The sequence below is a fragment of the Aspergillus pseudodeflectus genome (assembly GCF_044049435.1).
Source record: "Aspergillus pseudodeflectus strain CBS 756.74 chromosome Unknown BJX68scaffold_110, whole genome shotgun sequence".
Taxonomy (NCBI): domain Eukaryota; kingdom Fungi; phylum Ascomycota; class Eurotiomycetes; order Eurotiales; family Aspergillaceae; genus Aspergillus; species Aspergillus pseudodeflectus.
In genome coordinates, this window is record NW_027263886.1 from 1 (window position 1) to 63,960 (window position 63,960).

At 48.8% G+C, this 63,960-nt stretch overlaps 22 protein-coding genes across 22 annotated transcripts; 9 read left to right on the plus strand and 13 right to left on the minus strand.

Annotated features, from left to right (window-relative positions):
- Positions 1–1,082: 1,082 nt before the first annotated feature.
- On the plus strand, positions 1,083–3,776 carry BJX68DRAFT_259822 (DUF3435 domain-containing protein; the record flags this gene model as incomplete). Its single annotated transcript, XM_071043771.1, has 10 exons — positions 1,083–1,387; positions 1,449–1,515; positions 1,624–1,698; positions 1,749–1,841; positions 1,875–2,071; positions 2,161–2,408; positions 2,475–2,552; positions 2,626–2,874; positions 2,974–3,682; positions 3,725–3,776. The coding sequence occupies 10 exons, from the start codon at positions 1,083–1,085 to the stop codon at positions 3,774–3,776; spliced, it is 2,073 nt and encodes a 690-aa protein (XP_070892191.1).
- Positions 3,777–3,785: 9 nt separating this feature from the next.
- On the minus strand, positions 3,786–4,973 carry BJX68DRAFT_34389 (BTB/POZ domain-containing protein). Its single transcript, XM_071049003.1, has 2 exons — positions 4,803–4,973; positions 3,786–4,753 (listed from the first exon to the last, which is right to left on the minus strand). Exons 1-2 carry the CDS (start codon positions 4,862–4,864, stop codon positions 4,093–4,095), a joined length of 723 nt encoding a protein of 240 aa, XP_070892192.1. The 5' UTR covers positions 4,865–4,973; the 3' UTR covers positions 3,786–4,092.
- A 688-nt stretch (positions 4,974–5,661) lies between these two features.
- On the minus strand, positions 5,662–6,659 carry BJX68DRAFT_250455 (zinc knuckle domain protein). Its single transcript, XM_071042253.1, has one exon. The coding sequence runs from the start codon at positions 6,468–6,470 to the stop codon at positions 5,688–5,690; it is 783 nt and encodes a 260-aa protein (XP_070892193.1). The 5' UTR covers positions 6,471–6,659; the 3' UTR covers positions 5,662–5,687.
- A 1,045-nt stretch (positions 6,660–7,704) lies between these two features.
- BJX68DRAFT_273394 (uncharacterized protein) lies at positions 7,705–9,839 on the plus strand (the record flags this gene model as incomplete). Its single annotated transcript, XM_071047449.1, has 4 exons — positions 7,705–7,796; positions 7,848–8,597; positions 8,653–9,730; positions 9,801–9,839. The coding sequence occupies 4 exons, from the start codon at positions 7,705–7,707 to the stop codon at positions 9,837–9,839; spliced, it is 1,959 nt and encodes a 652-aa protein (XP_070892194.1).
- A 415-nt stretch (positions 9,840–10,254) lies between these two features.
- BJX68DRAFT_259827 (uncharacterized protein) lies at positions 10,255–11,225 on the plus strand (the record flags this gene model as incomplete). The annotated part of the gene is made up of 2 exons (XM_071043772.1): positions 10,255–10,668; positions 10,743–11,225. The coding sequence occupies 2 exons, from the start codon at positions 10,255–10,257 to the stop codon at positions 11,223–11,225; spliced, it is 897 nt and encodes a 298-aa protein (XP_070892195.1).
- Positions 11,226–11,501: 276 nt separating this feature from the next.
- On the minus strand, positions 11,502–13,193 carry BJX68DRAFT_259828 (uncharacterized protein; the record flags this gene model as incomplete). The annotated part of the gene is made up of 5 exons (XM_071043773.1): positions 11,502–11,957; positions 12,016–12,159; positions 12,207–12,566; positions 12,622–13,110; positions 13,164–13,193. The coding sequence occupies 5 exons, from the start codon at positions 13,191–13,193 to the stop codon at positions 11,502–11,504; spliced, it is 1,479 nt and encodes a 492-aa protein (XP_070892196.1).
- A 551-nt stretch (positions 13,194–13,744) lies between these two features.
- On the minus strand, positions 13,745–14,387 carry BJX68DRAFT_274457 (RNase H1/viroplasmin domain-containing protein; the record flags this gene model as incomplete). The annotated part of the gene is made up of 3 exons (XM_071047670.1): positions 13,745–14,006; positions 14,051–14,266; positions 14,319–14,387. Coding segments are annotated over 3 exons (547 nt in total), but the record flags the coding sequence as incomplete, so codon positions are not given.
- A 4,683-nt stretch (positions 14,388–19,070) lies between these two features.
- Positions 19,071–20,209, plus strand: BJX68DRAFT_250458 (P-loop containing nucleoside triphosphate hydrolase protein). The gene is made up of 3 exons (XM_071042254.1): positions 19,071–19,414; positions 19,483–19,962; positions 20,043–20,209. Exons 1-3 carry the CDS (start codon positions 19,323–19,325, stop codon positions 20,155–20,157), a joined length of 687 nt encoding a protein of 228 aa, XP_070892198.1. The 5' UTR covers positions 19,071–19,322; the 3' UTR covers positions 20,158–20,209.
- A 341-nt stretch (positions 20,210–20,550) lies between these two features.
- BJX68DRAFT_34468 (S8 family peptidase) lies at positions 20,551–22,406 on the plus strand. Its single transcript, XM_071049004.1, has 4 exons — positions 20,551–21,037; positions 21,102–21,162; positions 21,219–21,657; positions 21,721–22,406. Exons 1-4 carry the CDS (start codon positions 20,695–20,697, stop codon positions 22,369–22,371), a joined length of 1,494 nt encoding a protein of 497 aa, XP_070892199.1. The 5' UTR covers positions 20,551–20,694; the 3' UTR covers positions 22,372–22,406.
- A 34-nt stretch (positions 22,407–22,440) lies between these two features.
- BJX68DRAFT_273396 (uncharacterized protein) lies at positions 22,441–23,270 on the minus strand (the record flags this gene model as incomplete). The annotated part of the gene is made up of 2 exons (XM_071047450.1): positions 22,441–22,878; positions 22,941–23,270. 2 exons carry the CDS (start codon positions 23,268–23,270, stop codon positions 22,441–22,443), a joined length of 768 nt encoding a protein of 255 aa, XP_070892200.1.
- Positions 23,271–26,267: 2,997 nt separating this feature from the next.
- On the plus strand, positions 26,268–27,755 carry BJX68DRAFT_273397 (uncharacterized protein; the record flags this gene model as incomplete). The annotated part of the gene is made up of 5 exons (XM_071047451.1): positions 26,268–26,564; positions 26,653–26,912; positions 26,977–27,038; positions 27,263–27,390; positions 27,486–27,755. 5 exons carry the CDS (start codon positions 26,268–26,270, stop codon positions 27,753–27,755), a joined length of 1,017 nt encoding a protein of 338 aa, XP_070892201.1.
- A 2,224-nt stretch (positions 27,756–29,979) lies between these two features.
- On the plus strand, positions 29,980–31,859 carry BJX68DRAFT_273399 (uncharacterized protein; the record flags this gene model as incomplete). The annotated part of the gene is made up of 3 exons (XM_071047452.1): positions 29,980–30,410; positions 30,473–31,141; positions 31,193–31,859. The coding sequence occupies 3 exons, from the start codon at positions 29,980–29,982 to the stop codon at positions 31,857–31,859; spliced, it is 1,767 nt and encodes a 588-aa protein (XP_070892202.1).
- Positions 31,860–32,810: 951 nt separating this feature from the next.
- On the minus strand, positions 32,811–33,494 carry BJX68DRAFT_273400 (uncharacterized protein; the record flags this gene model as incomplete). Its single annotated transcript, XM_071047453.1, has 1 exon — positions 32,811–33,494. One exon carries the CDS (start codon positions 33,492–33,494, stop codon positions 32,811–32,813), a length of 684 nt encoding a protein of 227 aa, XP_070892203.1.
- Positions 33,495–33,500: 6 nt separating this feature from the next.
- Positions 33,501–35,221, minus strand: BJX68DRAFT_250467 (uncharacterized protein). The gene has a single exon (XM_071042255.1). The coding sequence runs from the start codon at positions 34,751–34,753 to the stop codon at positions 33,653–33,655; it is 1,101 nt and encodes a 366-aa protein (XP_070892204.1). The 5' UTR covers positions 34,754–35,221; the 3' UTR covers positions 33,501–33,652.
- A 91-nt stretch (positions 35,222–35,312) lies between these two features.
- Positions 35,313–37,114, minus strand: BJX68DRAFT_34499 (bZIP transcription factor). Its single transcript, XM_071049005.1, has 5 exons — positions 36,707–37,114; positions 35,662–36,619; positions 35,562–35,617; positions 35,477–35,508; positions 35,313–35,410 (listed from the first exon to the last, which is right to left on the minus strand). The coding sequence occupies exons 1-4, from the start codon at positions 37,076–37,078 to the stop codon at positions 35,491–35,493; spliced, it is 1,404 nt and encodes a 467-aa protein (XP_070892205.1). The 5' UTR covers positions 37,079–37,114; the 3' UTR covers positions 35,313–35,410; positions 35,477–35,490.
- Positions 37,115–41,026: 3,912 nt separating this feature from the next.
- BJX68DRAFT_274459 (zinc-binding dehydrogenase) lies at positions 41,027–42,001 on the minus strand (the record flags this gene model as incomplete). Its single annotated transcript, XM_071047671.1, has 1 exon — positions 41,027–42,001. The coding sequence occupies one exon, from the start codon at positions 41,999–42,001 to the stop codon at positions 41,027–41,029; it is 975 nt and encodes a 324-aa protein (XP_070892206.1).
- A 5,304-nt stretch (positions 42,002–47,305) lies between these two features.
- Positions 47,306–48,775, plus strand: BJX68DRAFT_250470 (alpha/beta fold hydrolase). Its single transcript, XM_071042256.1, has one exon. The coding sequence runs from the start codon at positions 47,593–47,595 to the stop codon at positions 48,445–48,447; it is 855 nt and encodes a 284-aa protein (XP_070892207.1). The 5' UTR covers positions 47,306–47,592; the 3' UTR covers positions 48,448–48,775.
- A 2,716-nt stretch (positions 48,776–51,491) lies between these two features.
- Positions 51,492–53,918, minus strand: BJX68DRAFT_250471 (putative acyl-CoA oxidase). Its single transcript, XM_071042257.1, has 7 exons — positions 53,697–53,918; positions 53,437–53,635; positions 53,252–53,371; positions 53,041–53,190; positions 52,434–52,953; positions 52,319–52,373; positions 51,492–52,260 (listed from the first exon to the last, which is right to left on the minus strand). The coding sequence occupies exons 1-7, from the start codon at positions 53,878–53,880 to the stop codon at positions 51,761–51,763; spliced, it is 1,728 nt and encodes a 575-aa protein (XP_070892208.1). The 5' UTR covers positions 53,881–53,918; the 3' UTR covers positions 51,492–51,760.
- A 722-nt stretch (positions 53,919–54,640) lies between these two features.
- Positions 54,641–55,891, minus strand: BJX68DRAFT_274460 (RTA1 domain-containing protein; the record flags this gene model as incomplete). Its single annotated transcript, XM_071047672.1, has 2 exons — positions 54,641–55,515; positions 55,599–55,891. 2 exons carry the CDS (start codon positions 55,889–55,891, stop codon positions 54,849–54,851), a joined length of 960 nt encoding a protein of 319 aa, XP_070892209.1. The 3' UTR covers positions 54,641–54,848.
- A 271-nt stretch (positions 55,892–56,162) lies between these two features.
- BJX68DRAFT_250474 (Zn(II)2Cys6 transcription factor domain-containing protein) lies at positions 56,163–57,947 on the minus strand. The gene is made up of 2 exons (XM_071042258.1): positions 57,826–57,947; positions 56,163–57,757 (listed from the first exon to the last, which is right to left on the minus strand). Exons 1-2 carry the CDS (start codon positions 57,915–57,917, stop codon positions 56,299–56,301), a joined length of 1,551 nt encoding a protein of 516 aa, XP_070892210.1. The 5' UTR covers positions 57,918–57,947; the 3' UTR covers positions 56,163–56,298.
- Positions 57,948–58,569: 622 nt separating this feature from the next.
- On the plus strand, positions 58,570–60,287 carry BJX68DRAFT_273407 (uncharacterized protein; the record flags this gene model as incomplete). The annotated part of the gene is made up of 3 exons (XM_071047454.1): positions 58,570–58,823; positions 59,563–59,723; positions 59,821–60,287. 3 exons carry the CDS (start codon positions 58,570–58,572, stop codon positions 60,285–60,287), a joined length of 882 nt encoding a protein of 293 aa, XP_070892211.1.
- Positions 60,288–62,402: 2,115 nt separating this feature from the next.
- BJX68DRAFT_273408 (uncharacterized protein) lies at positions 62,403–62,852 on the minus strand (the record flags this gene model as incomplete). Its single annotated transcript, XM_071047455.1, has 1 exon — positions 62,403–62,852. One exon carries the CDS (start codon positions 62,850–62,852, stop codon positions 62,403–62,405), a length of 450 nt encoding a protein of 149 aa, XP_070892212.1.
- Positions 62,853–63,960: the final 1,108 nt, after the last annotated feature.

Here is a 63,960-nt window from a genome sequence, read left to right on the forward strand (position 1 = left end):
ACCGGCGCGGCGCATCATTCCTCCGTAGTCGTCACAGCGCTAGCTGCGGCACAGCGGATCCATTGGCTGACAATGCCCGTGATCTCTGACAGTAGTATTAGCTGGTAGCTATCTTAATATAACTACCTTATATAGCTATAGCCCTTTATATAGAGTCCTACTAGAATAGCCTCCTTATTATAATAGAGCTAAGGTACACTTTTAGGGGGTTATTGTTAGACGCTGTGTATAGACATCACCGCAATTACTCAGGTGTGGTGCCCGCACCACGCCGCAGTTGTGAGCCCCAGGCCGCAACCGCGGCCGAGGCTACGCACGTGACACACGAAGGTAACTTCGTGCGCCGCTGGCCTTCCCGCTGGAAGACCAGCGATTAGTTCAACAATAATGGAGACTCACTGTTTGACCCTCTGATTCCGCTTCATACATATCTATCCCCGCAGCTACTATATAGTGCGGTTCACAGTTATACTATTTAAAGGGTTTACTAGGTCTTTAGTATAGAAAAGTTAAACTAGTATAGAATAGTAAGGCTTTTATATATATCTTATATAAAAGGGCTAGGTAATAAACTACTTTTAACGGTAAAACGGTTAGCCGGACGCCCGAAACGGCTACACTTGACGCCGTTTTGAGCGTCCTGCTAACGCTCGGCGGCCTTGGCGTCACGTGGAAGTAGTCGCACGCCCAGCGGCCTTTACTCCCACGCCCTGCGCTGGTTGGTTCCCCCGTCGTTTCGTGCCTGGCCTGGTCCTTTCGACGACCACACGTCGTGTAGCCGCCGTCGGAGGGCTCGCTCGTCGTTCAGCCATACCTCTCTCTCCCTCCCCAGCGAGGCCTTCTGGGGAGGGAGCCAAAAACGGCTCCCCTCGCGACCGTCTTCTTCGCTCTGCTTCTTAAAAGCCTTCGGCCCCCATGACTCTCTCCCTCCCCTCCTCCGCTTCCGAGAAACTGCCATCCACCTCGCCCACACATTCATCTCTCCTCTGTCGGCTCCAAACGGGCTACAGAAGATCTACTTCTGCCACCCTACTCTCTATTTCTATCCAGGCATCCTTTCCTCTCGCTCTCCTTTGTCTGCCATGCGGCACTCCCCTCAACCGGTCGGGTCCGACGACGACAGCGGCAGCACCACCGATGTACCGGACATCTTCTCCGACGATGCTACTGATGAATCCTCGGACAGTGTGTCTGAGCCAGATAGTGATAACGACCCGGAAGATCTTTCTGACGACGATTCGATCCTGGATGATGAGGAGGAACGGGAACTCCCTGCGGCGTACTTCTTACAGGAGGCTGAATGTCTCGACGTCTCCCAACTACGGCAGAAACGCTACAGCCCAAGGACCCGGGCTAAGTTGGACGAGACACGGGATTACTGGGACCAGTGAGAAACAGCCGGGATCTAAGTCTCAAGACTGGTGCTAATATATAGCGTGTCTCTCCAGGTTCTGCCACGAGGGCAACTACGACCCTGCCGAACGTTTCCGTTGGCTTTCCAACTCCGAGGAGACAGTCCATTTCTTCAAAGCTTTCTTCTCGTGGTGATGCAGTCGGCGACGAAACAAAAAAGGGGGCCGGACACTAGGAATACGATACAAAAGCTCGCTAGAGACATTCTAGAAGTGGTGGCATCTAGTTTACAAGGCAGAGGTAGGCCACGGCTTAAGCAAAGACCTTATTGTCAAGATTCTGGATGTAAGCGACCGGTGATCGGATCAATTATAGTCTCGTCTGATGGTTTACAGGTACTGGCGATTGTTGCTCAAGAGAAGGACCTCCGTTCTAGACGCCGACCGAAAGCGACGATGTACATTGAAGATGTGGCGGAGTTCGCTCGCGTGCTATTATCGACGATGGAGATGACTTTTTAGTTCGGGTGGCTTCGGGTCCAACTCCTCCTCTTCTACCAGCTGGCGGCCATCACGGGTAGCCGCCCTGGGGCTCTGCTGAACTTGCGTTATCAGGATCTTGAGCTGACTCTCATCCGTCACCCGGACGGAGGGCGCCCACGATTATTTATTTACTTGACCCCAAGGTTTACCAAGACGTTTCTGGGCGAGAAGGAAGAGTGAGTCCTGGGTAATCCCTTTTTTATTGTAGCGTCGCTGTCTCCGCGTGAAGTCGCATGCCAGATAGAGCTAATTGTGTATGGAATAGGAATACCTTCCCTATTCCTGAAATCGTCTTTGACCCGACATTGGTCCTCAGTCCTTATGTGTTCCTTCTCGGGATGCTGTTCCGTATCCAGGCGTTCAAGAATATCTCTAAAAACGGCCTAGTGTTAGACTGTCCCGAAAATCTATATAACCTTGGTGTTTTGGATGGACTTGGAGAACAGCCACTGAAATTGAAAGATGAAATTCTCGATCACTTTGTGTTCTGTCAGGGAATGCGCGAATCCAACGGTCTTTGAATTGCTTTGGAGGAGCGACTAATGGAAGGAGCGCTGTGATATTGGATGAAACGGGGAGGCGAAATCACAGGGTTTGAACAGGTCACAAAGCCATATGGTCTCCGTTATGGGGCGGCGAAAGCATTTAATGACAGCAGTGAGTTATCTGGTTTGTTCACATCGAAAACGATCATGTCCTTACTAACACCGCCGTCTCCTTCGTCAAACAGCGGATGTGACGAACGAGCTCCAGAACGTGATGTTACAGCATGCGAACATCGACACCTTCGTTAAATATTATAGCGTGGGCATCCATGTTGACGCGCAGGCCATTGTCCGGGGACTGCCGGCTCAGAAACAGCTGATGCGGTTCGCAGCATCCATGAGCCGGTCGATTGATCCCCACCGACCGTACAAGCTCGAGGACACTAGTTGTGTCAACAACATTCCGCGCGTGCGAACACTGCAGACGCGGGCCTGTGAAAGAAAACAAATTCGGGACGAGATGAAGCTGGCTTTTGAGACGGCGGAATGGGACTTTGAGCGAAGCTTCGGCGACTACCAGAATTAGAAGAAAGTGAAGAAGGAGCTACCAGCTCCCGCTCGACAGGCGCTTGACCGGGTGGCGAAGTCCGAGGAAGAGTACAGAGGCGCGGTCCGGAGGCATCTCCGGGCGCAGCGTGTGTCTCGGAATGAGTGGCAACGGCAACGTAACCGCTTAGTGCGTGAGAATCTGGAAAGATATAAGAACGAGCAGCTAGTGATTGACTGCGAGAGGCAACTTGCCGGGAAGTTCTTGGATGACGAGGTGAAGGGTGCACTGGAGCGAACAGGGTATATGACCCCGCAGCATATGATCCTGCTCGATATTATCTTGAGCATGCCGGGCGCCACTGTTGAAAAGGAATACCAGCGCCGGATTGCCGTAATTAATGCGGTCATTGCTTTCTGTGACGTGGAGGAGGGATCACCCACGAGACGACCAAACCCTACACAGAAACGTCCTGCCATGGATTCTTTATCGTCTGCTCCTTCCAAAAAAAGGCAAAGATGCCCTTCGTTTGATGGGCCACAGACCACCATTTCTCAAGCGATTGCGTCTGTCTGCATTAAAAAGAAAGAGGAACGGCCGACGGTTTGCTTTCTCTGTCTGGGAAATCCTCGTATGCCAGAACATGAGCGGTCTAAAGACTATTATACACCTGGGTCACTCACCCGTCACTTTGTTGACATTCATGTCATACCATATCCAAAAGACATGCGGATTAAATGCAGCATCTGCGAGGAGTAGTTGGAGAGTAAATCGGCATTGATGAACCATGCTGAGAGAAAGCATGGAACTGTCTCACGCCGCCCATTGTCCGCCCTTGGCCCAATTTAGATTTCCAATACACCTGCGACCTAAAACATTTGTGGACAGGAACCCCCTCTTTGCCTTTGTTGACGCTGCATATTGAGGGCTGGTACCTCAACAATTTCCTTTATCAACGCGTTTATTTTGTGTAACTTGTTTCTCAAATCCTCTGCGGGTAACATTGCATGGTACATATACATACTAGATTGAAGAAAGATATTCGAAGGAATCAGGATGTAAAGAGAGACGTCGTTGAAGGTCCTCATTGAATAAAAAGAAGTGCTCGATATCAACTGTACAAGCAGAGAAGCTCGTACAGCAAGATTCCCTTCAATGTATGTATTTAATGTGGATTAAACACTACCTCTTTCCCACTCAAAGGCTCCTTAAAATGGATGCACACATAGCTTTCCGGTTTCACACTTTTAAGAGACACCTTAAGCTCCTGTAAAACATCTGCTGCGAACTCTGGTTCTTCTCGAATCTCCTCTGAGAACTTGAAAGTATCAGAATGTAGGAACGTGTCTATTGTTGCTTGAGCGAGTAGTCGCCGAACTGAATGTCCCTTCGGTAAGCGAGTAGCTGCATAGACATGTTCAGGCGTCATGTGATGAACAAGTCTGTCTCTTGAATAAACGTCTGGAACATTGTCCAAAATAGTGGCGCGGATATGTTCAATGATTTGTGATTCCACATTGCTGATACTTAGCATGTCTGCGAGCCTGGCAAATTCGATCATCGCGGATATCCAGTCTGTTGGCGATTCCTTGCCAAGAATCACACGGCCGAGGTACAGCCACTGGAGAAATAATCGAAAACTTCGATTTGATACAACTCCCTCAATCTCTTCCAGTACTGCGGAATGTTCTTGCCCTTCTTTGAATTTCCCATTAAACATTCCTGCAAAATATGGTGAACGGTTGCAAAGAAGTGTCTTAGACACATCATAGGCTGTGGGTCCTATCTTTATCTTGACCATAGGACCATGATAAAGAGGTAGGGAACTAATTCAAAACGTCAGGACTGAGCTTAAAATGATATATATTCGCATACACTTTGGCAAATTCTTCATATGACATATCGAGTAGATTGCCAATGGGCTCTTCACTTGTCATCGCGGCGTAAAATAGTGGGAAGTCTAAAATTATGCTAGTGACAAAGCCAGGGCAGTTGTCTGCTCATTAAAGTAGAGGTGGGTAGCGTTTTTCTTGTGGATCAAGGCATTGCTCCCTGAGTGACGCAGTGCAGGCAGCTCGGCCTAGAGCCAGATCTGGATGTTGACTAAGTGTTTGCTTAGTTTGCATTAAAGCAGCCTTAGTCACCCTAGTCAAATCGGTCCGCTTCCACCCAGTAAGCTGCTTTCTTTAGCTAGTTCGGTTGACCTTCGAGCTACAGTACATATTGACATTAATGTTTATCTGCGGAAGCGTCGAGCCAGACGTGAGGCTGCTGGTAGATTTATTCTGTTTAAGAAGGCGTTGTTGGTCGTGGGGTGCTAAATTTAGCTACCTATGTCTCTCAATGGGTGACTCCCCGCTCCAGTCAGGGTCAAACTCATCGCCCACTTTCCGAGAGACTTTCCTTAGAATTCTGTTTTCAAAAAGAAGCCTACTGTTATGGAAAGGACACTGACCCCTCAGGTGTCTTTCCTAAACCTTGGGATCGTGTTGACCTTAGCCTTGACAGTGGATTGATTTACTCGGGTTTGCTCAACGTCCAAATAGTGTGAGGACTAGTTACGGTCGGGTTGGGAGGAAGGTGCAACAAAGTAAGGCCAGTCTTCACCACCTATGATGAATCCTGTCAAGAAGTACTAGACGAAGTGTTGTCACAAAGAGTCTTGGATTTAGAATAGTTTGAAGGTAGTACTTGGAATATCAATAGCATTGATCGCGAAGAAAAAGGAAGACTAAATCCAGGTGGTAACGAGCGTCCTATTTATACTTCGTTCTGGCATACCATCCCGTCTACCGTTCCCTGGTTGTCCGTGTCGATTGACTCCTTGCTGGTCCGTACTCCATGGACTAGTACCCCGTATGGTGGCTTTATCACCTTTGCCGTCGTCCCTAGAACCTTCACCCATTCATCCTCCACAGATTTTAGGTTGTCCGACTCTGCCGTGGTCGCGGTGTGAAGCACCACGTCACCGCTCTTCAACTGCTTTGCTGCAATGACCCGTGGGGCGGTCCCGAGCAGGCTTATCCGTGAGCCCAGGGCATCGTTCACTCGTTTGCGGATTTCTTCTGGTGATATTTTGCGCAAGATCGCCGCCGCGTTCGCGTCGAGCTTTACTATGGTTTCCCTGTCCTTGACGCTTGCGGCTGTTGAGGCTCTGCTGTTCGGTGTCGACGGGTACGAGGGGGTGCCTGAGCGGACTACGTCGGCCCAAGTAGTGATTCGAGCGGCTGCGTTGGGCGCGAGGGGAGTAGGTGATGCGATTACATTGTTGACCGCGTTCTTGATGAGGGTGATGTCTTCTATGATCGGCTGTAGGCTGTTTAGCTTTCCCAAGATCTCCTGTCCGGATGGTTGTTCTCGGGTTTTCTTAGCTAAAGTAATCACGCTGTTGAGAAAAGCTTCCAAAGATTGGGCTGGTAGTTTGGCGCGTTTGGTGCTGTCGAGCTCCAGCAGTGCTGTGGCCTCGGCTATGATTTGGGTGGCATGCTCGAGGTGGTTCAGGGGCTGGATCCCCAACACTGGCCAAATAGTTCCACCAACCATGACTTCTGGGTATTGGGCGATAGCCAGAAGCCTGGTTAATAGATTGAACCAGGTTTAAGGTCAATTGAACGGCTATTTAGCGAGAAATTCCAAAAATTCGGTCTGAGCTGAGAGTAGTTGTTTTCCCGCAATTTCCTAGGAAATCGACGCGACCGGAACGGAATATCGTATCGCCTGCTGATGCTTGCCAGCATGCTCAAGAACTCGCTCTGCCAGATGGCCAATAAATATCCTAGGAAATGTGGCTTGGCAGTTCGGGAAGGGCTCGTCTGCCACCTCTTGAGAAGATAGAATTCTGTCTTTCAAGGCCTCTTAGTGCCATGAATATCACATCCCATTGCCTTTGCCCTTCCTATTTTTGGTGACCTAAGAGAGTGGAGAGTCCGCTATTTTTTGGTTATGGGTTTGACGAACGTCTAATCTTTTACATTCATCACTAGGAATGTTATAGTACTAGTGTTAGGTGCTGGCGCGTAGGGATGCGGAATGCTTTTACGAATAGGATGGCCGGTGCCAGCTTGTATAGCACCGTCATCAGTGAACTATTTTGCCGTGAAAAGAGCAAAGTCCCCAGGGTAAATGTAGACACGTTTCTATTTCTGATCAATTATATAATTCTAATCTAAACATACCTGCTACTCAAGTTTGTGTCCTCCAGGGACTTTTCCATAGGTGCTAAGGATATGCCTCTCATGCTCTGAGGGACTAGTCAAATCTAGGGTGTAGGTGTGATAAGACTAGTCACACAGGTGGTCATGTCACGGCGCTAACTTGGCTAATAAGAGGTGGAAACGGGGGTGATGGAGGCAGCAACGCAGCGGTGACTGGTACATATTTAAGAGTCCCACCCCACCATTAGCCATACATCCTTACTCCCCTTCTGACATCTTCTTTACTAAAGAATATTACAGAACACCATATTAATATGGACCCTGTTAGCATTTCTGTCTCTGTGCTAGCCGTCATTACAGCTGCACTTCAATCAGCAAACACGCTCAAGGAAACTGTCACGCGCTTTAAAGAGCGTAATAAAACGTTAGGCAGACTCCAGAATGAGCTGGAGGATCTTACTAAAATCCTTGATCTATTACAAAATGCGGTTGAGATCGATGCATCAGTACTCGCGCTTCTCCAAGGTCCTGTTGGTCGATGCAGCCAATTATGCAGCGAGTTTGAAAACTCTATTAAAGTTTTCGCTAAAAAGTCAAAGACAGGCTTTCGAGATTGGACAAGAATGGAATTTATGAGAGGTGATATTAACGAGTTTATCGAGACTCTTGCGGGCTATAAATCTACCATTTCAGTTGGGCTAGGCACTATTACAATGTTAGTTACAAACCCCACCTCTACTTCAAAATTTGCTCACATCTTTTTAAGGCATACGTCTAAAGTGTCCTACAAAGTCATTGAAGAGTACAATGAGATGATCAAGGACACTTCATATGGTCTCAAGGAGCACCTAGTGCGCATTAACGAGAAATTAGCCCAACTTACCATTGAACATACCGAGTATTCAGATGGAAGCACAGACCTGAAAGATGAACGAGCAATCACTGAGCAATGCCTCCGTATCTGTGAAGATGCAAGATCTTATATCGAATCGTTGAGTAAACGACAAACAGTCCTACATCAAGACTCGCCGAAGAATCTTTCCGAAGAAGAAGTCGGGCAACAGCAATTCGAAGCGCAAATCTTCTCGTTGAGTAAGAAAATGGCAGAACCCGTCAGCCTCGCCTCTGGGTTACTTGCTCTTGCCATGTTTGCCTTCCAGTCTACTCTGAGCCTATATGACTTGGTTAAAAGCTTTCGTCCATCTCCGACACGTGTGCGAGATCTTCTGCAGGAGCTTGAAGCTCTAAGTGGGGTTTTGGGTCCTCTTGTTGATAGAGTCCGTGCTACTGGTGATCAGGATCTCTCCCCACTTGATCTTCCGCTATTACGGTGTGGCCATGCTTGCAAAGAATTTCAGCAAGAAATCATGGAATTCGCTTCGCGTTCTGGTGCTACTCGGACGAACTTTCGAGATTGGGCCAAATTAAAGTACATGGGCGATGATATGGATGGTTTCAGGAGAATGCTATCAGCGTACAAGTTGACAATTAATATTGCTCTCACAGATGCTAACCTGTAAGTCACTGTTGTAAGCGTTAGTCCCCTTGTCCTCTTCCACTAATTAGCTTAGACGAAAATCTACGGTTACCGCGGAAGCACTTGAAAACTTTGAAGATCTTATCGTGATCGCCAGAGCAGATCTGGACGCTCATCTTGAAACCATCGATGAGAGACTGGAGCATATAATCGGAGAAGATGCATCAGGATACGACAGAGATATGTTGGAGCTCCAAAGGATGAAAGATCACCGGTTGAGCACAGAGAAATGTCTCCAAATTTGCGCCCGGGTGTCTGACTATATTAGTATTCAGATCACAGCCGTTGGCAGTGGCTCTCTAAGTACATCTGACCTGGGTACCTTACCTGAAAGGCTCACCAAAGCGGGTCTGCAGGGATGCAGAGATAGTCTCAAGCAAACTTCCGCGACGTTAGAGAGACATATGCAAAGTCAAACAGAGACCACCGGCCTCCAGGAAGTTGCCGAGGTTGTTGAAAGTATCCCAGAGCAACAATGCGGCGGTAACTACGATGAGCATAATGTCGACAGCCCACCTCCCTCGACTGTTTTCGATAGGAGCGATACCGCCCGACAATCCTTGCCATCGACTGCGAACACTTCGATAAACAAGACCTTATCACAGCAAGCACTTCGGGAAGAACAGGGGTCTTCATCTACAGTCGAATTTGATGAGATCGAGTCCATGGTGTCTGACAATGATGATATCGGCTCCCAAGCTTCTGATGAAACCACTAATGAAGGAATAGCCGGTAAAGCTCTTATAGGGACGTTTTTGGCTGAGGAGCCCCAGTTCAGACCTTTATGTGAAAAAGCTATTGCTAAGATGAGTAGACATCGCTTCGTGGAGAATATGCGGCGGTTATTGAAGTTATTTCAGAAGAACCTCGCCAAAGAAGCTGAATCTGCGAGCGAGAAATCTGTCGCCAAACTACTAAAGAGCAGGCGAGGGAGGCTACGGATCAGCCAACAGCTCGTTCACAGTATCCAACTGGAGCAGGAAGAAACCGCGACAGATGACAAGGGTAGCCTGCGTGTTACTGCGAAAGAGAAGCACGCCGTCGAGGCATGGCTACACACAATTGAGAAGCCTATCGAACCCCATGAATCTGAACATGAAAATATTAACGACGTAACTTCAAGTTCAGATTCTGACTATAGCTGCGAGATTGTTGAGTTCCCCCATATTACTGAGCTTGAAGGTTTCCTCCGAAACACCAGATCATTTGAAGTTCTCCTGAAGGATTTCATGCTAATGTTTCTACCAAGCGAGTTGAGGCATGTGCTTCTAGCTATACCAAAAAAAAGCATCCGTCTCTCCCAGGAGCAGGATGTCTCCATACTGAATAGTGTGAAAGCATGGATTGAGGACAGCACTCAAGTAAGGTGGAAGTGGTGGCCTCTTGAGCCGCGAAAGCATTTGCTAAAAGAAGGTGAAGTCCGATTATTCTGGCAGTGTGTAAGTTCGAACCTTTCATCGTGTGAAAAATTGCTGACGTTTATGAGACCTGTGGTACACAACAATGGGAAGAAATATCCGTCGAACAACATGAATTAGTGAGAAAGATACACGAGCTGTTGGATGATCAGCCTCAGTCACCACATTGGTGCACAACGACGGGGTTTAGAGCCTATTCAACAGCCTGGTATGATTTTATGTTTCGGAACGAACCCGTCACATTATCGACTACAATATCGTCGGCAGCCGCACAAAAATATATACCGTCAATAAATGCCATGGCTACCTTGTCGTCGAGACCCCGGCATCCGACTAGTGGAAGCAATGGCCAGTCTAGTAATCCAGCCCAAAGTCAACATCACCGAATTGGCTCCATTGTAAGCCAGCAAGCTCAGATAGCTGCGCTAGATCCAGTTAACGGAACTCAAAGCTGGGTATTATTCGGCGTCCAAGGAGCACGGCGGACCCTGGCTCCGGCCCAAATCCTGATTAACGGCCAAAGTACGGATCACAGTTTCTTCCAAGAACTCCGGAAATGTTATCATACCAATCGAGGCCGAGTGAGGCTATGGTTCTCTATATGGCGATTAGATTTCTGTGAAGTCGTAAAGGTTCTTCCTCTCTCTTCTTTGTGCGGCGATGGTTACCATTTCTTACACACACTAAATGCTAACTGGCATATTAGTTCAACAGGTTGACAGTGGAGCACATGGTACGCGAGCACAGAGATCTGCCCACCGATCAAGACTATCTGTACAACCCGCGTGCAGGAAACGAGCATGCCAAAAACCCCCCATTTTCATCTCATTTGTTCAATGCCCTCTTCTACACGTGTCAGCAGCCTTGCACCTGGCCTATTCCCCATGATTGCATGCCACAGCCTACTAGAGTTGTACATATACAACGCATTCCAAAAAGAACGCGATGCTTTCAAGGAGACCAATCTTCTCCAATATGGGGCCTTGAAGCAAAGTTTGCGATTTCCTTTGCCTATATTTTAATGTATCATTGTGTCATTTTGGCAGGCCCCTTTGTATTTTTCGCGATTTGGCTGAGATATCACCCAGATAATCTACAGGACGCGTCTGTTCCAGTCACTATCGTTCTTGGTTCTTTATCCCTCTTTTGGAGCGGATCTGGAATCCTGACAAGCAGGAGCAGTGATTAAGTAGCGCTGAGCGCTAAGCGGGGCCCGCACTCAGGTCGGAAGAGCGGAGAATTGGGAAACATGCAGGAGATGCAACAGCTTGAAGAGTCAGATATCACGCAGTTTCTATAGTCATATATTCAGGCTTTATACAAAACGATCAAGAAAGAATGAACATTTAACAATCGGCGCATAGAAATTAACCTTGCTTAACTTTTTCAAAATATTCTCAGAAATCCTAGAATTTAGCAGCCCTCTTTTGGGTGCAACGTCCGCTCGTAAGTCTTACTTTAGCTATTATAAGGAAATAACGCTTTTGCCACCATCACACGTCAACCTCTGGCGTATCTTAACATGCAGTCTTCCGGATCCGAGTCTTGTGAAGGCCACACGCCCACCACCTAGATAACTAGCCCCAATAATAGCACCTGGAGAGAATATAAGCGCTTCCCCAACTCCAAGTTTGACTACCTGACCAAAAAGCGAGCGTAACTCTTTATTATTATTACCTGATTCATCCCGTGTAGTAAGGTGATTCACTGTAGCTCCAGCCAAGTGCTTCTGTAGGACGCGTAGCCATTCTAGGGATGAGAATTGATGAATAATAGTTGTGGAATATAGATTTAACAGGGCCGTAGAAATTGTTGGCTCCTGGGTAGATATGATCATCCGAATTCTGAGATGTCTCTGAAGGCGAACGACAGATAGGAGGGTCTCCGTGAATCCGCGAGCTTCGACCGACTTATTCATATACTTAACAACCCGTAAGCTTACAGTCGCAAATAGTATAAGGCTATTGGGATAAACGAACTTTGTGGGCCTCATCCAAAGCCATGACTCTTCCAATACTCGGCTTCTGTTCCAAAAAGATACTGGCACAAATATTAAACAGTGAGCAGGCAGTTTCAGGCGATATGCACGGACAAGACATATCGACTATTGTCAATCGACGAGCCTGGATTCATTAGAACTGCTACTGCAGGGCAAATGATGCACGGTTACCTGAGGCTCCCAAGTAGATCCTCCCGATTTCTTTCCCTTAGTAGCCCCGGCCTTTCCTGTCTGCGATTTAGGCATGAAGCTTTCAAGTGTATCTAGACGCTGGCTGAGAGGTTCTAGCTGAGCTAGAGTCAGGTTGGAAGACATCAGCCTTTGCTTGAATCCCTGGTAGTCAAAGCCTGTTTCATTTTCCTGTTGAGCGATGCGCATATCGCGCAGGATGCGTTTCACAGTGTGCAGGTACAGTGGCATGGGCCCGTCATCCTGGCCAACAGCCATGAGGTCTAGCATCCGCTGAGTGTTCAAATGTTCTTGATCAAGCTCGAGAGGCGCAACGGTTATATTGAATCTGGAATATGTGCCCTGTGTTCTTGAAATCAGTGTTCGAGAAGTAGGGCATGTGATGGGGCCAAATCACCTTGATGGTACGTAGATTAGTTGGAGAGCACAGCACACGGACCTCTAACTCTGAATACGTAGCGAGGAAGGCTGCTTCGCAAGGCGAGCCCATGTTGTCACTGATGAATGTATCGTAGTGGAAAACTAAAGCTATGAGAGGACTTGATAGCCTTCCCACTTTACATGGTATCAAGCAGTTTTCTAAGATGCACGCTAGGGTGTGACTTTTACCTGAACCCTGGGAGCCGCATATGAATGTGCTTGATGGAGGGGTAACATTAAAGAAAATGCGAGGATCATTGGTAACTAAGGAGTCTGCGCTCCTTAGCTTACTATGGTCTCCTGCTAACAGGCCAAACTGCGTTGTTTGATCAAGCCCGGAGGCATGTGTAAACACGCAGCTTGCAACAATAGGGGCAAGGGAATGCTCTCCGTTTTCCAGGCGCGGATTGCCAGGCCTCAAAAGGCTGATGTGATATTTGAAGACATCCTCATCGAATACTGAAGCCTGAGGAGAGTCAGAGAGTAGTTAATACTTAGTAAAAGCGGAAGCCTACTTACAGTCAAGCTGACATCACCAGTTGACCCCATTTTAAGTCTCAGGTTGCCAAGTGCGGCACGGTCATATGGCGCTTCAGGCAATAATAATGGAAAGAGAAACCGGGATGGACTATTAATCTCTTACCGTGGGGAAGAAGGGTAGCCACTTTATATGTTAACAGGCAGCTGAGAATTGGTCCATGGCGGTGTTATAAGCACTGATCGGCAATCGTTCCTAGGTCTAAATGATCCTGATCAATGTTTCTTGACAAGGGTCATCGTAAGGCACGTCTGCGTAATACCCCATTCACCGACTTCCATTGCCCGGGATACTCCCAAACGGTGAACACTGGCGGTTTAAGTCATTCCCGTTGAGACTTCGACTGCTTGCGGCATTTCCTAATTATCCACCATCCCTCCTTGAATTATTAGCAGTAGCGGGAATAAGATACGGCTATTGATGGACGGAAACGATTAGGTGAACTTTTCAAATGCCTCAGGCAAATCATGATAGTTATTAAGGTCTAAATCATCTAATTCCTCAAGTAGAATATGCGATACCTACCAATGAATAGTTGATTATTTGCTATCTTGGTTGTAATCTATCTCTTGAAATCCAGATTTTCCATCATCATGGCTAGGCCCTCCGCTGTGTTTCCTCCATTGTCCATCTTCAAAATTGCTTCGATCTTGAAGCTTAAATCTCTGGGTAACCATCCGTTATCTAACTTATCTCTTATGCTTTTTTGAAAAACCTCACAATAGGAGGTCCTCCACTCGTTAATGAACCTTTCAGCCTCCTTCCGAGTCTCAAAACCCTGGTGGCATGCTGACTTGAATCCTTTAGTAGCCATCTCAACGTCTCTGCATCCGTTAAATCAATTCTGAATAGTCAGGCGAGCTCATACCTGTAGTCCTCGAATACCCCACTGGTTCTTCCATATGCTACCGCATAAAACTTTTTTTGTCCCCGCGTGGAGGTCGTACTTGTTGAATTGCTTTGAACAACTGCACTAAACTCGATGTAACCTCTTTCCCGCAGTGAGCTGCGAGCATCTTCAAGAGTATCAAAGCCCTGATGATGCGCGCCTTTGTATCCCGTCACCCTGGGGTGCACCTGGGCCCTGGGCGAAATCATAAATAAAAATGTATGTCTCACAAAGCGGGTTTGCCTACCAAGAGGAGAATATAGTAGGGCCGTTTACACGGCCTTTGTATACCACATAATAGTTACTTTGAGACATCGTGCATCTAAGCAACCGACAATGAATTCTAAGAGAAAAAGTCGTGTTATAGACACTTGCATAGAATTTATGTCTGTGCTAGGCCGCGAGTTAGAGGTCAAACCTTACCGCGGCAATAAGTGCCATTTAAATTAATTCGCGCAACATTCGACACCATAATTCATACCTTATCAGGTGGAAGGAGGTAGGCGGAAACGCAGTGAGACTGTACTTTTGGCAGCGACCCCGCACGCTGGCGAGGACGCTATACTCTTTTTAGGATTAAAGGAATTGCAACAGACTTACTTCCTTTTCTGTTAGCAAGAGAGAATTGATGTTCAGAGAAATAAAGGCATTATCTTAAGGACTATTTTTGTAGAGGTAGGCGACGCGTTCCCCCCGGTCCACGCTTGCTGAACCCCGTTCTCTGGCCACTGCCGAACACCATCGTTGAAGGACATTCTCGCAAATTCAACGCAGCACCATAAACCGCCATGGCTAATTCTTTTATCAGGCGCTTGCTGTCTGTCAAGTTTTTGGAGCTTTCACAACCGGCTGAAGAAACAATCTTCTCAATCACCTGCTAGCTAATGAGACGAAGTAGATCCGGTGAGCCTTTAGTCAGCTCGAGAATTTTCTCTCTGCCAACTCTCTCTCGAGAAAATAGCTCTTCCTCCTCCAGCCTTCCTTGTAGCAAGGCCGACAGAGGCGGAAAAACCGCAACACTAAATTGTCTGAGAATATCCCCTTGAGAGTCGTCTAAAAGCTTGACAAATTCGTTAAAGACACTATTTCTCAAGGTCAAGATCCTAGCTAAAGTCAGATTTCTGAAGCGTTCTTGACAGAGAACTTACTTGAAATCTGGCAAAGGTCTGTGGGTACCATTCTCACAGCTAAATGGCATCATCAGACCTAGCACCCCTCGACCGAATTTCTCAACCAGCAGGTGCAGTCGCTTCCCAAGTTGACGAAGTTTCTTGAAAGTGGCCAGCTTTGTCCAATACTTCACAGTCCCAGCCTGGAGGTCAGGATAGATTTCCTCCATTATCGTTTGAGCTACATTTGCATCGTCTCTGTTAGCTGGGTTTCCAAAACACCCTCTTCTTTGCGGTTGGAAAATTGTCGGCATGTTATTCACAAATCGGGTCACTGAACGAGTTTCAGGTCCGCCACATGCTTCAAAGAGGGCGATGATATGATACCACTGCACAAGTTGGGCGCCTGCAACTTTTTCGTCTAGCTCTAAAATCATCTTCACTCTCTCGCTTGGTATTATCTCGCCCCTCAAGGCGTATTTTCGCAACGGCTTCTCGACTCTTACACAGCATATAATGTCACGCAGACTAGCTATTCGCTGTGGCGCCGCTATTGTTACCAACAAAACTGCAAGAGAGTCCTCGAACTTGGACGTCGCATTCTGGGTATTCATGTCAAAGTAGGTATGCTCCGGGAGTAGTCTTTCGTCTTTGCATTTTACTCTTTCTTGAGCCATAAATTCTTCAATCATCGTTCTAGCTTCCTTGCTATCGCGCAAGGATGCTTTTCGCTTGTTTTATTTCGTTGTGTCCTGGTATGTTCGCTTATTCCCCTTAATAACGCTCTCGACAGATGGCAGGCTGCGAACGGCATTTTGTATTGGCGATGCCGAGGCGTCTGTTGAAATGCCTTCCGTAAGACTCAAAACAGGACCCGGACCTAGAGACCAGGAGGGGAAAGGAGTTTGCTGGATCATATCTAGATCATTAAAGTCGTCCAGGAATTGGCTTTCTGTGGTCATATAAGGATCCTGCTGTGGTTGACTATTGTCCACGAGGGGTATTGGAGGGCTTAGGTCGCAAATGTTAAACACCAATGGATAACCTCTTTGGTAGTCTGTGGTTGGGCCAGATAGGACTACCGGGTTGATAGTACCTGCATCGCGGGCCATTATCCCCTCCAACACACCAAGGAGTGAGTCCCGCAGATCCGGATCACTTGCCAGCAACCGAAGGCTTTCGTTTCCAGTCGTGAACATTCTTCCAGAGGCTTAATATTAGCCTTATTTCCTCAAGAGTTGTCTAAGCTTTAGTGTACCTTATTGTAGCCATCAGAGTAGTTTTTAGAGAAAAACTATCCAGCAGCACAGCCGCTATGATGGCATTTATGCCTTTACGATGGACTTCTGGAGAATCCAGTGCAGTCCTCTCGTTCCATTGATCGATGCCAGTCCGTTTGGCAATGGTAGAATAGTGCTCTTTGTTCAAAAAAATTTGTCTGAGCTTTGCTGTGCGGCCTAAAAACGTCAGCACCGTGAATGGCGTTCGTCTATTCGATTGCGAAATGTACATGTCCGGGATATGCGGCGGGCACGGCAAGGGTAAAACTTCCTCCTTTAAACGTTGTGTATTCTTAAAAAACATCGGCAAAGAGAACATTGCTGGCATTTTGGTGGCGGAAGAAAGGTTAGCGATGAAGCGCAAGTGCGGGAGAAGGAACATACCCAGTGCCTAGAAGACACTAACCAACTCCGCAGCTGGGGCCGTGGAGCCGGAGGCTTCCGCTAGCAAGGAAGATAGGGCTGGGGAAGGGGTATACTTATTAAGAGCGCGCAATGCCGTAAGAGTAGGAGAAACAACTAGAGCAACCACGCGATTGATGGCGCGGGCCCAGGAATAGGGAGTGTCTAGTGGAGGAGGCGCCAGGTACTCGTGGTACTCTGCACAGAGACCATGGACGTTGCTATCCTCATGGATAGCATGGGCAAGCTGAGCCGTAGTTATAGTAGCCTAAGGGGTTAGCTACAAAGGTTAACGCCTGTAATATGGATAGACGAGTAGTTAGAACTTACTAGCTAATAACCACTACTAGCACGCTTTAATACCTTTTCAAGGCATTAATCACATGGAGGGTCTCCTCCATGGATGAGAGAGCACTCAAGCCCCTAGTAGGAGCAGTAGTGGCAGGCGTGACCAAACCATGGGGGAGGGGGAGGCGTAGGCAGCCACTTACAAGGGTGACCAGGATGATGCTTCACCTCTAAAGAGGAGGTAGCGGGCGTAATAGAAGACTTGGGAGTTATCTATCCATGTTAGATAAGGCGCGTTAAAGTGAAACTAAGTGTTAATAAAGTAGACGTGACTACAAGAGAATACTAAAATGACTAACCTATGGCCTAGAGAGGCGCTAGAGGTTGAAAACAAGATAATATAAGGCGTAGAATATAATAGAATTAACTAGAGATGAGGATAAAGCAAGGAACACGAGATATATATAGTAGTAATGTATTAAAAGAGTCTAAAGAGGAGAGGAAGAAAGGAAGAAACTATAGGTGTAAGTATGGTATTTTAATATTACCCACCTTAGTCGCCTTTTAAAAATGTGCTTATAATAAACTACTTTAGGAATAAATAATACCACACCTTAATTACCCCACTAGCAAGATGCGAGACTGTAGCCAAGAGAACACCATAGCCAGCTAAAGTAGCGAGAACCCAGAACCTATAAAATAGAACCGCGATAATACTAAAGGTTGAAGCTATCCCTAACAGCCACCTGACGGAACTAAATCCACGAACCACAGCACAACTGCGCGTAGTGGCGAGCTGAAACTCTATAGGATGGATTAAACTATAGTTATGATGACTTTGTCTGGATTTAAGCAAGATCGCGAGGGCGTGATTACTATGAAGGGGGGGGATAGTGTTAGACCCTGTATACAGCACACCCGTAGTGTGGTGCCTGAGGCACCGCACCTGCGCGCTACAGCTCCCACTTACCGGGAACACGTGACGCAAGAACCACGTATTGCGGCCGCTGGGCTTCGCAGTGAAGCCCAGCGGTTAGTTCAACTACAACCAATACACACGTTCTGAACCCTCATATTCCGCTTCATATATGTATTACCCGCAGTTATATTAGCTGCGGTTCACATTCTTCTTTAAAGACAAAGTTCAGGACAAAGTCCAGTAAGTACTTTACGCGTTGCTTTATTAACTCTTCTTATACAAGCCATATCTAATTAAACATGCATGCCAGAGTACAGCAAGGATAGGGAAGGTCTAATCAACTTGACAGAATCACTATGAAAGGTTCTACGAAACGCGATCAGAGACCCCTAGTCAGGACTAATAATCATGGTTCTTAATGCCCTAGACGAATGCAGTGAATTAGAGTTCCCAGACCTGACACAGAATATGGAGAGTCAATGCCATGGCCGCTAGGGCAACCTGAAGTATCTCCTAACATGCCGTCCATATGAGTCAGTCGTATCTAGATTCGGCAGCTTATTGCGCACCTTTCCAAACCTTCGTATACTAGGAGAGGAAGAGTCAGAAACTATTAATTGAGAGGTGAATCATGTCATTACGCACAGGGTTAATTAGCTGTCGCAGAAGAAGAATCTCTCATCCGAAGTCAGGAGGCGACTCTGGTGCTGATCGGAAATCGACTCTAGGTGCGGTGATCTGAGGCCTGTCGGGATGCCTGAGGCACGGGCCGTGATTGTGGCTGAGTTGGAGAGTTCCTATGCATAATTATGTCCGGGCGGCTAGACGCAGGCTTTGACTGGACAATCAACAAGCCTCCCTGGAATCCTGGCCAATCAAAGACGGACGTCGCTCGGGCTTCCGGGCTGCTCATCCTGGAGGCCTATTGGCTTGCTTAGTGGAGTCTTAAAAATAGACTTGCGATGAAAATGGACCTCTTCACGACCTGGCCTTGACTTGGTCTTGGTGGGGTGAACCAGCGATCGAAAGAGTCCCCCGTCGAACGCCAGTTGTTCAGTCGCACTATATCCATACAAGCAATAACTTTCTCGCACCAGCTGCACCGTCTGGACAGTGAACGCTCCTCCCTTGCTAAGTCACTGGCCGCTTTCTCCCTCAGCTCCTGAGACATCCTCCTCACGCCTAGGAGGACCGCACCGGCTCTGCAAGCCCCGGGCGCTCGACGCTGAAACAACAATTTTACTTTCGTAAGAATGGCGTCTGCAATTGGGAATAAATATCCTGGTAGGAATGGCCTAGGCGATGGGCAAAGCGACAGACCATCTTCCTTCGAAGAATTTGGAATGTAAGTGGACTTGAATGCGTTATTTCTAGCAAGAGGCTTGGGAACTAAGCCGAACGTCTTCGGGGCAGCCGTGCGGAGATCATATCTGGCCTACAGGCAATGAATATTATGCGACCGTTCAACGTGCAGGCAAAGTTTCTTGACCATCTTCTCAACAACCCTTCAGAGAATCTGATAGGGATCGCCCATCCCGGTGCGGGCAAGACAACAGCATATTGCCTTAGTATCCTGCAGCAGCTCGACTTGAGCACAGAAACAGCGCGGAATACACCGCAGGTGGTGGTGTTGGTTCCTACCGCCAGAGTTGCACGTCAGGTCGCCAACCAACTTCGTGCAATAGGTCGATTTCTGCATGGGCTCACTGTATCGACACTCTCAGGCACCCGGGACTCGGACGAGGGAGGTTGCTCTGTTATTATTGGGGAGCCAACGAGAGTATCTCTTGTATCTCTGATGTGGGGGCTCTCCAGAGAGGGTGATGAGATAAGAATGTTCATTCTCGACGATATAGTGGAGTGTAGATTCTTGCCCTGTCGGACAATCAAGAGGTGTGTATTCTCAGCTCAGTGGCAGACAAAGCGATGTATCCTTGTACCATCGCTAACTCACTGAAGGGGATTACCACCAGGAATTCAAGTCGCTCTTTTCTGTGCGACACCCCTCTCGGCAGGGGATACAGCAACCCTCGCGCCGAATGCGAAGACCATCCGGATCCAACCTGGGCGGAGTTTACTTGCAACTAAGCACCTATACGTCAAAATATCAAAGGACGACAGTAAACTTGATAAGCTGCTCGATTTTTTCTCGGTGCTTTCCCTGGGGTCTGTCATCATCTTTGTCCGGGTGCGCCACTATATATGCAGGGCGACTCGCCCCGCCCCAACCCCAAATTCTCTTCACTGACGTGACCACAGAACATAAACTGTATGTTAGACATCCTAGGCCGTCTGTGGAAAGAGGGCTTTCATGCGACAAGTTTGCATCCGCTTGAGAATGCTGTTCTGGATGACTTTAGATCCGGAAAGATCAAGATCATGATTGCATATGCATGGGATGCCTATGGCCTGAGTGTTTTAAACGCGTCACACGTGTTCATATACGCAAGTCCCATTGCCCTGCAATGATGGGAAATAACAAGCCGCTAGCTATTCCTGCAGGATATCCCTTGTGCGCGCGACCCTGAGGAAGACTTCCTGTCATATCTGCATTGTATTGGACGAGCGGACTACCAGCGATCCTCGTATACATTCTCCTTTATTGGGAATGAGGAGGAGAGGAAAATGCTAAAAAGCATGGAAGAGTATTTTCAGGCTAACTTCCCGTCTCTGGAATGGGAGGACTTGGAGCAACTGGAATTAGCCATGGAGAACATTATCCGGCCCCGGAGGGGGCGTCCGAGTCTACTAGAGATGGACGAAGCGAGCAGCAGAGATGAGTCTTCATCTTTAATGGACAGCATACACAGCAGCATCCCGCCACCTCAGACGACTGAAAATGCGGCAACCAGGCGAGAGATAACGGATCCAGCAGCCCACCAATTGAGGCGGCCAAGGACTCAAAGTACACGGTCTGGACAACGACGAAGCCATCTGACGACGGAAGCATCTGCTGTACCTAGTCTGAGTAAGTGTCGACCCGTACCTAGTACGCTCTTCCCGTCTGTTAATCTGAAGCGTGCCGTGAGCAGTCAAGAAGAGGTCAACGAATTTTACATTCGGGACAAATATTGTTGAGGAATCTGCTTTAGGGTAAGGTGGTTGCCTCTATTGTTCTGTGTGCAAGGGTATAAACTAACTATTACCAGGAAAGAGGTCTCATACAAGACTTTCCAGTACCTGAACGCAACGGTAGATAGACGGCTTCAGCACAAGGAGCGCGATGAGCGAGTTCGAATTGCTGTTCTCGACACCGGGATTGACCTCAGCCACGAGGATTTCACCCAGGCGCGCACGAAAGACTTCGTCGGTAGAACCGGGAGGAACCCAGTGAGAGGGGAACTTGCGCAAATCAAACGGCTAAAAGCGTACAGAAACTTCTGTATTCAGGACGGCGATACCCAGGAAGAAGAAACTAACGTAAACGACCACAATGGACACGGCACACAAGTTGCTGGTATTATCTTGCGGCTCGCACCCAACACAGACCTATATATCACCCGTGTCTGTGCAGGCAAGTCCCACGCAGATCCCTCTGCAGGAGACGAGGATCCTTTTCAGGAGCCTCAACCGTTTATTGTTGCAAAGGTTGGACACCCCCCGCGCAGACATTGAGTACGCATGACCGACTAATCTTTTGTCACTGTTTAGGCTGTCGAGTGGGCAATTGAACGAAAGGTCCACATTATAAACCTCTCACTGGGTTACAGACACAGTGACCCCGCAACTATGGAAAGCCTTCGAGCCAGCCTGGATCGCGCGAGGGCCCATAAAATCCTGGTCTTCGCGGCAGCATCCAACGAGGGCCTACACGAGTCAGTAGCCTGGCCCGCAAGTGACCTGCAATACGCGATCGGGGTCCACTCAGCAACAGACGCCGGCAAGGAATCAGACACGACTGCGCCTCCCTTGCGCGGAAGCTATAACTTTATGGTCGTTGGCGAGCGGATATTATCACAATGGCCAACTGGGAATGGAGGCGGGTTTCGTCTCTGTACAGGCTCGTCATTTGCTGCCCCCGTTATGACAGCAATAGCCGCCCTCATCCTAGCGTTTACGTGGCAGACTCGATGCAAGAAGGAGAGAGAGAAAGTTATTAAGAAGATTAGACTGGACGATATTCAAACAAATTCAGGGATGGCCAGGGTGTTAAGTCGGATAAGCAAGATCAAGGGTGATTTTTATTCTGTTAGTCCGCAGTTGTTCTGGGAGGACTACCATGACTTGGAGGATCTAATGCAAAACGAGATTGAATCTCGGCAGCATGCATGGCAGATTATTGAAGCTGCTCTCAGACTATAGATGGATAGACTTGAACAAACTTGAAACACGTTAACCTTGACACATGAGCTCTCTCCTAACCGTGCATGACTACTCCTCTAATACGACAAGCCCGCCGTCCCTTCCATCCATCGATGCATCCTCGTCCTCAAACCACTCAAATTGCGGCACTGCATCAGCCAGATCATCACCAGCAGTAGCATTCTCTTCTAGCCCAAACATGGTCTTCTTTGTAATATCCCCCTTATCGCGTACTCTGCGACGAAGGCGCGAGTACTCAAACTCGCGGACGTGATACGCGAAATTGCAATCTCCCGTAATCTTCTTGGTCACGGTAGACCCCACCTGATGGCGATGTGAGGCCTCGATGCCAAGATCCCCGGCCTCGGGCAGTGTCACGCCGGCAGAAGTACTTAACCCGCTCGTCCCAGCCTGCGTCTCGATAACAGACAGCTTGCTCGCCGTTGCAACCCCAATAATAATAAATAGCGACTTAGCGAAAAGCCCACCACGCACATACTTAACCACCTTCTCATCCGCCAGCGCGTGATCCATATATTCCTTGGTTGGATAAAGCTCGTCGCGCGCACATTGAGCGCATTGACCGTCGTGCGCGGATCGCGGCTCCACCGGCCATCCAGTGACGCGGCAGCGCTCAAAATGGGGATTGCCGACGCGGTGGAAACAAGCAGGCTGTTGGACTTGTGCAGTTCCGACTCGATGCGGAGTTTCACGACGTCGGCGTCGTCGTATTGCCATTCTGCGGGGATTGGGACGATCGCGCCTAGGTTGAGCGAGGATGCGGGATTCGAGGAGTCTGTGAGGATACTGCCCAAGCGCAATAGCTCGCCCGGCTTGGACGCGGAGCGTGGGACGAGCCAGGTTTTGGGGTCAGCGAGGTCTCCTGGTGTGGGTGGCATGGTGCAATTGTTTTGTGATTAAGGGCGGGTCTACTCGGCGAGATGGAGAGGAAGAAGGAAATAAAGACCTCGATGAGTGAGATACACACTTCCTCCTCCCCACTTGTTATTTTCTCCTGTAAGCGGGCACCTTGTGGCTGAGAGGTCGGCGCCTAAATGGCAAAATCGTGCCTGTGTGCTAACCAATCAGAGCCAGTCCATAGCCACGCGCGACACCAGGCAGGAAGATCCAATAATAGGACCTCCTGTTATCATTCTAATAGGATACTGGCTAGACTTGCCGTCAATACTTGATGCCAAGCCCTTCTTTCAAGAGAGAAAATAGTTCTTGGGAGCCTCGGGTTCTGTATAATATCGGGGCAGATAAAGACATTGCCATTGGTTTTGCGCTCACGACAACGCGCTTACGCCACTGGGCCCTATAGGCGCACCTCATATCCCAGGCTGGGATTGCTTGGGGATGAATTTGAGTTTCCTGTGAATCACCAACCCTATAGAGTTTGCTCTCTGCCCTTCCTAATTACGCCTACCCTGAAGGTACTGGATGCGCTCTATACCACCTATGATTATCACATGGCCTTGGCCCTATAGACGAGTGAACTGGTTGAATGATGACTACCACGTAGTCTACGTAATGGCCTGTTATTCCTCTGATTAATAGCAAAGGACCTATGCTTGTATTACTTTGTGCTTGGGAGCCATGGTCAATACGATCATACTGCTTAGCCGTACTTGAGCCAGGCGCCAGTAGGTTAATAGTATTGTGGATGACCATAGAGCAAGGACTACGGAAGACTCCCCACCACACTTATCTCTGGTTATACCTCGTGTTCAACTACTTGGAGGAAGAAGACTTTAAAAAAACAGTGAAAGGGGCCGGGTCTACCTTAAAAAATAATTCCAAGAAGCGTTAATGCGGCATATGAGCAAATACCTAACAAGTCTAAGGACCGCTCGATGGTGTGAAAAGTCTTGAGTATCATCTTAGCCGTGAGTCGACTGCTATCACTTCCGAAGATGAACATTGCTATGAATGTCAATGATAAATCACATTCTATTGATGACCTTGACTTGGAAGATGAAGAGGACTTCAAATCGCGCCTTAGAACATTATGTGGACTGTTCATCTCAATTTATTAAGGTAGGGTTTATTTTCTCCACTAAACGGCTCACGAGTTTCTCCTGAGAGACATGCGATCATCTCACACTGTTCCGTTAGAGCTAGGCTGGTATTAATCTATTACTATTACTCAGGCACACGAGGTTCTTGTAACTGTCTGCGTGCGCTATCTTGACTTTTTAAATTCTGATACAACCATTTCAGCAAACGCGGACGAAGGTGATAGCAACATTGCTGGTAGCCATGACTTCCTATATCACTTGGCTAAAACCTAGACTACTCACTTCCGCGAGGCCTGTATCATTCATACTGCTACCATACTACCCTCTGCTCTAAGAATTTGTGACCCAGATTCGAGAAGCTACGTAGCATGGTTTGGCATCTTCTTGGAGACTATAAATTTGGTGAAGACCAAGCAGTTTTTAAATCTTATGCTAGCATCGTACTACGGGTATTATGCTATCGCCAGGGTTCTTCTTGAACAGGGTGTGGATGTGGAGTGCAACGACACTAAGTATGGTCGAACACCTCTATCCTACGCTGCAGAACAGGGACACGAGGAGGTTGTCACGCTTCTTATTCAGACTGACAAGGTGAATGTGGATTCCAAGGACACTGAGTATGGTCGAACACCTCTATCCTACGCTGCAGAATATGGACACGAGGAGGTTGTCAAGCTGCTTTATCAGGCTGGAAGCAAAATCATATAGCAGGCCCCCTCAAGAATTTGTCCGTGGCGGTATTAATACATTCAAATAGTGATATGCATCTTGATAGGCGAAGTCGCACTAGAGTCCAGTTGAGGCAGAAGAAAATATGTCATGCCAAAATCCTCTCATTATCAGGGTGTCGATTGTGCAATGAATGACGCGCTTCACGTGTTTTGGGAATGGCTGACGCTGAAAATTTGAAACGGTGCTTCAATCGGCGAGCCCTGGTAGAGCTTCAACACAGACATTGGCTCATCGTACGGTCAACTGAGCTATCAATGAGGAAGCCCCAGGCTGCTAATGCTGCTGAATGTCGAAGGCGTTCCTTGCGTCATTTGGGCCTTCGGCAACAAGAGGATATTGGTTGCACGCACTCTACAAACTCTCTATGGGCCTGGCGCGATAGACGTAGTTTACAATGCGACTAGTGCAACCATGACTTGCCTCATAAATAATCGTGCGGTGCTGTTTAATGCGGGCTTGTTACTGCTCCTGAACACAAGGTGAGATAACGTCGCCTACATGCTGCCAACGCCGAGCGTGCGCGCGGTTCTATATTCTGCGTAGTTTTGACCTCGTGGTGGCTAGATCTGGATATAACGGCGACCCCAATGGGTCTATCTGCGCCACATGGGATCTCATACCCCTCCCAAGTCGCTGGAAATACCCCCAGGCCTAGACCCAGGTACTGGACAGAACCCTCGCAATTCAAGTGAGACTGAGCTCTTGTATACCCAGTACGGCCCCCTGAGAATGAATACTTGTAGATGGAAATGCAAGTCCCACGCAAGTACTAGTCTTCAACCAGTCCTAGGTTAATGACAGTGGATTTGGAACGCTTTCATAGCCCATATTTTCCCTGGCCAGCAAGAGTTATTTCAGAAATCTACCTCCTTCTGAGGGTAAGCATCTTGTGATGGAGGACGAAGCTACGTGAGACAACGGAGCCATGTATAGAACCTCAGATAGAGGTAGGTAATAAAATCTATATCTAGCTATAAAACACAAAGCTGTGTATGCAAAGCAGCAAGCACACGCTCGCTAACCCAGCAAACAGACAAAGAATCAGGGAATAAAGATGGAGACGTGCTGACATCTGATTGTCTGGGGGCCGCCAAGGTCAGGGCTGCATACCCCCCGTGACGCGCTAAGGCTGACAAACACGAAATGGCAGCTGCTCCCTGTATCACTCCTTCCCTTCTCCATCTCCCCACCGTTGCTATTCGAGTTATCCCCCTCATCCTCAAACTGAAAGATATGGCGTCGCACGATCCCTTCCTACGGCTAAGCTTCAAATGCGCTGGAAACATCCTCTTTTATCTCGATCCAACAGACATCGCTCGATGTGAAGGCGTCAGTAGAGGATGGGGGGCCTTCGTCCGCGCCTGGATTGCATCATCAGGATTCTCATCCAATTTCCCCGGTTTACTAGACCGTATTATCACAAAAGACCCGCCGGCCATCGTGCGACGATTCAAAGAGCTTGGTAAGATATCTCTGCTCCCCATATCCCTGTCTATCACTTGGGTTGCCCAACTAACGTACTCCACAGCGGCGGTCCAGCAAAACCTGCTTTTCGGCCGCCCGACAGCCGTCCGGCATCGAGGCATCCGACCGGATAAGCTTCGCCGGCGACTATGCAGCCTGGCACCGAGAGGACGAGATCCACTGGCAGCGGATGTCGTTTAGAGAGGATGGCTCGTTGTACAACTCTAAATGGCTGCCGTGTGTCCCGTCGCCAGCGTATGCTTGCGCATTCATGATTAATGAGGAAGGGTATTTGGTGCTTCAGCGCTCTCGGGGGCGAGGCGAGTATGTTACCGTTGCTAGCTCCGTACTCGAGAATTGTCGATGCTAACATTGTCGCATGTGGTAGGGTTGACGTCTTCTCGCTTGAGGAGGGCGGGAGGATATACACGATGAACGAGCCTAGGTTGGGTGGATTATAGCTATATAATCATCGCCATACCCCGACTGCAGGCGCTGAACGCTCTTGTCCGCCACTTATCGCACCTTCTCTTCCGCTACTAGCCAGCCCTCTTGACCAAACAATCCTTCCTTCCCAACATGGCATTGACAGGACTCGTCGTCGTCGTGACGGGGGCATCAAACGGCATCGGCAAAGCCATTGCCCTTCGAGCTGCAGCTGACAGCGCTAATAGTGATAAACTACGTAACCGACACGAAAGCAGTCAACGCCCTCGTCAGCCAAATAGGAAGCAATCTAGCCATGGCCATGCAGGCCGACGTCTCGAAGACGACTGAGATCAACACTCTCGTCGAAGCGGCAGTGGCGCGGTTCGGACGGATCAGGCGGGAGTCTCCATTCTTAGACAGTACGCGCTCTTCGGGCTGATGACCTACGTTTGCTAATTGCGTCGAAAGTTCTCCATGGCCGCGATTGAGGCTGTGGCTTTGGATGCGCGGGATTGGGAGTGGGTAGTTGAGACGGCGCTGGCGAGCCCGTGGGCGTTGGATGTGCAGTTTTTCAAATTTGTGCGGGCGCCGAAGGTCTCCGAGGAGACATACGGTCACAAGAGTGGCTTTTATTTGAAGGCCGCTGTCAAGTATATCACTGCGTTCCGGCGTTGGGAGGGTTATGGTAAGGGCGTTGCGGGGTTTATTGCTGGCCGTAAAGCAACTGATACTGAATGAGATGTTTGTCATTGTTCTTGTTAATAGCCTCCTTTATTGCACATTGACGAGTGACCAAGTGCCCCTGCCTATAGTCCTCTTACGAGAAGTAATTTGTGTCACATAGAGAAAGTCCAACATCCCCTGTCCATCTCAAGGACTCCATGTATTGTTCGGCTGGCTCCCACGCAACGTTAAGATCTAGCGGCTGAAAGCAATCTTGCCGCGCTGATGCTACTTTGTCAGTAGAACAAGCCCTCTCAGATGATCCGAACACATCTTCACTCCACCACTGGCTACCGGATCCCCGGGCAAGACCACGTCCCAAGCCGTCCCGCACCGCGCGTGCATTCCCCATTAGATCCTGCATAGCGCGCCAGAGGCTGTCGTGCGTCGCGTCGACCCTGTGCTCCAGGAAGAGGTTATAATACTTCTCGAGTGTACGCCAGTCGGTGTCGGCCAGCGAGCTCTCACCCGTCCAGGAGCAAGCGCAGATCTCGCTCAACGCGACGGCGAGAGCATTCCAGGGGAAGAAAAGCGGCTCGAACCAGCGCCAGGGCTCTGCACGACTGTCACTGTACATACTCTGTCTTTGCTTCAGGATATCGGCTGCCATGGAGAGGACGTGGGTGCGGGGGATCCCAGCAGCAGGAGAGGGAAAGGCTGCGAATACTTCTTCTCCTGCAGCACTTTCTTCCCTAGCGGCCGTAAAGCGATGAGCTGCAGAACGGCGTGGATGCGATCCCTAAGCTGCGTGATGAACCAGTGGAAAGGATCACTCTCCGGATTGCATCCGGCCAGAAGGGCATTAGCGGCGTATCGGAAATTTTTCGACCATCTGCTGCCGGGCGAGGATGTCTGTTACCGCGGCTTCAGAAAGGACGAAGAGGTCCAGGGTGCGAAAAGCACACTAGGCATGGGAAATCATAATCAACAGAGTGGCGTCCGTCGGCTGCGTGCTCCCGCTCACCATGGGCAATTGCAACGCGCATTGGTACCAAACCCGTAGTCTTCATCATTCATAATGGCCAAGTGATGTGGCTGGATCCACGTCGAGCGCATTATTGGCTCTGACGCCCGATCCAGCGTGGCTTCGACGTCTAGCCAGCCGATCACATGCCACAGCCGGCGCCACATCTCACGCTCGAAAGGACTTAGCGGGAACGGAGGCTGCGGGAGGTGAATAGAGAGCCCCTGGGCGATGCGCAGGGCAACGCTGAGCATTGTCCATATTTGACAACTGCGGTCGTGCGCTCGTGCGGCCACCTGCAGACGTGCGTCAGTTGTTGCCTTGCGGGCTGTAGTGCAAACGGGGCGAGTTGACCAGAGACAGGACGGACGCCTGAAGAACAGCCAAGTCATTGCTCACCAGAAAATCAACCCTTGCGAGAGCGGCCTTTGTTTCCTCCTGGTACCGGGCTATCACGACTTCTCTGCGTTCATTGAATAGCCCAAGGCACTGCTCGCGGCTCAGCGTGGCGCTGGATATGTAGAACACAGCCGCGGCAAGGGCTGCAGGGGCTGGGTCTCCCCGCTCGTAGTTCAAATAGGGGCCATCATGGCCGAGATATGCAAACAGCGAGGGGCGATGAAGGATTTTGAGGATCGGGTCGACCTGGCGGAAGAGTACGTCGAGGAGGATACTCCGTTCCCTCGTTTCCCCGGCTTCTGCATGGCAGCTCTCCGTTTGCAAATGAGGATTCCCAGAGGGAAAAGTGCATTTCAGAGACTCGTTCGAGTTACCGCTACACTCAGTGACGGCCGTTCGCTCGGTCGCTGGCATGACCGCGGCCTCGAGAAGACTCTCCAGCTTTTCCAGGCGATCGCAAATCCTCTGCCCCTGTTGGACACTCAACTGCTTTGTCCGGCCGCGTGGTAGACGGCGCCGCTCGACGGAAATGCACGGGATTTGAAGCGGCACAATCATTAGCGGACTGTTCTTCTTCTGTGCATGATACATAGAAAGATGCGAATGGAGGGATAGCTCACGCAGGGTGTCGATGGAGGATGGATGGATTTCGAAGCGGGCTCCTCAGCTGTTGGGAAGATACGTGTTCCAAGTTTCATGTAACATTTTCTGGTAAGCAATTTGTGTATGCAGGGATCAAGAAATCATCGCACCCAGTTCCACAAGTCGTCTTTGGCGGAAAAAAAGCAAAAACAACAAGAAACGGGGAAAATATATTTAATAGCTGGCACTGCCTGCTGCGCCCGGACCCGCCCAGGAGGAAAAATCGAGTGTACCATGGCAGAGCCTATTTCCATTATCGGAACCGCAGGTGCGCTGGCGAATATTGTCCAACTCGCGACGCAAACGATCACGGCAATTCGCGACCTACGAAGCGATTGGAAGGACACGGATCTCACACTCCTCAGTATTACAGGACAATTATCCGCCTTGCGTCTCGCGTTGACAAAAATCGAAGAATGGATGGCCGTTGACCCTGCTGCACATCACCAGTTGGTCATGGACCTAGACGATTCAATCAGATGCTGCAACATCCTTCTTACAAAGCTGCAAGAGCTCGTGGATAGCCTTGAAATGAAGCAAAACAATGCTCTCTACTTCCAGAGCAAGCTTAAGCTGGTCTTTGGGAAGAAATCTATCGGGGACATTCAGAGCTTACTGGAACACCAGACAAACGCACTGAATCTGTTACTGAGCGCGTTTAACTGGTTCGTATTCTCCGACTTGATCCTGAAAGGATCATGTGTCAGCTAACCAGGAGATCCTTAAGCAAAACTGGAGCGGAACAGCATGCGCTCCTTACGCGATCGAATAGCCGCCGTATGCTCCGCCAAACGAACCTTGACGCGGCTTCATTGAGGGCTCAGTACGACAGGGATTCCATCACAAGCCAGTTGAGCGATACCTTTTCAAGGTTTTCGCTCAGATTCTCCTTCGACCGCGAAGTCTTTGGTTCCAACGTATACGAGCAATTCTTTCGACAGCTGACAAGGAGCGCCTACAAACAGCCCGAAAACAATACGCCGCCCGCTAAGCAGGACATATCGGTCGGGGAGGAATGGCGTTTATTTACCAAGAGGTTATTGATTATCGGTTATGAATACAGCGGAGTTGATGATATTCTACACAATATTGCTGACGAATTGGGGGATAATGCCGATAACTTTCGTCTTGCATTCCAGCAGATGGCGGTATACAGATTTGTCATCTTGACCATGAAAGCTGTCGTGACTTCCCTTAATCTAGGAGGCGCCAATGGCCGCTCTGGCCTTAACCCAGAGCATTGCGCCTTCCTACTCCAATACATGAATGATACCGTCTATCTTGAACGCCTGGATGCTCGTGTTGGAGAAGTGATACGTTCATTGTGGATGGACCCGTGCATGGAGAGTGTGCGCCGATGCCCGCAGGACTTTGATATTACCGACTCGGGGCTCCAGTATGTCTCTGTCAACTCCTGCATTCTGGCCTACTTAATTGACTTATACAGCCTTTTCAATGACCTCGACCGCGTCCTTTCTCCACAGTACAAGCCAACTCCCAAGGACATACAGACTGTCAGACATAGAACACCCGCAATAATTCAGCTGATAGTCGACTACAGATTAAGATCGACCGAGTGCGAAAGAGAATGCATCATAACTGGGCTCGAGGTGCGGGACGTGACTCTCCGCTTCAGGTCAAATAAGCCCTACAGCTTCGACAATATCGCCACTATTTATTTGCCGGTTGATGTGTCCGTCTACGACAAGGTCTTGGAAGGGAAGAACCCGTCGCAGACGGCGTTAGTTCACTGCATTTCAAGGTTGAAAACAACACTGCAATCCGCCTGGCTCCCACACAGCAACAGAGTCGGTATCCTCTTGTCGGAGCACCAAGACCTCGCCCCTCGCCTGGAGGCTCGTCCATTCTCAGGATTCTATCCAGGTTATTCAGATGACAATAATCCAGATGCCATTTATCGCAATCTATCCCGGGAGCTTGTGGAGATGCGTCCTGTAGCACCTCTTACAGCATCCTCAACCAAAGGCATTTCCACAGTATCGTTCCTGTGCCGTGCTCGGAGACTCGGCCTGGGTGCGCTGCTTTCTTGGTCCGAATTGCTGCTCCGGCTTCAGCAGGTGGACCCCGAGTGGGTGGAGAGGCATATAAAGTGAGTCGAGGCGTTGCCAGAATAAATGTATACCTGCGCAAATCAATCTTCAAGAATCTTACTAAAACAGAGATTGCGTGATATCTAGGCCAACAATGTCAGGGGTAGCTGCCGACAGTTCCGAATCTTCGGAGGAGCATGGTCCTGTGCGAATAACATGATAGGACCGACTTTAAATAGAGCTCAGTTTTCTCCCAAAAAAAAACAGTCTCCTAGTTAAGGAGTCCGGGCATTTAGCTTGTATATCATAATATATATATATATAAGGGGGGAAAACCCATGCAGGATGCAACATCTCCATCCCCACATTTTAACCACTTACCTGAAGTCCATAGAGCCTTATACGTCGCTTCAGTGGTCCCAGGAGTTCCTTTAGCGTCCAGGTCTAAGTAGGCTCGGTAATGTTTAGCCGACAAGTATGTGGATGGATGAATCTCACTCAGCCTGAAGAGGTACTTAAAACTGCAGATCAAGTATTATATTTTAGGCACTGCCATTGGCCTAGATATATCTCCTTATTAATCTTGTATCTTATGAAGTGGGGTGATATCTTTCATAAGGATGAGAAATTAATAATTAAGATATTTTCTCATACACAATTAAAGCCACGGAAATATCTTTTGTGCTGCTACATCAACGATTATAACATTTAGTCCCTAAACACTCCAGCCCTACGTGGGAATTTTTTATTTCATTGGAACGTTAAACTGGGCGGGGAAGCAGACTCTGTGTGAGAAAGACTTTTGTGTTGTGATTCGTCAAACTGACAATGCAACCAGATGGCCGGGTCTATGGACAATAGTACTACCAGGAGCAGTTCCTGCCTTTCTAATAATCCTTACTCCACGGGCAGCCTTCCCTGTCTGTGCCGCTTGTTACCGTTTATACCGGCCAAGAATGCCCCTTCGCTACAAGTGACGCCTGGAAGTGCGGAGAGGCAGCGGGGGAAATTATTCTACAGGCCAAGGAAAAAGGGGAGAATTGACATTAGACCCTCTCCAGCCGCTCGCTCTACAGCCCAAATCCCGCAGGCGCGACTGACCGCTCCCGTCCCAGCAAGCAACTCGCCCATCAGCTTCCCACTCCCCCGCCCAAGGGTAAACCCGTCGCTACCATGCCCTGTGTTGATATACAGGCCGCCAAGAACGGTTGAGATGGATCTGTCGGACACGGCAATAGGATGATTCTCGTCTCCCCCTTCGACTCCTATATCACAAAGATTCCTTTGCCTAGCGGGACCTTTCTCCTCATTCCCAAGTAAACCCCACGGAACCCTCGCAATAATCGGCCGATCCGATGCCCCGCATGGGCGATAACACCTCCCTATGCTAACGACCTCCACCTTTGCGTCCGCAGACCCAAGTATCAGAACCCTTCTGGCTACGTTCAGCATCGCCTCAACCTCCTCATGCTGCGGCTCCATGTTACCAGGCTCATCCGGCAGGCCCTGCGGGACAGCACCCCACCCGCCGAGATACAGATAGCCACCAAGGAAAGAGGTGACGTTGAGATGCGTGCCGTCGGGGAGGATGTTATCGAAGAAGACTTGGGTGACACCATCATCATCGTCAGTGTGTTTCCATTTCGGATTCCGAACAAGGACTTGGTTTCCTGCTGTGCGGCTGCTGGTTTTGTCCATGCAGGGAGTTAGGCCGTTGCTGGGGAAGAGAGATGAGGGGACGCGCGGGGTCCATGGTGAATTGTTCACTGGTTGCGGAGCGGGCGACGGATATTGCGCGTGAGTTGAAGCGAAACTGGACACCCAACTCCTTCTGTCAAATAGAGATTCTAAACCAGTTATATGCGGATTTCCTCTACCTCTAAAAGGTTGAGCGGCAGCTCTAAAGCCAGCAGTCCTACCCAAGCCAATGGTATCCAGTACTTCTGCCAACCATCTTCAGTATCGGCCTCTCGCCATTTTTCCAGGCCACCAGCAACTCCATTTTCCGTCACAATCCAATCGCCAGATTCAATGCGCTCAGCCCAGTTCGTTAGCACTTTATGCAGCCGAACACTGTGAAGCGGAATGAATCCGTTGTATCCTGGTTGATAGAGATCGGCATTTACATCTGCAGGTTCAGGGTGATCGTCCCAGGGCTTCATTCCGAATACTTCAAGATCACTTAGCCGGGCCCAGCCATTCGAACCAAACTTGAAAGGTAGTATCAGGTGGCAGCTGTCTTGACATAACTGGCTCATACGGCTATGGCCCTTCGTATAGAGTCCCGCTGGAATAGCCTCCTCGTCATGATAGAGCCAAGTCACACTTTCAGGGGTCGCGCTGTTTGAAGGGTTTGCTGGGTCTTCAGTACAGAAAAGATAAACCGGCATGGAATAGTGAGGCTTTTGCATGTGTCTCGCGTAAAAGGGCTGGGCGATGAACTCTTCGGCTGTTGGTATCCGAATCCCCGGGGCAATATACTGAAAGGATAGATTGCGTCCTAATCTGGCGGTTTCTTCGCAAAATGCCCTAGCAAAGGTCCCTACCGGGATGTGGGCTGCATCAAGCACGGATGAGTCGCTCCAGGGGGGTGAATCTGTTTCTTGTTGGGGGACACTTTCTGTCAAAGCTGGCTGCTGGACGGGCAGGCGTGTCTCGATCGCATCCGTCAAGCGTTTGAAGGCCAGGGCACTTTTTCTAACATCATTGTCGGTAAACTCGTGCCATAGCCAGGGCCCGATTTTGTCCCAATTACTCTCCCTTGTCCATGTCAACTTCTTTGAAGAAGCATCCGGTTTTGAAACTTCGACCGTGCCTTCGTCAATCATCTCCAGATACGCGTTGTATATCTCTTCCAATGGCTTCCAGCCGTAACCGTTATCCACAACAGGCATCATGTCCTCGAAGTGCTCAACAAAGGCCGCCTTGCAAGTATGCTGATCAAAGATCAGCCCCATTTCATCTCCTGATTTGAAGCCTGTCGCCGGATGCAGCAGGACATAACGGTCAGCTTCCCGATTCTCGAACCAGCCCAGATCTAATAGGTACTTAGGGTAGTTAAGGCGCGAGACAAAGTAAAAGAATGGCGGTGATCTGGGTGGAAATATGCGCGTTTTAGGAATTGCACCAGACTATTATTAAGGCGATCCGCAAATTCCATTGGAGGCGAGAAATATTCCCACCATGTCTGCGACGGGCACGATCCACAAGTCCGGCCAGGTGCATCGGCCACCCACCCTATCTGGAATATTTTGTTATGCAGATTCGCGCAAAGTTCATAGTCAAATTGAATTGGCTCGACTGGTGGGTGCTGCCTTGCCGGAGACGACGATGATGAGGATGACGAGGGAGATGGCATTGGAAAAATGGTTGGTAGGGAAAAGGCTGCTTATGATGCCCGTAACTCCGAGTTGTTGGTTTTTTTTCTTTTGTTCCAGGGGAGGGGGGACCTTTAAAGCCGGAGAATTTAGGTTTGATTTGCACTCACCTTTAGGACGGTGCCACCTGACCTGTAACCTGCTCAGGTTTTTCCATCTCGTGGCTGCTGACTAAGGGTTTGCCCAGGGCTTCATGGTGGTCCACTCACTACATGGACGGTGAGAGTGGAGCGTTTTCTTAATATACACATGTAAACAAGTTGACAAGAACTAAAATAGATTCAGTAGGATGGATAGACCCACTGGGTGCATATCAGTTAGGTATTAACGCTCAGCTACATGAATTCTAAGTTCAAGCAACTTTCGAAAAGCAGAGGGCGTACTCTACATCTTTCCGTTGAAACCCAGGTGTCCGACCCAGGCAAACCCCTCTAGTGACCAACGCTATCAAGGTCAGAATACTCATTACAAACCGGGGCGACACCTACCAGTGATGAAGCGGGAGACATTGATACTGGTCTGCAATTCTGAGTGTTTTGCTGGCTCACCAGCCGCCGTAACCAGGAGCACATTCTTATCTCGAATATATCCCTCCAGGTCCTGCAAATCAAACCAATCTCCTTCCAGCTGCGTTCGTAAATCCGCACCGACTAGTGACAAGGGGTCCTCCACGGTCCCCCCGCTCTGGTAATGAGCGATAAAGGGACCGGTGCTCTTCCCATCAGCATAATGGGTCCCCGCACCCCCCAACCTGAAAAAGGGGACTTGGTCCCATCCATCCAGCGGCTTTTGGCTCAGCTGAGAATCTAATTCTGCTTTAAAGTAGGATGTTAATTGTTTCCGGTTCATCATACTAAAGATAAGCCCAAAGGGCCGTTGTAGTTGGTCCAAGCCGATGGACGTATCGCGGAGGGCGAGATGGCCCTGGTAGAGGGCTACTAGGAGCAGCTGTTGAATGAACGCAGACACCTCTATAATTGCTATACCCGCTGAGTTAGCGGTGTGCGGCGGGATGGCACTGGTCGAGTGGGATAATTGAGTGCCATCCAGGGGCAGGTGGCGGGGGATATTCGGTGGCAGCCACTTGAGTGTGCGTTGTTGTTGTTGTTGTTGTTGTTGTTGTTGTTGTTGTGAGGCCCCTGGCGGCGATTCAATTATCTTATCGGAGTCCACCAAGACCACCCTCATCTCGTCGTCGTCGAGGCTTACTACTCCAGATGCCATAGTGAGGAATACTTTCATCGTGTCACGTAAACTCGTTGTTAGAGTGGAGTGTCCCCTAAGCACCCCACTTTGGACAAGCTTCTCACTGAACAACAACATAGCGGAGCTCGTTTTCTCCATTGAAGTCTCCAAAAGGGATATACGGTTCTTGAGGCCGTCGACTATGGCTTGCTGTCGCGAACGATATGAGCGTTGTGCTATGCGGGACTGCATCCGGCGACGCTGTTACAAGAGGTCGTCTCGGTTAGAAACACAATCACGACATGTGTGGACATCGACATATTGGATACCCTACAAACGGACACGAACCTCTTCAGGATTTTCTTTGCTATCACTCACTGCTTGGGGCGCTCCACGGTCGTCCTTCGCTGGGCCGGCCTTCTTCGGACCAGATCGCTGGCGTTTCTGTGGGCGTGGTGTCATCGGTTTAGAGGGGGTTGTTTGATTTGTGTTGGTCTGATTGGAGGAAGATGCGAGTTCGAGGGCGAGGTGGCCCGGACTGAGTGATGATGGCGTACTACTTTGAGCATTTGGTGAGGTATACGACTCGGGCAGGAGAAAGGAGCGGGCCGATAGCAATGAAGTGATATTAGCGGTCTCGGGCTCCAGTAATAACCGACGGCTTTGAAAGAAATCACCCCAATTAAAGACAGGGAGGTCACTAGGTGCTTGTCGGTCCATGACGGGCCGAATATTTTCATGGATAAGCTCAAAGGAAGTCAAGCAAGTCTGTTAGGCAGGGCGAAGAGACCGTATTATTAGAATCCTACCAGCGTTCCCTGACGACCAATTAGTCAGGGGATCGTCCTGGAACCGGACGAATAGTTGGACCTCGCCCCACGGAGGCAAAGTTAAAAGTTGAACCTTGTGCCTCGGCTTGATCACTCATCATTCTGATTGATGGCCCCCACTAGTGGCACTGGAACCAAACCCCCTCTCTACATGCTTACAAATCCGTTCCAGGAAAGCAATACCTACAAAGACGACGAACATTGTGCAAAGTGGATACCAATTGAAGAGAAACTGCGAAATAAGGACGGACCTTACCAGTCAACGGACTAATGACCTCTACATAATCAAATAAGGAAGGAGGGTTGTGGTTTGTATGAGATTGCCTTCCAGCGCACCACTGATCTCTGCGGGGTGCATGCCGAAAGTGTCCACGCATACGAATACGGGCATAGACTTGACTTGAAGCGGATTCTGACGCAGACCCCCGCTGTGGAAGGGTTATAAGTTGCTGTGGACCCCAAGCTAGGGCTGTTTGTGATGCTGCCAATCTGGTCCACCAACGATTAAGACGCCACTGTGCCAATAGGCAATGTTAGACTAGGATGTCATTATCCAAATATGAACCAATTACATTTACCTCCGTATTACGAACGTAGTACATCCAACGGGGGCATGTTAAATCGGACCCCTCTCGTTTGCTTCCGTGAACTCGACAATGATTCCTGTCGGCATGTATGCCTGAGGCATCAGCTGCCATGGCAAGGTCATGTGGTGCGGCAGCACAATCTTCCCGCTCGGTCTTCCCTTATATAGGAAATACTAAGCATTTCCATCTCCTATTTGATTAATATATACAACTAACAAATTTGTGACTAAGGAGTCTCCGCAACGTTGTAAACTAGTTTCGCACCACTGACTTTGTTAGTCCTGAGGAGCTCAGTTCCCTCCAGGACACCACATAGACCATCTTTTCTAACCTTGGGAGGATAAACTTTGATCTTGCCTAGATTTAAAAGAGCCTAAGCTACCTGGGTAAACCTCTTAGCATGCTTAAAATCCTCTTGCTTAGCAGGGAAAGGCGTGTCCCTAAAACTAAAGGCCTTGCTAAGGGAGGTGTAGACTAAAATAAAGTGTTAGGGGCAGCGATTTGATTGACCAAACTAGCTACGCCTCTAGGTACAGAAGGAATAGTTAAGGAACAGTAATTTGGGTGGCCGCAGCGGGACGTAAGAACGTGTGGGTCACGTGTTTAGTAGGGATGTTCCAGGGCCATAAGGCCGTAGGCCAAGTTCTCCCAAGGGTCAAGCTCAGCCCGTAACATAAAGTAACTATTAATATTCGCCTGTTTAGTTTTTACGGGTAAGAGTAACAGGTACTTGTTGTCCTTAGATAATAGTGCCTTATTAGTAAAAGCCATACTATAAGTGAGGGAGATGCAGTCTAAAACTAGTATTAGGCTGTTGTTTGTCTACTTCTAAATCTGATTTGCAGACTGTGGGTTATTGTAATCAAAGATAGCATCCACGCTAAAGAATAGGCAAGGTTAAAGTTATATGGCGAGCATGTGGTAAATACCTAACAACTAGACAGCTTCGCGAACTGGATTACTAGGGTACGCATAGCAGTTAATCCGCCATATATAAGAATAGGAGTAGTGTCTTAGATAGGTTAAGTTAGTAGAGCCAATCCTAAAGTTTAATATAGGGACTGTATAGGGACTGGCTAATAGTCTAGATGCCAGCTCTAAGCATGGCAGCTTCCTAGAAATTACGGTGCTTAGGGATCTAAAGTTGCATATCACCCTTAATAATAATATACTTGGCAAAAGATCCATCCTTAGGCTAAATAGTATTACCACCATGGGCGGAACTATAGATATGGTCCCGTTTCTTCTAGGGTAGTTTGCCATCTTTACTAACTACTTTAATAATACTAGAGTATTTGCCTCCTAATAGTACCCCCGGGAGCGTGAGGAAGTTAATGTGCTTCTAGTCACTAGGGTTTAAACCCACGCTGATGGTCTTGACAAGGATGTAATCATCGCGGAGCGTAGGAATGACACGAGAACTGACCAAGTCCGCGGTCTTGGGTTGGGTAACAATAACAGCCTTCTGAGTAGACATGATTAAGGTGATGAGGTGAGGAGTTGTAATAAAAATCACACGCGCGTATATGGAAGCATTTTAAGTACAAAACTGCGTCAAGGGTCATTGACAAACTTGCCTATTCCTCGGATCGGACCCTGCTACTAATAACTGCAATGGATGAGAAATCTTCGCCCACATGGGTCCACTCTGCGTGGATGGAGGCGCCTTGGTTTCATAGATTACGTGATTACATCCGTGGAGCCGGTGTTATGTCAATGTCCCTAGACCAGCCGAGGTTAATCACCGAGAGAACAAGAGTCAAAGATAAGTGCCAATGTGTGTATACTCGGACCACTTCTGTCATAACTCAATTGTTAATACGCCTAGCTATCTGGAAAGACGAGATTTCGGTCCTCACAGCGCGGGTGTTTCCGAGAACTAGGATTGACGAGCCACTGTTGATAGCCTGTATTGCTATTAGTCTCTTAAAGATCCAATTCTGCTCTGTCTATGGGTTTGTATTAAAAGGTACATACATTCTAAGTCAGGTCTATCCTGAATAAGTGGCACATATTCTTTGACTGAAACCCATGAATCCATCAACACCAGTATTTCGGTCAAGAGATCTCCTACCAAGGCAAGGTCCGAGATCTAATGACTCACACTTATTCAAAACGTCAGCTTTTCAAGCATGCCATGCTCGGAAAAGACGCTGCATTTACACCAGCCGTCATCGATGTACACACTGCGTTCGTATGAACCAGGTGTGCCTGCTTAGGGCAGTGCGAGCACGGTATCGTCATGTTCCCTTTCCCCGTCCTGACGGCAAATCATGTATTGTGGCTTACTGATATGACTTTATTACTACTAAGTGCATCCGCTATTCGTACACCAAGGAGTGCCGATAGAAATTCACAACCCGCCCCGGGATTCTTTTCTTTGCGGGGCGGAGTCGACGAAGTACCTCGTTGGAGCGTAATACACTCGCTACTTTCCGAAATAGCACGACTTATACCTCCCACGGGCGAAAGCTGGGATCCGAATATATCTGAATCGGTGGAGGCAGGCGATGGGGGAAGTACTTGCGGAGAGACCGTACCAGCAACATTACTGACGGCTGGGAGCCTGCACGTCGTGCCTAGTCGCATGGACACGGAACAGGGGCAACACATTCCCAGTCGCCACCTCGCCCATAAGGAGAGCTTAAGCGCATTGTTTCCACCAGTGGACTCAACGCCAGGCAACCAGGACCTGACTGGTCTTCAAGATTCTACGATCGTGAATTTCACAACGAAGGACCACTGGCATCCGTTGGAGGAACTCGAACAACTGTTAAAACTCTGAGTCATATCTACTCTAATGAATTGGCCTCCTTTGGGGGATTCGAGGCCTAAACATTTCTCTCCAGTCGATTGTACCATACCATTGAATGTAAGGAAACCTCCAGTATTTTCCCTGCGAGCCTGCAACACGAAGGGCAGAAGCAGAATAAAGCCAGGAGGTTTATTCGTCAACCGTGCACCCAAGCGTGAAAATTTAAGGACGGAAAATTGCACCAGGTTCAACGTCATGTAAGAAGACCTCATCGCCTAGGTTATTTGGTCGGGGGAAGTGGCTTATGCTGCCTTGACCAATTCCATCATCAATTGCATGGTAGCAATCGTCTTGGCACAACCGTCGGCCTTCTCCTACTCTTACATAAAGTGAATAATAAAAGTACATGAGTACTCATTGCCAGATAGCGGACCTGCGATAGCGGAAAATCTCGTGTATTGGAACTCAATTATGATAACTATGAGGCAACAGAAGTTCAGGCTTTGGTTGGATCGGCATATAATCGCCCCAGTGTATCACCCTTAGCGATCCTATCCAGTCCCTTTGGAATATCTGCAAAGGGAATCTCTTCCACAATTGGGTGAATCTTTCCCTTGGCAATCAATTCGAGCACCACTGCTACCTCCTGAACCGTGGAGCCCGCAGAGCCTTTAAGGGAGACTGCTCGAGCAACCAGCTCGTAGGTGTTGATCGTACTCTCCTTCGCCGCGAGTCCAACAAGAACGAGGCGTCCTCCAGTTTGCAGAGCATTCACAGCCGCTGCGGTGGTGGTGCCTGTTCCCGCAAAATCCACAATTACATCAAACTGAACTCCAGCCAGCTTGTCCAGGCTCTTTGCGCACTTTGATACCCCGGATTGTAGAGCAGCGACATATTTCTTGGCGCTGATATCGATCCCATACACTTTTGCACCTGTGTAGGCTGCGATCTGGACGGCTGAGAGACCCAGGCCACCCAGGCCAATGATCCCGACAGTTGAAGAAGAAGAAACTTGGCCTTCCACAACAACAGCATGGTACGCAGTGGCGACAGCATCGGTAGCCACAGCCGCTTGAGCAAAGGTGACACCGTCTGGGATTCGCACTGTCTTTTCGGCTTTGATCACAACGTATTCTCCGTAGCCACCGTCGTAGCCGAGGCCAGCTGTTGTCAAAATCTCCTCCAGGGTGACGGGATGCTTGATCGCTATTCCAGACACGACTCTGTCGTTGATGCTGAATTCAGTAACACCGGTTCCGAGCTCCACGATGACGCCTGCGATCTCGTGTCCCAGCGTAACAGGCAGTTTAGACACGAGAATATTATCCTTGCCCGAAATCACATTGCAGTCTGTGTGGCAGAGACCAGTGGCTCGAACTTGAACGAGCACTTCACCCTCACCAGGCTTGGGAATCGGGACATCATGTAGTTGGAGTCCCTTTGAGACCCCGGCAAATTGGAATGCTTTCATCGCGGAATGTATTTTCAGCTCAGGTCTTTAGGCACGGTGGAGGGGCTCGTCTTGGTAGGAGAAATGACAGAAATATGACTCTCTGGGAGTGTTTGGACTAAGGCCGCTAACTAGACGGGTGAGAGAATCTTTGTAGTTGATCTCGGAAGTTTGAAGTATTAGCAGGTATACGATGCTACTTAAGTGGTGTCAAGAAATATGGGGTCTTACTGGTGCATTTTCCGCAAATGTCTCCTTGAGGGTATCCTGCGGGCGATCGCGGGGTACGGAACCAAAGCCCTTCAGAGTTGGACTGCTCATCGGTACCCTGAGACCGCAAACTGGATGTGAGTGATCCTCCGGACTCCACATAACCCCCCGTGGGGAAGATCCTGCTCGGTGAACACCAAAAAAATACCTCAGATTAACGTTTCGGACCGCACTGTCATTAGAATCAGGTGTCAGTAAAATAAGGCATAGCCGAGGCCCCCAATAATTCACAGAAACTTTGCTCATTTGTTCGACAGAAGACGAGGACAATCCTGTTGCTCCTGACCAATTGACTATTGCCCCGAGACGGCAGAACATAACTAAGCATTCCGAGAATCTGTTCGGCCTCGGGTAGCGCGCAGACAATTGATTGAATTCTTACCTAGTCGGTATACCCTGTTCAATGAAATTCTGTGGCTTTCTTGTGCCGTACTCCATACCCTCTTTGAGCCTGTCAAATTCTTAGCTTCATTCTCACCCGATCGCGACTCCTACGGCACCATACATACTCTTCCAGAAGACTGCTGACGTCTAGGCTATTGACCTCCATACGATCCGAACCACGATCCGAACCTTCGGCAACATTTCCATGCCTCCATTGGTTGCCTTCCTTGTCTGGAGAATCCCTGTTATCGCGAACTTCTCTGACCTTGTCGTCATGGATAGGTTCGGAAACCGGAAAACGATCTCTTTGTCGGGTGGAGTCAGACGTAACACGCTTTAGTACAGAGCGGAACGCCTTGACGAGTTGCTTAAGATAGTGACATATGATGGCCTCGAGGATTTGCATAGAAAGCCATTTGCAGGCTACAGAAATGTGGAGATAATAAGGAATAGGTTATAAAAAATATAAGGTGAAACTCCTAATACATATTCTACTCACTGCAAATAACTATAAGCCGCTTCTCCTGCAAGGTAGCAGTGTGGGCCTTTTTCAGTACCATCAAAAAAAAAAAAAAAAAAAAAAAAAAAAAAAAAAAAAACCGTAAAAATAAAGCGGTCAAACCTTATCCCTGGGTATTAGACTTCTAGCCTAGCGGCCAGACTGCAGTTAAGTGGGTGACACTCCTAACCACGATAATAGCCTAGCTTAACTTCCCGCTCTACATAAAGCCTGTTAATATTCATACACTGCCAAATCAGTAATGATTATAGGAGACATACAATACTGTATTTTCAGAACCTAATAGAATACGGGGTGGCTGTGGGAGTCTTGAAGCCCTATGCACTTTGATATGTTTAGATCGATTCTGATGATATGTGTCCTGTGACGTCCCACCACTTGAAGTTCATCTTGCGCACATAATTCCGCTGGCCTATATTTCGGAATCGCCAGCTGGCGGCTTCACTGTGTATTTATTTTCGAGTGAAAGCCTTGCAGAATGCTAGCAAACACATGCGCAGCCTAGGTATCTGCTTGCTAACCGCTCGTGTGCTAGGCTGTAGTCTTTGAAGCTAGCTTTGCGTATCTGCTCCTTTATTTGAGTCTCCACATAATTCTAAGCTTTTTTGTCGATTTTCTTGCTTTTCTGATTGGAAGGCCACACCATTTCGGGCTGAGGGTGTCGCTGGAATTGTCGGGCCTGATGCAGTCGTCCAGACGCCTTCAATGGGGTCAGGGAGCCTGGGTCAGTCGGATACGCCCGATGGTAGATCGCACTTGCTGCTGCTGCTGAGAGTGGCCCATGATTGTTGTAGAATAGGTGGGCTTAGCTAGGAATCTGAAAGTGAGGATGTAATTGTTGATACCGTAGTTGGTAGGTATGACATTAATAAAGCTATTAGTAGTCTTCACCGTAACATCTCGGCTTTAGCTATAAGTTAGTGTCGAGATTGACCTTCATACATCGCAGCATGCTAGTCCCATGCAGCCGGTATCTTCTGGAGCCAACCAGCTGTTACTTGCGGTTGCCAAAGAGAAACCATCCAATATTTGACGGTGGCTAATCAAGTGGCTTGATTAATAGATGAACACATATCTCGTGGTAGTTAGATATAACCCGCAGGATTATTACTAACAAGCCTTTACTTAGGCCGATATCTGGCTCTAAAGAGTTTATCTTGGGACAAGCTTGCTTTCACCCCTAGCGTTACGGCGTCTGTTTGAGCCAAGTCAAGTGCACTGATTTTACCTACTAGTATTGATGGCAAAGACAGGAGCACTTCGGCCCGCGCAATGACAACACTAACCGACTCGCCCGTATCCCCGTTATCCAGAACATCGCCCGCCAACTCGACTTTGTTCACAGGGCAGGGACACAGAACCTAGGTATGTCTGCAATGGTACACGAGAAGATTATGGTATAAAACTACGCGGTATCTATGTACGCCACGCATAAATATCCGGCCTTGATACAGATATGCGGCCAGTCGCTTTCTGATGGCATGGCATACGACGCGATACACGGTTTGTACCTGGGCCTTTCGGAATGGGCAGACGAGTAGTATATCTAGCAGCCATGGTCGGTGTATTTAAGATGGATATGGCCAGCACGCCGTCAACGTGGCCAAATGTTGCTCAGAGGAATGTTTCTGTGCCTGGCCGACACTGAACAGACTCGTCCTCTGGTCTGCCCACCGAAAGCTGAGGTACGGTGAGCAGATGGATGCTAATGCTCACGTCTCCCGAACAGGCGTTACAGCTGATCTAGGTGAAGATTTCATTTTTAGGTGGAGAAGGATCGCTCCTCTTTGCTAAAAACCATATTTCCCTTGGCCATGTCCAAACGAAACGGTCAAGACAACAAGTCACCTAGCCAACTCTATTAAGACGTGGCGCCTCTATGCTTTCATTATGGTGACTAGTAGGTGCTTTATATACCTGGTGACTACCATATGCTCCCTCAGTCATCTACTAACAAGGCTGTTAGTAACTCCCTCGCACCTTCCCAGGTACGTACTGGCTCCTTTATTCGTGGTTGGTTTATGCCATCTATAGACGCTTGTCGATAGAGTGGGAAGCTTAGGATCTGACGAGAACCAAGAATGTCCAGTCGTTCACTTGGTGTAAGTGCTTGGAAAATGGACCCAATTGAAAGCAGTTCCTCACATTTCCCTGCCCAGCCTACTGAGTCGTCCGCTTCATTCCAACGAACTTCCATGGAGACGATAACCACAGAGGCGGAGCAAAAACACATAATAACCGATGCTGTAGATTGCGGGCCTCGCCCTGGGTGGCTCGACCAAAACAATCACCAAGGCTTCAGAAATTCCCCATCGAGAAAAGGCCAATGAGCATGTCAATTTCTTGCTACACATGGAAGCCCAAGCAGGCGGAGATTCATTAAAGGGCGACGATGGTCTTTATATATATATCTTGTTTCCATCCACGACAGAAAGTACTTGGACACATCACCTCCTCTCCCTGAAGGAATTATATCGCATTATTGCGTAATATGAAGCAATAGGACCAGCAGAAGCTGTTGGAGGGGCATAGTAAGCCTCATTCTTCCTGCACCGGGGGATTAGAGGCGGATTCATAGTCGTAAATTTTGTTTTGACGCGTTCGAGTTCTGAGATGACCCCAAACTTGAACCCCCTGTTCAGCTGCCCAAAACAGATTAGTGGCACTATCTCGCGGGTCCAGGAAAATCGAACATGGTGGAAGCCACGATCGGCTGGCGTTCCCCCTGCTTTGCCCGGGCTATTTCCATGTTACCTACTCCGTACACATAAGATATATCCCCTGCCGCATAACCGACAGCAGAATCGCATGGGTGATTGACTGGTCACAGGTTGGGAAAAAAAAACACCCAACAGTCTGTTGCTGGCGGCTCTCTGGTGTGAAGCCTCGGTCCATGTGGAAAGTCGAATGGAGTGAATAATTGGCTGAAGGCAAGGAGATGGTAAAGATGATGATAAGCTTACGGTCTGGCGGAGTCGGTGGATTGAAGGTCATCGGTGACCGATCAGAGCTGCAAGGAATATACCTGGGCAAGGCCCAAAAAGACTAGACCAGTCCAACCTGATCGCTTGCGATGCCTGGTTATCTTGTCGAAACACGAGTCACGACACGGAAATATAACACCACTTTTTTTTTTCTTTAAACAATTTGACCGATATAATCATGACTTGAACGTTTATGATAAGGCTCAAAGCCGGGGAATTCCGAGTCCTGGTCGTCGACGAGATGGATGGTTGGATGTTGAGGCCGGAAGGAAATACCCGGGCATCTTCATGATGAGTAGCCTTGATCATGCTAAGAATCGGGGTTCCCGCGAGATGAAGCTGCTCAGCCTCAGCTGAATGGAATCATAGAGAGCCAGCGTTCGCCGTCTCGTCGTCTCGCCGTCCCGCTATCCGCGGTTCCAGTCTGCGACGTACTTAAGACCGTTTCCCCCTCACAGCGCAGGCGATTCTTCCCACAACAGAATTACGAGGGGAAATAAAATTAATATCTTTAAAGTTAATTAGATTTAGCGCGACCGCATGTACCTTACCTAAGACCTCGTTATCGGTGATGCTTGGAATGGGGACATTATTAACTTGCGCGCCCTGTCCTAGCGGACTACCAAGAGCGAGACTCAGAAGACGCTTAGGCAGGAATCGATGTGTGATGACGGCTTTCATCTGGGCGGGGAGTTTGGAAATGCCTTGTTGTTGTGAGCTCAGGGAGAGTCGACAGGCAAACGACGGAAGACTGAACAGCTGAGGGCTCGTGGGCAGTACTGAATCGTAGAAAAAGTTCGCCAAGATTTAACGAAAAGCTCTTAAAATGAAGTACTCCTCAAAAGGTGGCCTTTCTAAAAGGCAGTTGAACTCAGGCCGAGGGAAGCAAGGGATACCGTACTCAGCAGGCGATTAGCCCATGGCTCAATTGCAAATTGCATTCCTGGTAGCCTTCAGAACGTGCAAATGTCTTGTAAATTTGTAACGCTTACAAACCGGGACACTGGCGAAGTATGGATCGTCCACTTGAAAAACGGGAGGCGAATAACGCCACGGCCAGGTTAACGAGTTTCCACAGCACTGCCAACAGAAGCGGGGCCTCGGAATCGGGATTATGAGTCGAATGCCCGACCGTGCTTCGAGCTGTCAACTCATCTACCCGGCTCCGAATATAGGGCAGGGCCACAAATTAGTTCCCCATGGGGAGTGGGAATTGGCTCGTATCTGGTCTGCCTTAGTAAACATGGTGAAATCATACTGTCCTGTCTCACCCGAGGTAGGACATTGACCGGGTCACGGATATACCAGCATAGAATCTCCCGCAGCCGGTAGGTTAACATCTTGCCCTATAAAAGATACAAACTATCCTTGTTTTATGGGACTCCTTCCGTCGGTATCCATCCTCAGAGAAACTACGGACTCGCTCAAAACCGCTCTTTGGACAAACCACTACAATGACGACTCTGCAAACTGTTCCAACTTCCTTTGTCTCGGTCAATGGACTGAGAATCGCCTATCGTCGCTTCGGAGCAAGCAGCCCACTGCCTTTGGTCTATGTCAATCATCTTCGCGGTAGCATGGACACGCTCGATCCGCTTTTATTTAACAACATTGCCAAAAGCCGCGAAGTGATTGTCTACGATAGTGCTGGTATCGGGCATAGTGAAGGAACCGTGCCGGACTCTATCCCCGAGATGGTCACAGTCCTGGTCGACTTCCTCGCTGCGCTTGAAATCCCCAAGGCCGATTTCATTGGATTCTCCATGGGTGGAGGCATAGTACAGTATCTAGGATATGAATACCCGCAGCTCGTCCATAAACTTATCCTGGCTGGTACTCAATCCGGAATCGGCGAAGGTGTGGCGCTGCCCCCGCGGGAGGTCCTGGAGAGCGCGGGCGCAAACAATGACCAGCCCCCAACAGAGGAGGATATGATGAGACTTTTCTTCTTCCCCTCTGAGACCAGCCTCGCCCTTGGGCGTGCATGGTGGAAGCGAATCCACGAGCGAAATGTGCCAGGCGAACTCCGGAAGGGATATCTTACTGGCGCTGGCGCTCAGTCGCAGCTCAATGCCATTTTCAGACACACCACCGATACTAGCACCTTTGATCGATTGCGAGACATTAAAGGCCCCGTTCTGGTCACCAATGGCCATACGGACATCATGTCGCCCACCTCCAACAGTTTTGTCCTGCAGCAGGAGATCTCCAATGCGCAGCTGCATCTTTATCCAGATTCAGGGCACGGACATCTCTTCCAGGTGCCAGAGCTCTACGCAAAGCAAATGGAGTTGTTCTTGAACAACTAGAGCCTGTTTCAAACGCATGACCTCCGTTATTATCTCGTCTTGCAGCGGACTCCGTAGGAGGTGTCTACATGTCGAGGATCGAGGGCATACGCCGTATGAGAGGGGTTTAGACAACTCTCATATCTCTTGGAGGAAGCTATTGATGGAAGGGTTCTTAGATAGGTTACATCGGCTTAACTCTGGTTGATTTTCTCGGTCTCAATGAAATTAAAGAAATATGAGCTCTTTTATAACATGTCAGCCGGAGCTGGTGGTCGACCTCCGAAACTACGGTGAAGGTCAACAATGCGGTGAGATCCTTCAGGATTCAGCGATTGGAGATCCTCCAGCACACTAAAAGTTTTGCTATCTTTTCCTTATTTAGTTTAGTTGATTATTTGATTACACTGTATTTAGTTCTCCATTATTCGCAGTTATATGGAATGATTAGACCTCTTGATTTCTATTATTCCATTGGATCCTCGGCCGGCTTACAGTTATGAGCCCGGGTTGCTAGGAATATTCTTCTTTATTATTACCTAGAACCTGCCTCCAGACCTTTCTTACCTAAATAAGCTTATATAAAGCTATTCTAACCTTGCTAATTGCGCGCGAACTTCCCCTGAAGTATATACTAGCCTAATATAGACAATAATTTACTTTAGAACCAAGCTGTTAAGGTCTTAGTTATCTTGACCTGTAAAGATGACTGGCGTGGCGTTAGTATAAAGCTATAGAGACTACTGTAGATCTAGCAGGAATATAGGAATATATAAATCCTAAGATTATACTAGAACCTAAAGTCCCTTAATAGCCTACTAGACCAACTGCTCCTGGTCCTAAGAAATTAAATCAGCAATATAATACACAGATTTCTATATATATTAATAATAAGAATGAATTTTAAGAGTTTAAAAGGGCGCAAGTAGTTATTCCCCCGCGTGGCGGTTGCGTGGCCTCCTGTTGGGGCTGTGACAATTTTACTTTATTTAATTAGTATGATCTATTTTATAGGTAATCTAAGGGTATATTATAAAATAACTAAATAAAATTTAAAAATTTAATAATAGTAAGAAATAATAAATATAATAAGCTTATAAAGCCTTTATACCTTATTATAAAATTTTATACTATTTTATTTTTAGCCTATTTTCAAAGACCTTTTATTATTGTTTTTATTTTTATTAGTTTCCTAGGATAAAGAGCCCCTAGTAACTATCCTATATCTAGTATAATAGTAATAAATTATAGGTAACCTACTTTATTAGGAGGGAATTATATTATAATAGTAAAACCTAACTACCTTTATGACTACCTTATTTAAAACCCTTATATAAGCTACTAATTTAACTATTAACTAGGATACTAAGGACCTAGGCTTATAATAAAGTAATTTATAAAGTTTTCACTAATTAGCTTTTTTTAAATCAAAGGTAGTATACTAGTATATTATAGGGGTTATAGCCTAACTAACTATTTAATAGCTATTAGGTACTAAATCCTAATTCCCCCTTTATATTTAAACCTTATAAGGTTCTACTTCCCTATAATTTTTTAAGTAATTTTATTTATATTTATCTAACCTAGACTATTAGAATTATAATTTTCTAAGACCTTCAAAATTTATTAAACCTTCATAATATTCTTACCTTTGTGTTAGGAACCTTATATAGCGATACTAGTGATGAACATTGAACATAGGTTCTGTAAGACCCTCACCACATGTATATAGGATAGTTAGAACTTCGCGGGCTGAGTCAGCCCCTGGCTGACTTAGCACATGAAAGGATATCCTCCCTTCACGAAGGCAGAGACTTCGCAACTCAGCATTAATCTACGATACTAACCTGACTATTGATTTACGCATGGATTATATCTTTAATATCTCTTATTAAATGCCTTTATACCCTTTCACACTTATCACAACCCCTTTAGGCCTCAGGTCCTTATAGGTTCTGGGCATATCAAACCTTTAAAAGGTGGCTCCTTTAAAGGATTTGATATAGTGGCCTAATGGTCCAAGTTTACCTTTTGCACGTGACTCAGAGGTGCGGGTAGCACTTTGTTAATATCACCCACCAAAGCGCCAATGGATCGACTCCAACGCTGCTTACATTCTTGTAAAATAAGTAAGAGTATAAAAAGCTTAAAACTTTAAATAAAGGTGTAGGATTTATTAGTATTAAAAAACTCCTTTTTTAGGCTAATTCCTTAATAAAAGCTACTTACTTCTTTATAATACTTAGTATTATTTTTTAAAGGCTTAGACTAGATTCTTTTTATAGTTGTTATATATTTATAGTATTATTATATACCTTATTAGTTACTAGAAACCTTTTCTTACTACTAGTAATATTTTCCTTCCTTTTTATAGTCTTTTAGTATTCTTTTATAAATCTATAGGCTTTTATAGCCTTTTTATATTCTAACTTTATTTTTATAGACCTAGTTATAATTATATAACAAAAAAGGCAATTAAGGAATATAAGATAATAAAAAGGCCTTTTTTATTTATATTAAAGGTAAAGGAATAATAATTATAGCCTATTTTATATATTATTTTATAGCTTACCCTTCTTACCCCTACTTACCCTAGTAGGTAATATTTTTACTAAATTCTTACCTATCTTACCTATACTCACCTATACTTACCTATAATTTAGCACCTGTTACCCATAAAGCAGCAACACCCTTGGGGCTCATTTAACTTCTGGCCACGTTTATTAGTGTGGCTTAAGTACGGCTAAGCGGACGGGAAGCCCTGTTCTCCACACCCTGTGGTCGTATGTACCGGATTCTTACACGGAAGGAATTATATCCTGTACAGAGTACGTCTGGGGATTTGACGAGGCGACATGGTTAGGGTTGGATCATGATTGCCGCTGATGTGGCTCATGTACGGGTATGCAGTTCGATGTCGCATCCCGGGGGCCCTATTCGTTCCCTCGTTCCCACTTTCTCCACTGGGCTATCATCCTGGATTGCTCGTAGCCGCTGGGCTGGGTTTTCGACATATTCCTATGTTGCCGGTACGCGCGTTGGACTAGACTACTGGTAATATAGCGAGCTGATACAGGAGTCTCCAAGTTGTCCGAACGGTATTCCGCCCTTGAGTTCAAGCTCATCAAATTGGCTGGGACAAGGCTCTCCAGAGTGACCGGAACAAACATGAGAGTTTCCCGTACGGCATTCCAGGAGCGCATATCTGGATTACTACTATGAGCATGGCAAGTAGCTTAGGACCGCTCGGAAATAGATTCCGCTGGAAAAATTAGTAAAATCATCTATAACCTCTCAGAAAACCGCCCTCGACAAAATCCCAAATATACACATGCTAAAGCCTCGCCTTGAAATCCCAAACCGCATCCCCCTCAAACGTCTCCAACTCCTTCACATACCCTTCCCACAACTTATCGGACGTCATGGGCGCATAACAGTACGGCTCAACCCCCGTCTCCTCAACCAGCCTCTCCAACTCCGGAAGCAGCTCATCCGCCGCCTTGGCCTCCAGCGCCTGCTGCTCCTTGCGGCTAATCACCTCGACGAACCAGGACGATTCGCGGAAGATGCTCGCCTCGTAGAGCGCGATGATCTTGGGGTCAAGGCCGATGTCGATGGCTGCTTCGATGGCCATGCGGTAGCCGATTGCGAGGACGAGGGGGAGGGCGAGCGGGAGGATTGCGCGGTTGAAGGGTTCGCTGCGGTGGTTCTTGAAGCGTTTGACTAGGTCACGGGCTTCGGCGAAGAGGCCGGCTTCGTGCCGGGCGAGCAGGCTTTGAGGGTTTTTGGGTGGGGGTGGGGAGTAGCGGCCGATTAGGAGTTCGCTGGCGAGGCCTGGGAACAGGTTAGGTTTGCTGGTGGGACAGGATATGGAAGAATGGAATGAACATACGAATAGCGAGTACTCGAACATCGCCTTCAGCAGTCGCGACTGCGCGGAATTCCATCTATAGATCTTAGGTCAGTACACATGTCATCCTTTCCTGCCCTGCAAGGCGCGCACTCACCTCAGCAGCAATGATCTGATTCCGATCATAATACCCCTGCCACCCACACCCCTCATTCAACGCCTTAAGACTGGTCTGGAAATGATGAATCGTAACCGCCTTGAAAGTCGTGGCAAAGATATGACTGATGCGCGAATCACTCTTCTGATGAATACAGTATTCCCTCCCCGCGTAGATGAGGAACGCCTGGAGGACATGTGCTCGCGCGATAGCATGTAAAATGGGCAAGTGCTGTGTTCGGAAGTTGATTACGGGCATGGGTTTTCCATCGTGGCCCTGGACGTGGCGCCGGAAACTGAATTTGCTAGCGTTGTACACGGCCATTTTGATTAGTGGAATGGTGCTGCCTGCGAGGAAGAGGGTGCCGGCGCCCATGCGGTGGATGGTTTGCAGGAAGTTGTCGCGCTCGTTGCGGGGCTTCTCCAGCGTACCGAGTAGGGCGGAGAATGGGAGCTCGACGTGGTTGAAGTATGTGAGGGCGTGATCGATTGGATTGGCACCCGGGCGTTGTGGAAATACTCTAGAGAACATCTCGCGTCAGTTTCGAGCACATCTAAGGACAAGCGATAGATCCATAGAGGCTTCAAGCTTTTGTCTAAATACTCACTTCGAGGTGACGCCTTTGCACATCTTCTTACCATCCGACATGGGAACGAGGAATGGTCGGACACCGCGGTCCTCTCCCTCAACGATAAGGCGCGCGATCACAACGGCAATGGTAGGGAGGCCGTTGCGGGGTGTGTTAGGTGGCATGCATCTAAATTACTCACGTTAGCCCTGGGTAGACAAGATTCGAGAGCCATTATAGGGCAGCTTACTTGGCGGCATTTGGAGTCGGCGTGTGTAAGTCAATCTTGCCGTTTGGTAGAAGCGTTGCGGTTGTCTCTAGGTTGCGTGCATCCAAGCCGTGCCCGAGCTCGGTAAGCATGAATTGGGAGCTGAGAAATTGTTAATAGGCGCAGTTAAAGGACGTACGTAGAGAAAAGGTGGATGCGGGACTCACGAGATATCCACATTCAACGCCTGCTGTATAATAGGCCCTAGTTCGGGATGCGTGGGGAGGAAAGGAGCAACTGTGCCAACAAACAGATTATATCCGACGCTGATCAAGTTGATTGCGCTCCCATCCATGGCAGTAAGCATGTCCATGTGCAGCTTCCAGAATGCGGGCGTCATTTCCACGACATCCTGTAATGTCAAATCTGGTTCATGCCAATTAGTCAATTGCAATTCTTAGTGGACAGCAGTGGCAGGGAACGTTACTGTGAGCACGCGCTAAAGCCTGAGCTCTCTTATATGTAAGTCGTGTTCGCTCCTCCAGACTCATAGACGCTGGCGCAGGCTTCATCAAATCTGAGCGCGCCAATTCCAATGTTTTTTGAGGAGTGTGCCATATTTGCTCGTAGAGCGCACGGCACTCTGCGACTGCTGTATTTGATTCCGACATGATGATCTGTAGTCAAAGTGTGTTTGTTTTTGATAGACGGTGAAGACATTATTGCCTGAGTCGTTGGTACACATCTTTTATGTGTTTGTTTCGGTTCGGCCGGCCCGTTGGGACGACAGGGGCTGAGCTGAAGAGAGGTCCAGATCCCAGTTCGCAGGGCAATTATAGCCGACGCCCCACCGGTTCGTCAACAAATTAAACTGACGAGTTTCAGCCTTTGCTCACTTTGATTCGCTAAACCAAGTCACCGACATATAGCCGCCTCATGGCTGGCTGGAATAGGTTCTGACAGCGCACTGCGTTCAGCCACGAGTTCGTGAGACGTGGCCACCGTCGCACAGCCAAGGCACTTCAGGCAGCGCCCTGTTCAATGCTGGCAATGGCCAAGGCTCCAAGCGCGCAGAGACAGCTTTTCCAGAAGAATTGTGATTGGTCACGTGTCACTATGGCTGGATGGGCTAACGCGCTTTCTGGTAAGGAAGGATCCCAACTATCGAAAAGCGGGTTAGCAGGGCTCGGTTGGAACCTGCCAGGCGGGATTTTCGGCGTACTGCGTGCGTATCGTTCGCTTGATTAGTTCAACGTCGCTGGAAATCCTTTCCATCGGTAATTCCGAGATTTGACGAGGGTGGATCCGTGCCCTCCCCGGGGGCCCCGTAGGTACGTACCGGAATTGTGGTTCAAGCGAACATGCTGCGCAACTGTGGAACTCGCACGGAGTATTTGTTTTGTTTATATGTTTCTAGTTTCAGTTCGCCTACATACGAATCCGTCGCGCACGATGTGGCTTGGAGGTTATGTATCTACTATCTGTGTATCTCAGCTAATTCTGATCTAGATCCGTTTCCCTTGCTTTGCACACTGTTCAGAATCTCACTCGCGATATGTATATGGGAGCCTGCCTGTCAGTTCCACCACTCTCCATCAACCTTCTCCTCACTGTTACTTCCGAGGTTCCTATCAGCCCTTTACTTGCGCGTCCTCGAAAACATCGCATAGTCCAGCTCCGACCACCGTCCCTGGAAGCCGATTCCCGGATGGCCCCATGTACTCAAAGCTATCGCCGCGAGAGAAATCATCGCGCCTTCCAGACCCATAAAGGTAACCTCGTCGTTCGCCAGATGACTATCGAATCCGCCACTCAACTCGGCGACTCGGAAGACGCTGCGGACATAGATGCATATCGTTGCGAGACCCTGAAGGACCAAGAACGAGCCCCAGCTCCTTGAAGCGCGGAGGCCCGCAAAGTCGGGATGCAGCGCGAAGCCATTATTCTCAACTGAATCCGTCCCCGGTGATGCAGTGCCTTTTGTCCGGAACGAGAGTCGATATATCCGCCACGCCAAATCCAGACATATCCCCAGGTAGAGTGTCAGCGATGCAACCTGCGCCGCAAGCCCCGCAAGCATGATCTTGATTCCAGCTTGTATGGTAGAAGCCTCGTCTGACGTTGTAATCGCGCCGCCAGCTGCCTGGAGAAGCAGCGAGACAATATCACACGCGACAAAGATGATAGAGTAGTTTCGCTGCTTTATTCTTGAGACACTCGTGGTGTAGACCGCGACGATGCGCGCGAGGGGGACGTAGATTGCTGCGCTGAGGAAGGCGGGGGCGATGGTTAGGCAGACAATGTACCTGTGGACGATAACATTCAGTCAGAATCTTGCTTTTTCTTTTTACGGCTCATTTCTGCCTTGGATATGTGCTGGTGTACTCACATTGTAAACCACCTATCGATGAAAGGGTTGCTCCGCATCTTGATGCGTGCTGCATATCCCAGTACCTCGAGGATCAGGCCGCAGATCGTACTACCCATAAACGACCATGTGCGGGTGCGGATTCCGATGACAAGCTGGATGAGGATGAGAAGCGCAAAGAGAGCCATGTAGAATGCGTTTCCGGCCAGGTTGGGCAGGTATGTGGTGTGTGCGAGTGATATGGGACATGTGTCGAGGGTGCATTGCTGACTGTTTGTAATCCATGGTGCGGGCGCAGTGACTCTTGATGCCATACTCGGTTTCGTGAGAAATGCCTTTGTTTTGCCAAAGATTTGTGTGAAAATTGGTCACATGAATGGCACGACTCGGTTTGTACCCTCGGCCCTACATATATAGCAAACAGGCATCAACATTGACTAATCTGAGAGGTGATGATCAAGACTAGATCGTGAATAATAAGGACAAGTCCAGCTATTTTAGACACTGAAAGGGGTCTGTATGCATTTACGCAGTACTACTAGCCACGAAAGCGGTGGTAGGAGCGTAAAAGCGACTCAGTGCGATGCTCATCATGGAGGCCGGCCTGGTCTGTGCTCTGCATATACGCGCGACTCGCGAGGTCCACTCACGTTCAGCAATAATCTCGTTTGATTGGCTTATATGTAAGATAACCCCAGCTGCTCCAGTCTCCCAACGCAGTTCATTGGTCCAACTTATCTGTCGTCCAGTTCTCATCCCCAGCTCGACGATACCAAAGACGTAACCCAGAATTAGACCCAGTAATTTCAGCATGCACAGACTTGATACGCGCAGCCATAGGAATTATATCTTCTGGCCCCAATGCGCCAGTCTCAATCCCAATAACCCGCGTCAAAAGACGAGCCGTCGCATCAGACGACCAGATCCCCTCCTGCCAACGCCATCGACGTAGTAAAAGTAACACTTCTTGTCTGACTAGCCAGTCGCGACACTTGAAGCCACAGAAGAAGAGCGGCGCGATGACTCCAAGGTTCACGGAAAAAGTCGGAACAGGCTCGAGCCTTGATATGGTTGTGAGTAGTCTCTTTGCTAACTCGATGCTGTGTTGGAAGTGTGCGAGGAAGGCATCGTATCGAATTTCCCGTGGCTCTAGCGAGGACTGCGTTTCCACGCTCAGAATGACGTAGAGGACTTCGCTCCACAGTTTGAGGAGCACTAATGCATCGCGATCGCGCTGTGAGCGCTGTTGAAAGGCGATGGTGGATGCTTTGGTTTGTTTTCTCCAGGCACATAATTCGCTGAAGAGGGTGTCTGCTTCTGACGCGACTCTTGGAGAACCAAGCAATATAAGTCGAGCAAGACTAACCACAAAATCGCTGGCTGTGGAAATGTCATCGGATATTTCTGGGAGTCGTCTTGGAACCAGAGAGGGGAAGGAATCGTCCGCGATGACCTCTGGCGTGCTGAAAGCTAACCAGCTCAAATGTACTCCAGCGAAAGCCCGTTCTATCGCTGTACTCACTGAGATTTGGTGTGGATTATGGCTCGTATACTCCTTCAGCAGCTTTAACCCTGACCGCAAGTGGTGACTTGCACATTGCGCGTTTTCCTGGAACAGCAGCGTAGAAACCAGGAGTATGCAGGTGATCAACGCCACCTCCATACTCTGGCGGCCTAGGCGACCGGCCTGTAGTATCTGTCGAAGGCAAACTATGGATTTGTTACACTGCTGCAGAGTGAAGGTTCCCTGCAATGCCCTGTTACTGGCGCCCGACCGTAGTTGCAGGAATATATAGTTGAGCGAACCTAGGGCAATAACAGCATGACAAACCGCCGGCTGCTCTTCACTAACCTGATGGACTAGTCGCTGCCAGAACTCATCGTAGAAGTAGCCAGCGCACTGCGCTGCGGTGGCTTTTCGGAAAAAGTCCAGATACTGGCGCTCTTCCACATCGAGACTTGACTGACCTGCAGCTGCGAAAACTGCTGGCGCTGGTATTAGGCCGGAATGATGATGGTAGTTGGCAGCGGGTGTTCCTCCAGCTATTTGGCCTCCCAAGTCCACTCCACGTGCATGCCTCCTGCGGCGATCTACTGTTTCTCGGTACTCGCATGCGCGTCCAGCACGGATGCACATGAGGCAGGACGGCTGACCCTCGTCGCATTTCTTATGCCGACTCCTATCGCCCACGTGTAAGTCTCCGGCTAGCGGCTGATTGCTATGCGGGTAGAGGAAGATCAGACGTACTTGCAGGTTGCACAACCAGTGCGCACCTTTGGCCGACTGGCGCGCATTTTTCTTTCTTTTTCGGTCTTGTCGTTTTGTGGGGAATGGTTCATTCTGGTGGCTTGTTGTCTTGGAGGTTGAGCTTCGTAAAAGCTTAGATCTGTTCGCTGGAGGGAAACTGGAAGCTGAGCTGCTGAGGTCGAGCTCCGCCGGGCTCCACCCGTTTTAGGCAGCAATGGAGAGAACACGGAATATCAATTACTCGAGATCACGACCTAGCGTCTCTTTCCGTGGGGCCAGGCGGAATGAAATCTTATCTTTATTTGAGACCTCCGCTAAGCCGTGAACCACGTTAAGCGTCCACCGTTCGGCTCTTCGTTTGCGATGCACGTTACTTGTGTGCGTATGGATCTTCGGACCTTGTACGGGGCAACCCGGATTTAAAGGACATTGGAAACTTGCTAAAAGATTAATAGGGCATATATCGTAGAGTAATACAGTACAGCATTCAGCATCGCTGATACAGCGACGCCGGAACCGTGGTCCGTCAAATGGCCGATTCTCATGGGGTACTTTGGACTCAAGGGGATGGGGCCCTGAGAATGGGGTAAGGGCGGAATTGGGCGAGATTGATATGTGATGGAATGCACACCAGGATTTGTATGCGGAGATGTGTGCGGAGTTCGTGCTACAGAAGAGGACGATTGAGCCTGCGACTGGATCTTCGTCAAGGCGGGACTCACGCTGCTCGATCGGAATCGCGAGATGAGTCTGGATAAGATTCGCAAGGTTGGGTTTAGCGAGGAGTTTCCTGTAGGCGAGGGACGTTTGAGGACGTTTGAGCGTATTGCGAAGGAGAGGATTATTCCGCCGAGGGGTGCTTGGGCGTACAAGGTGGAGAGCCATAGATTTGCTGTAGTGGGGATCCAGACGATCAATGTTAGCGCGAGCTCCAAGACGCAAAGTAGAAGTAGAGGCATATGGTTGATGCTCGACAAATATATGCAAAGGGTGAAACGGTACGTCTACACCTTGTGATAAGCCAGAAGGACCGCTGACCGACCTCTATAAGAATCTCACCTCTCACTGGGAACACCTCCAACCTTCAATCACCCTCTTATATCGTGTCTTTTGCCAAGGAGGCAGTTCGTCAATGGATGTAATTACTTCATTCCATCCTCCGAGACATCTTCTACAACCATCATATCCCCGGATGTACAATACGCCAGTATCAGGCCCACTATGGTAGGAGGCAGACCTAGCCTACAGAACCATCGGACCCCATGGGGCTGATGACTATATAGACTATCTGGCACGCTTACCGCAAGGCTGCGGGGGCAGTCATAACGTTGAGTAAGACCGAACACTACAATAACCGACTAAGGACACCTTGAGCAACCACTATATCAGCCCTCGTGCGACAACACCAAAGGCTGAGCGGATCATCCAATCTCCTAGAACCCGGGATAAGCTGCTTCTGCACCGCACAAAAAGAAACAGAATGCTCCCTCTCTTCGCCAGGGTGTCTGTCGTCTGACCAGTTCCCAAATTCACTCCTCTCATTCCACATTCATTTGCATCCACCGTCCCATCCACTCTCTTTACCCATAAATCCGAACACCAACAATGATAAACACCTTATCCATCCTCCTACGAATCCTACCAACCCTTTTACTCACTACTCTCCTTCCGGCATCCACCTCCCAATCCTCCGAACAACAACAACCCTGCTATTGGCCCAACGGCTCCCCCGCCTAGCACTACCTCCCTTGCCCCCAACAGCCGCGTCTGCTGCCTCGTCAACGAGTCCTGCCTCAGCAACGGCCTCTGCTACGGCTCGCCCTATAACCTCGCGTACCGCGGCGCCTGTACAGACCGCGAGTGGCCGGAGAACGAGTGTCCGCATGTTTGTTATACGGGTGCGTAGCCTATTGTCATTCCACCCTTTTTATTCAATGTCCGTATTATTGACTGCCTGCGGCGCGACGCTGATAATTTTTTTTCCGGGGGCTGCAGAAGTATCAACCAGCTTTGCCGACATCCGCCCAGGCCCGGGTAACCCGCGGGGCTTCGCGACGCGTGGGCCCTCGGGGTGGGTCACTGAGATCTGCGAGTGGAATCTGTCGACGTTCCGGTGGCCGCCAGCGCGAGTTCTTGTGGCGCAGTTGGTGAATGTCTCTGCAAGTGCGGCGGAGACCGGGACTGCAACGCGGACTGTCACCGTTACTGCGAGCTCGAGTGCGAGCGCGAATCCGGACTCGAATACCGATGCAAATCTCGCTACTGCAATTGGCGGTCGGAGAGACTGTTCAGATACGGAGAGGAGGTTTGGCGCTGGATTAGGGCTGGGCCTGGGCATTCCGCTGGTGGCTGTGTCGATTGCGCTTGTCATGTCGCGGGTGCGTGCAAAGAGAACGATGACCGGAGCCGGGGTGGTTAATCCTGCTGGGGTGTTTGGCCCTCAGAATATTTATCCGATCTAGGTCAGCGGAGCCCGGGGGCGGGCGTTGGCGGGGAGTTGCATTCGCGTGGGTTGCCGCCGGAGCTTTCGGAGAGGGATACGCATGAGCTGCAGTAGAGTAAGGGGGACGAGGGCGGGATGTGGTATCTGCTTACTCTGCGCCCCTTAGTACCTTTTCCCTGCACCAAGCTCCTAGCTACAAAGTTCGCTTACCCTCATCTTTCCGCTTCCCACAGAGCTTCCTGTACATGGATGAGTTTGCTCAATAATTATACGTAGCCATACAGGCGTTGTGCAAACATACGTGCTGAGGCTATTGAGTATCCGCGCACTCATTCTATTCTTCTTGCACATACGACCACAGCGTGTAGAGAGCGGGGCCTGTGCTCCGCTCAGCCATACCTACAGCACATCTCGAGTGCGCTTGAAGGGTGGATAATCCCTGCGCCTGGGCTATTATTATTTTTCTCCAATGTCCCGGGTTCCGTTCACAGGGTAGGGTGCGAGTGATCTAGGTCGGGTGTATTTTACACTCACCACGCAGGAAGCCTCGCCCATTCACGGTGTGCGCTCGCACCACAGGAGTCGCAGTCATAACAAGCCCAGCAATGTCGAGGTGGGTGGCAGATGACTTCGAAATAAGCGACTAAGGTGGTTCGCATACTGCTCATTGGTGGCTCCCACGGGCGCGAAAGGCTGTGGGCAGCGTACCGACCACCAGACACCATGAAGGTGCATATTGCGCTTAGACACTGCATTACACCCAGGCAGCATCCATATAACGTGGCCTTTGGCCATTGGGGATACGAAGGATAGTAACAATGCACTTCGCCCAAATGGGCGTCTGCACACCACCACGACAAATTCGCCGCGGTCAGCTTATCTGGTTATAAGTAGTGGCAGCACTTTAATCTCTGAAGCGTCTGTTTGCCATCTTCGTCTTCCTCTTCAAACCTCTCGACTGCCCTTGCCTTCCACTCCACGACTTTTTCTTTCAGTCAAGATTTTTATCACTTCAAGAACACAAACCCCCTTCGGCGCGCCATAGCGTTCCAGCCTCATCAGACCTACCAAGGACCAGCCTATCCATATCTCTGCAATACCAGGCTCACCATGCAAGTCTCCGAGCCAATATGAGCAGTTCTCAGTCTCAGCGCTAACGAGGGACTTTGCTTTTGTTTTTATACAGGTGCACCTACAGCATGAAGAAAAAAGACGGGAGCCTGATGTACATCAACACGCGTACCGATGCGTGGCCGGCGGACGACGACGCCGACACGGACAGCGCGAAACAAGTTACGGACTGCGGGTCGAAGGATTGCGAGTTTTCGGACAGCGCGGGTGGGGGCAAGTGATAGATTGTGTTGTTAGGTTCGAGTAGTAGGGTCTGGTCGAGTCTAACATCTGCTGCCCGGATTGCATAGGCAAGAGCCTTATTCGATGTTGCTTGTCGTTATTGCTGGTAGATGTTACTAGGCTTGGTATGGCTTCATGAGACAGGTTGGAATAGTGACGCTTTTTGCGCTCCCCATCGCAACAGTACGCGGTGTATAGAAGCTGTCTTATAAATTGCAGGTAGGTCGGGGACTTCGAGTTTGAGTATTGGCCGAATTGGTTTGGCGCGCAACATACCATAATAAACTGGGCATCGCGAGTTCGTTGATAGATCATGAAGCAAGGCAGACCTTTCCGTCGCCTGTAAATGCTATGCTATGCTACTCGGCCGGTGGTCATAGCCGTTTCCGGCTGACATAGCGACATGGTGACGCTCGCTAATGCTGATGCAAAAGAGATAGAGGGTTTTCGAAGGACGTTAATGGCGTCGCTGCATCATCATCTGGAGGCGCCGGCGTGGGGAAGTTTATGATATATTCGCAGCTTTTCGTTGCGAGGTGAATTATACACTCCCCAAATTGGGATAGCCATGAACAGCGGCGAACCTTCGTTGATAGCTTCGTAGGCTCTCTGTAAAAGTATCTGAGTGTCACCTTGACCTATCTGCGCCCATCCCAACTATTGCATGCCTCCCAATTATACCTAGTTCTTGCAAACTGTTGCCTCTGGTTCTCCCTCTGACAGGGGCCGCCATCAACGCCCATCAATCCCCTGATCATGCAAGAGACCCTTCCTGGGGCCATCAAAGAACCTTCCGAAAGCTATTGACAAACTTCAAGCTGGCTATAACCCACTGCCCATCAAGCCTCTTCCAAACCTCATGATAATGTCCACCTCCAATCTCCGTATACCCTCTAGCACCCTCCGCGCTCCCCAGCTGATACGACATGGCCCAGGTAGCAGCCACCTCATCCTCCCCATTTTTATCCTCATTATGAAGCATCTCCAACTCCCCCGCACCAACAACATGAATAGAGGCTATATCCGCAAACGCCTTGTCCAGAAACTCGACGTATTCCTCGCGACTCGAGAAACTGTTTGTCGATCCATCAGTGTTGTGCAGGGAGGCGGTTAGCGAGGGGTGCAGGACGGAGGCGAACAAGGCCCATTGTTTTGTGTCGGCTGCGTGGGCGTATTTTGATTTGTTGTGGCGGATTGTTTCGGATACTGTGTAGGGAGGGAGAGTGGGCATTTTGGGTTGGGTTTGGTTGGTGGAAGGGACGGACTGGATGGGTTCTTTGGTGGGGATATGGATAATATCCTGTGGTGATTTCGTCGAGGTGTATTTCTAGGAGGGGTGAGGGAGAGGGAGAAGAAGAGAAGATCTATGCTTTGTCTCGTGTTTCGTATACCATCTGTAAACTCCGTTATCACTATCACTAAAATCTTACTAAAACCCACCCAATCCTGACCTAATTTGGCAAGGGTCCAATACTAATATATTATATTGCTTTCTTTCGAGGTTTTAAGCTGTCTCGTCTTCCGGCCCTTCTTTCGATCCTTTTTACTTCCCATGCAGTCTCAGGATCTTTCTTCTATATGTCCCCTTTAATACCAGCTAATCACACGATAATCTCGGATTCAGTTGCCTCCTAGAAAGCACTGCAGCCAAGATATACTCGTCATGAACGCTTATATGTCTGCTACCAGAGCCTTAGCCTACGTACTGGCTTCATTAAGTAATTCACATATACAGCCGGTCATAGCTAGGATACTCACCGGTGGCCGTGTAATGTACTCGAAACAGCAGGAAATCAGGGGAATCCCATTATTCCCCTTTATAATCTATCGAGTCAATCGATGGTAAAATATTCAACTTGTTTTAAGTGTTCTCCATAATCCGGAGTAATTGAATATCGGCGATGAAATCCGCAATCTATCTTGGAATAGCGTCTAGATGCTTTTTTTTTTTTTAGCTCAGCGCAAGTGCTTGACATCGATTGGGTCTTCTGATATCACACATCTTCCTGACATCCCGTGAGTACCATCATGAGCTCAGCACTGATCACATGGGGCCCGGCTACCGTGAAGCCGTCATGGTTGTTCCTTCTGCGCGCCCAGAGGTGGCAAATGACTATCAAGTCGGCCCTTGTATCGCCTACTGACTTCCCGTATACATTCCACGAACAAACCAGTCAGTTCCCAGGACTCGGAATTCGCCTCATCTCTGCGCGACTACTATACTTTTCTGAGTAATACCGAGATCTGCTGTTCTATCCACCCTCGCTCTACCCGTGGTTGCCCACACTGATCATGAATAATTCCTACAAAGCGACATGGGACCTTGCATCCCCTGTACC

Bases quoted from the DNA above. Each gene is read 5' to 3' on its own strand.
- BJX68DRAFT_250470 (XM_071042256.1), top strand. From the start codon at position 47,593: ATGACGACTCTGCAAACTGTTCCAACTTCCTTTGTCTCGGTCAATGGA.
- BJX68DRAFT_250455 (XM_071042253.1), bottom strand. From the start codon at position 6,470: ATGGTTGGTGGAACTATTTGGCCAGTGTTGGGGATCCAGCCCCTGAAC.
- BJX68DRAFT_250458 (XM_071042254.1), top strand. From the start codon at position 19,323: ATGGCGTCTGCAATTGGGAATAAATATCCTGGTAGGAATGGCCTAGGC. The intron at 19,415-19,482 runs GTAAGTGGACTT...TCTTCGGGGCAG, and splicing joins TCCTTCGAAGAATTTGGAAT to CCGTGCGGAGATCATATCTG. The intron at 19,963-20,042 runs GTGTGTATTCTC...GATTACCACCAG, and splicing joins CCCTGTCGGACAATCAAGAG to GAATTCAAGTCGCTCTTTTC.
- BJX68DRAFT_34468 (XM_071049004.1), top strand. From the start codon at position 20,695: ATGCTAAAAAGCATGGAAGAGTATTTTCAGGCTAACTTCCCGTCTCTG. The intron at 21,038-21,101 runs GTAAGTGTCGAC...TGCCGTGAGCAG, and splicing joins ATCTGCTGTACCTAGTCTGA to TCAAGAAGAGGTCAACGAAT. The intron at 21,658-21,720 runs GTTGGACACCCC...GTCACTGTTTAG, and splicing joins AACCGTTTATTGTTGCAAAG to GCTGTCGAGTGGGCAATTGA.
- BJX68DRAFT_250471 (XM_071042257.1), bottom strand. From the start codon at position 53,880: ATGTCGGAATCAAATACAGCAGTCGCAGAGTGCCGTGCGCTCTACGAG. The intron at 53,191-53,251 runs GTAAGCTGCCCT...TGAGTAATTTAG, and splicing joins CCGACTCCAAATGCCGCCAA to ATGCATGCCACCTAACACAC. The intron at 52,261-52,318 runs GTATGTTCATTC...ACCTGTTCCCAG, and splicing joins TGTTCGAGTACTCGCTATTC to GCCTCGCCAGCGAACTCCTA.
- BJX68DRAFT_250467 (XM_071042255.1), bottom strand. From the start codon at position 34,753: ATGGGGCTGATCTTTGATCAGCATACTTGCAAGGCGGCCTTTGTTGAG.
- BJX68DRAFT_250474 (XM_071042258.1), bottom strand. From the start codon at position 57,917: ATGAACCATTCCCCACAAAACGACAAGACCGAAAAAGAAAGAAAAATG. The intron at 57,758-57,825 runs GTACGTCTGATC...CGTGGGCGATAG, and splicing joins ACTGGTTGTGCAACCTGCAA to GAGTCGGCATAAGAAATGCG.
- BJX68DRAFT_34389 (XM_071049003.1), bottom strand. From the start codon at position 4,864: ATGACAAGTGAAGAGCCCATTGGCAATCTACTCGATATGTCATATGAA. The intron at 4,754-4,802 runs GTATGCGAATAT...GTTTTGAATTAG, and splicing joins TATGAAGAATTTGCCAAAGT to TTCCCTACCTCTTTATCATG.
- BJX68DRAFT_34499 (XM_071049005.1), bottom strand. From the start codon at position 37,078: ATGGACCGACAAGCACCTAGTGACCTCCCTGTCTTTAATTGGGGTGAT. The intron at 36,620-36,706 runs GTTCGTGTCCGT...CTCTTGTAACAG, and splicing joins GCAAAGAAAATCCTGAAGAG to CGTCGCCGGATGCAGTCCCG. The intron at 35,618-35,661 runs GTAGGTGTCGCC...TGACCTTGATAG, and splicing joins TGTCTCCCGCTTCATCACTG to CGTTGGTCACTAGAGGGGTT.